We start from the raw sequence: 60,948 nt of genomic DNA, 5'->3' as shown, positions 1-60,948 counted from the left end.
CCTGCAAGTTTATCGATGAAACAGCATGAGTGTCTTGGAAGGACCCAAAAGACCGGTACTCTGTCTCTGGAAATACCAGTGTTTTCATAGCCTGTTTCACCATTGCTTATGCCCGCATAGAACTATACAACCTGCTAGACAGGTTGCAAGAGTGGTGCCTGTACCATGACACTGACTTGGTGATATTTGTGAAAAGGGAGGGTAACTGGAATCCTCCTCTGCGGGAAGAAAGGCCTGCATGAAAGTCAAAAGGTATTACCCTGAACGTAGCAAATTGTGTAAAGATCAACTTGGACAGTTTGAAAGATCTAGTTCTGGACTATTGCATGGGCCTATGAGAAAACCCCTCCAAAAAGATAGAGGTGCAGCAGCCCTCTATCATAAGGAACAAAAATCAGTGGCAAATAAAGACAAAAACCCTTAGGAAAAAACAGAAAGTTGTTTCCACCAAGAAGGTCCTAGGAGAAGGGTTTAAAACCCTGCCCTATGGCTTTAAAAATGGATCTGAGGTGGAAACAGCCCTTTTCTGCCATTCTTGTGGGGCCTAGCAACTGTGGGAAAAGTTACTTTATAAAAAATGTGTTGGATAATGCCAAACAAACATTGTCTGTTATGCCTGAGAGTATTGAATAACATGGCTATAAAAATCATTGCAAGATACACATGTCTGGGCTTGTTGAAACATGTTTTAAGCAAGGCTAGATATGCCCAAGAATTTAAATTTAGTTTTTACAAAATTCATCACCATCCAGTCAGTTTTGCACTAAGTCGTTAGAATACAATTTTAAAATCCAGTCAAAAGATAAACCCTTGCTATGATTATGTAAGAAAAACACGCTGTGATCGCTGCAGGCAACAGAGTGGGGGTCTTGTAGTTGTCTATTGTGAAACACATTGTCTGTGGCATTTTTGTTTAAAAATTTCATAATGCTTTAAGGAAACAACACGCTATTGGGGGGGTGGGTGCCCGTATGAGTCAAAAAACTCTCCACGGTTACACTTCGCCAGATACAACGTGAGCCAGCGTTCACCGGGTTGGTTATGTGGATACATGTTGACCACCAAACCTAAGGGTCTCTGAGACAGCTTGCTGCCAGGGAGCCAATCATAAGGGAATTCTTTTTTGTGTAAGAGGTCGTTGATGAGACACGTGAGAGCTGCACGGTGTCCATGTTCACATATAGTCAAGCAGAACATTTCTCCTCTGATTTATCTCTATGGCGTTGTCAAAAACCCCATACACAATCATATTGACTGTGACAGTTAAAGCCATCCCAAAACGTATTTCTGCTCTCAGGTTCCAGGTTTTAAACAGGGAACAGTGATTGGCGCATTCCTGGTCAGGAGACAGGTCAAAGGCAAACAAGGTGTAACTCCGTGCAAACTCCTCATGGTTGATTAACAGAGAACGATCTTTCACATCTTTACTAGCTGTCTGTACCAGATTCATGTAGTCTCTCACGCAGTGTTCTGCCTCGAAGTCAGTTGCAGAGGCTTGGTTACGGAATATTCCACCCATGCCAGCCCCATACATCCAGGAAGGGCCTATCCCACCTGGGCTTTGTAATAGTTCCTGTAGATGGTGGGGTCGCTGTAATTTTTTAGGATCGCCTAATGTTTTGCTTTTTAGAAACCTCGCTCTCTCCGGGCATACAGGTGCATCTTGATGATCACCTTGCCAAAGCAATACAAGACGTGGCTGTTCTGATCTGTCTTTAATTCGGTGGTAATGGTATCGATGTGGAGTTTTCTGACAGGAATGTAATGAGGTTTATCGTAGGTGATGGTGACAAACTGGTTGTTCCTTCCTCGGACAGGGACACAGTGCAACAGGGGAACAGAAAAGTCCCCCACAAACTCGTGTTCTACAATATCTGTGAACAGATGCAAGAAATTAAAAGCCCTGTGATGTCTGCTGAGAAGGGGAATTTTTGGACTCTGTGCTTGGGGCCCAAACCTAGAATGTTAGCTAGCTCCCCGCTGATAGAAAACATACAAGTAAAATCATGGATTTAAGACTAACTTTTCTACCCCCAGGGTCGTAGTTCATGACCACCTCAGGCGGTGTGGGATGACGAGCCACAGTACTGTTCATATGATCCAATAATTCGGGTATGGATGAGTAATAACCTTGTAGTAGGATAAACTCCATGCCACACCTGCAAAGGTGATTTCAAAAGGGGTGTCTTTGTTAGGTAAGGTAATAATTGGAGATATACCAATCTCCTAGAACTGGAAGGGACCTTGAAAGGTCATCAAGTCCAGCCCCCTGCCTTCACTAGCAGGACCAATTTTTGCCCCAGATCCCTAAGTGACCTCCTCAAGGACTGAACTCACAACCCTGGGTTTAGCAGGCCAATGCTCAAACCACTGAGCTATCCCTCCCCCCCAGTGTTGACAGTGTTCCAGCTGTGTGGGTATTGTATTTCCACTAACCCACCTCCCAGGCTCTCTGGAGATCCTAGGGCTTAATTAGCCATATTGTAAAGTTCAAGCTGGTGTTCTGAGGAAAAACTGCAGAGCTGGCATTGCTGGGCAACGTAATGTAGAACCCGCTGTCGCTCATTTTTCTCTCTCTCTGTCTTTGCAGGAGGAATCTTTGTTTGTTTGTTTTATCCATCTCTAAATGTCACAGAGTTGAGAAGCTTCCACCCAGCTGTTAAACTTATCGCCTCCCTCAACCACTTCACCAGTAGCTGCTTTTTTCTCCCTTTTCCTTTATCTGCTAGAACTTTTTCGATCCTGTAAATCCTGTCTTGTTTGGGGTTTACTTTTTGTAATTCTTCAGGGTAAAAAGATTCAGTAACTGTCTCACCCTCGTAATCTTTTAATCAGTATACAGGGCTCTGGCTCCTGGTTAAGGCTTCATCCACTATAAATAGGTCATCAGTAAATGTCTGTTCATAACCTTTTTCAAAGGCTCCTTTGACTTTATATAGTCTCACGTGGTCGCCTTTTCTAAAAGAGGCAACAACCGATTTTATTTTAAAACCATCTCTATAAACTGTTTTCCATATCTTCAGAGACTGTGAAGGATTAACATCAGCAGGTCTGGTACGTATAGTTCTGTGAAAGGTCCGGTTGTCATTCTTTATAAAGTCAGATAACACGTCAATGTAGCAAAAAGTGTTATGGGCTGTAAAATATCTCCACCTCCTCCACATCTTTTTAAAGTTCTGTTAAATTGCTCCACTACCCCTACGTTGACTTCATTATTAGTAACAAAATGGTGAACGCCGTGCTGTTTTAACAATCTGCTAAAAGGTTTGTTTAAAAATTCTTTCCACCGATAAGTTTGTAATTTTTGAGGCATGCGGCCTTCGCTAAAACTAGCTTTAAAGGCCTTGGATACCTCACCATTCATCTGGTCTTTTAGGCCTAAGGCCCAAGCATATTTGGATAGAATGTCTATCACCGTTAAAAAAACCAGGAGTACTTGTGGCACCTTAAAGACTAACAAATTTATTTAAGCATGAGCTTTCGTGAGCTACAGCTCACTTCTTCGGATGCATAGAATGGAACACACAGACAGGGGATATTTATACATACAGAGAACATGGAAAGGTGGAAGTATGCATACCAACAGGCAGAGTCTAATCAATTGAGATGAGCTATCGTTAGCAGGAGGAAAAAAACTTTTTGAAGTGATAATTAAGATGGCCCATAGAAGGTATGAGGAGAACTTAACATAGGGAAATAGATTCAATATTGAATATCAGGGCTAAAACAAAGTCTGAAGTTCTCAGGGGAATGCCTTCTCTCGGGGCATTCCTATTGGGGCGAATATTGAATCTATTTCCCTATGTTAAGTTCTCCTCACACCTTCTATGGGCCATCTTAGGCTATGGCTACACTTAAACTTCAAAGCACTGCCGCGGCAGCGCTTGCGCTAAGTGTAGTCAGCGCCAGCGCTGGGAGAAAACTCTCCCAGCGCTGTCCATACTCCACCTCCCTGTGGGGAATAGCGGACAGCGCTGGGAGCGTGGCTCCCCAGCGGGGGCTTTGACTACACTGGCGCTTGTAGCGCCAATTTGCAGCGCTGCAGAGGGTGTGTTTTCACACCCTGCTGCAGTGCTGCAAATTTGTAAGTGTAGCCAAGGCCTTAATTATCACTTCAAAAAGTTTTTTTCCTCCTGCTAACGATAGCTCATCTCAATTGATTAGACTCTGCCTGTTGGTATGCATACTTCCACATTTCCATGTTCTCTGTATGTATAAATATCCCCTGTCTGTGTGTTCCATTCTATGCATCCGAAGAAGTGAGCTGTAGCTCACGAAAGCTCATGCTTAAATAAATTTGTTAGTCTTTAAGGTGCCACAAGTACTCCTGGTTTTTTTTTGCGGATACAGACTAACACGGCTGCTACTCTGAAACCTATCACCGTTAAGATGTACTTAAAGCCTCTGTTGTGTTTGGAGAACCGGTGCACATCTACCAAATCTGCCTGCCATTGCATGTCCACATCTGAAACAATGGTCTTGTTTCTTTTAAAATGTATTTGAGCCAGTTTGTGTAAAGTGAAAAAATCTGATCTGAAAGCTAAGCTGTTACCTGTCTTCTATTTAAAGTTTTACTGTGCTTTTTGGCCACTCGAAAAAGAGGATTCCCCCACCAAAGCTCCCAGCTTCCCTGGGGATGTAATATATTTTCATTAACAGAGCTGTCTGTGGAGACAGGACTGTTCCTGGTACCGTCTTTTACTAACGCAAGTATGGAGGGGGATACAGTCACAGGGACACATTTAAATAAGTTTAATTAATTGCCTGGTTTAACACAACCTTTGACAGCCACCTGTAAAAATGGATGCCATGACCCCTACAACGAAGGACTCTGAGCTGGTTCATTCTTCTATTTTGTCCTTTTCCAGATTTTCCTCTTGAGATCTGCATCTCAGACAGGAGCAAAAACAGCTGATGCACGACAGGGCTACTGATGTGTAAGTTCTTAAAGGCCTCTTGAAAGGCATCATCGACCTGTTGAGAGATTTTCAGACAAAAGACAGTGTTAGCAACCCCCTGCTTGTTCTTAGATTTATGCAATGCCAAATCGATTTCTAATCCCATTATACCCCCATGATCGACCATCGCTTCTTAATCATTCATTTACCTGAGCAACGTCTTTCCCGTTCACCTTGTCCACCAGTGACTCCCCCAAGCCATGATCATCTTCCAACTTTGGGGGGGGGGGTCGTCACACTCATCAGGGTTCAGGGTCGGGTCCCGAGGTATCTATCAATGGTCGAGTCAAAGGGCCCTCCTCGGAACTGTAACTGCTATAGCGCTTTATCCATACAAGCCCAAAGGTCCTCAGGGCTAAAACAAAGTCTGAAGTTCTCAGGGGAGTGGTAAAGGAGTCCATGTCTCCTCTCAGCCTTTCCACAATTCATAAAACACGTCTTCTTGGTAAGAGATGGCCTCCTCTGCCCAGCGCTGGGACTTATGAAGTGATGTGCTGCACTCTGATTGGCAGAGGGCATTGGAAAGAGTTCTTAGAGGGGTCACACGACCCTCTTCTGGGAGGTTCACCCCTTCCGAGAACCTACCTTGTTTTGGTCAACTCTCCTCTTGGGGCAGTCCTCTGCAGCTGAAACCCATCGCAACTGGTAAAGGGTGGTGAGAGGAGTTCCTAGAGGGGTCACATGAAGCACTTCCGGATGGGTCACCCCACCCCAGAATTCCCCCCAGTTGGCCAAATCTCCTCTTGGAGTGATCCCCAGTGGCTGAAACCCATCCTGATCGGTAGATGGCAGTGGGAGGAGTTCTTAGAGGGGTCACACAAAGGACAGGTCACCTGCCCCGGAACTCCCCTTGATTGGTCAAGTCTTCCCTCGGGGCATTCCTATTGGGGCGAAACCCACCCTGATCGGTAGATGGCAGTGGGAGGAGTTCTTAGAGGGGTCACATGACACATCTTGCTGCCGGGGTCAAGGGGTGAGGTTAACATTTGATTGATGGTAGGGCCCTTATACCACTGGAGCGCCTTGTTCTGTTGGTCTCCGTTCTGCTTCATTCGCCAAGCGCTCGGCCAGGACAGATGTCACTTATGAGCTCAGTTGCCACCAGCTGGACAGTGGGACTTGGGTCTTTCTCTAGGACCTGGAGAGCTGAAATTACAGGAGGACATCACGTTAGTGAACAGACTGTCAAATCACAGCTAAGCGTGATCACAGAACCTTGAAGTACCTGAGCAGAATGATCACATGGAAAAATGTGAAACTGGGCTCAGTCCTTCTATTGGGGTGGAAAATACATGAGAGATGAATAGGCCTCACTTTTCATATAGTCACCTGTGCCTGAAATAGCTGGAGACTTATTACTTCTGAATACCACATGACAGCAGCTCTCCAATACAAACAAAGCTTTAGGGTCCCCCATTGGGTCCCTTCCACGCTCCTAACTGTGGGGAGACCCTGACTCTACCAGAAAGTCATCCACTCCGCTGCAAATGGAAGAAGGTCCATTGTTTCAATAGCTTCCACTTTTCAGTTATTTTCCAGCTCTATTCAGGAGCCACTGCCTGAGCTCAACTAAACCTGGAATTTAACACAGGCCAGGTCCAAGCTGGTTTGCATGATACAGGGCACCTACTGGAAGCAAAATTGCTGGTGGGAAATTTGGGGTAGCAGAAAGTGGCTACTTCTTACTTGGGGAGTCCACAGAGAGCCAATAAAGCCCAAAGTGTGGAGAGCACTGGCTGGGGAGGGGGCATTGCCAGGACAACCAGGAGATGCACTGACTCATATCACACCTTCTGCAGCTTCCTCCTTCAGGGGAAATTAAGGCTGACTTTCTACTGGGCAAGAGTGAATTTGTCCTTTGATGTGTGGCTGATGCACTTTGCACCAGTGGTATCAGTTACTGCTGCTTGTCAGCTAAATTCCTTTATAACTCATTAATGAGCAGGACTTCAGCTGTATTTATCACTTACACATCAGCAGATGTTCCAGGTCCAGCCATTTCATACGCTGAGTGTCTGTGTGTTCCAGGATGATGCCTAAATACACAATGTCAAATAAATAACAACAATAACAATAAAACCTTCCCTTGTTGAGTGCAAAGTGATATTAGCAGCCCCTAGACAGGTCTTTGGGGTCTCCTACTGTGGGCCTAAGGGTGAGCTGTGGGCAAGAGGATGCTAGAGCAGTTTAGAGTCCACACTGAAGAGAATGAGAGAGAGACATTTTTTAAAAAGAATGTTTACATAAAACCCATTTGCTTGATGAAACAGTCTGTGCTCCTCTTGCCACTGCAGTCAGTTATTGGAGACATACTAAGATAGTGTTTGGTCTAGTGGTCTGAGCAAAGGACTGGGGCCAGGAATAAGCGAGTTCTAAGCAGGGATCTCACAAGGTGACTGATAGGTGAGCCCCAATGCCTGCCTGTCTCACATGGGTGTGCTAGGGAGAAGAGGCCACAGGGCCAAACAGGAGGAACCTAATGCTTCCTTGACAAGGTGCTGTGGCCAGGAAGGTGAAACAGCAGGCGCTATGGGGAGGTGGGCTGCTTGCCCCCCAGTGATGAAGTCGCAGTGAGGAGCACTGAACAGCACTGGGTAGGTCTGCACTTTGAGCTAGGGGTATCACACCCAGTTCAATGGGACGGGCCCACACTAGCTCTGACAGCGCTAGCATTAGAATGTAGCTAAGGCAGCACAAGCCGTGGGAGGAGCAGCCACTGTGAGAATAGACTTTGGGGTTTGGATGGGATCATACTTGGGGTGGTTAAACCTCCTGCTGCTCCTGCCGCCGCAGCTACTCTCTATTTTTAGCACAAAGGGCTAGTGCGGGTGTGTCTCATCAAGATGGGAATTATACCCCCAGCTCAAAGTGTAACCATGCCCTACGTGACAGTGTCCCAGGCACTACTACGAAATGACTGCACCGTGCTTCCCCTGCAACAATCCCGAAGCACTTTATAGCAACTAATGAATTCCTCCGACCACCATCCTGGAGAGGTAGGGACATTAACATCTCCATCTATGGGTGGGAAGCTGAGGCACAGAGAGATTAATGGCAGCTCAGTGCTGCACAGTGGGATTTTTTCTGTCTCCCTCAATGGGAATATCAAAAGGGACACTGGGCATCATCTCTCACCAGCTAAGTTGGCGGCACCTGCCCGGATCCCTTCCCAGCTGCTACTGAAGGACGCGATGGTTGTGCTGTACAAGTTCTCCAGCAGTTCTGCATTTTCTTTGGCCTAGAGGAAATCAGGGACACATGAGCTCTCTCTGGCTAGAAGTGCCCTTTGACTGCCAGCACATGCTTTTATGAACCACAGGTAAATAAGAGCAAGAACAGGTGGCTGGGTAGAAGTGGAAAAAATGGGAATCTGGGGCAGATTTACATTTCCCATCACCCTCCAGTCAATAATCTCCTACAGTTCAACAGCTCACTCACAAGGTGTCTGCAAATGTCCATCTGGAGCTCTTCAGGCTTCAGCTCGGCTCTGCCACCAAGGTGCTTATTGATCGCATGTTGGAGTCTCTTCAGTCCCAAAAACGGGAAACAGAGGTGAAATGTAGCTCTGCATTCCTGAAAAAGAGCATCACACCATTGACTTGTTCCCTACCGAGTGCTATGTTCAGTCAAAGGGAACTCATCTGCGTGACTGCTCATCTATTCCAGGACAAAAAAGGATTCATCTGGATGTGACTGGCAGAAACATGCAGGAATGACTAATAGAGGGGAGAGCTTCCACTGAAACCTGGAGGTAGCATCAATGTCTTTTGGGAACAGATATACCGATGAAAGCTGCTTCACCAGGCACAGCTGTGGTCTCTCCTCTGTTCTGGGGAGGCAGGGGCCTGGGGTGAAGAGTCAGACAGGAACAGAGACCTGTAGGGGTCAGACCCATGACCTATCCTGGATTCTGGTGAGGCAGCCATGGACCAACCTGGCTGGAAGTGACTCAGCAGGAGGGCAATGAACTGAGGGGAGAATTTGGGCCTCCACAACAAGCAGGAATAGCAGTGCTCCCCTGGCACTGGGAGGAAGATTCCTTTGCCTTAGTAAATAAGTCACTGTTGGTCTTACCATTGAAACCTCGGGGCTTGGGTCTTGCAGGTGCAGCAGAAGTATGACCCAGCTCTTTCGAACCTGCTCAGCGAAATAGGCCTTCCATTTTTTCTTTGTCAACTGAGCCAGGATGCCAAATAGGACAAAGGCCACTGAGCGAAGACCATCATTCTCCTACAGCCAAGAAAGCCCCACAACTTGGTAAGTAAGGGACAATCCCATCACGCACCTCACACAGCCGTCTCTTCTACGCTAAAGTAGAGTGATTGCAACTACAGCTAGTCAGATAAACTTTAATTAACCAATTTTTATTCGAATTTTCTGATTCATGAATATATTTTAGAGACAGTTCAATTTTGATGAAATTCCTCCAGAAGCCAGGCAGGGTCCTTAGAAACCTGCCTGGTGTCTTGCCAGTACACCCATCCAGCTCCTTGGCAGCCAATCTAGCAGGCTGACTGGGATCATAGGCTTCCAGGCTCCCAGCTTTGGGGGGAAGGATAGCTCAGTGGTTTGAGCATTGGCCTGCTAAACCCAGGGTTGTGAGTTCAGTCCCTGGGGGGCCATTTTGGGAACTGGGATAAAAAGCTGAGGATTGGTCCTGCTTTGAGCAGAGGGTTGGACTAGATGACCTCCTGAGGTCCCTTCCAATTCTATGACCCTGGGGGTCCTAGCTCTCAAATTTGCAACTCCCTGGCACCTCTAGCTCCCAGAGTTTCCTGGGTTCCCAGCACCAGGATAGTCTGAGAGCAGACTGCCCCGGGCCAAGGCTTCCAACAGAGCTAGGTTGTGAATAGTAATTCTGTTTCACAAGGAGTTCTGAAGTTTGGGGGAGGGGTTCCCACAAATAGGAACAAAACCAAAATTTGAAATCTCAAAAATTCTCTGCAAAACAGAATTATCATTCCAACCCTCTCACATAAAAACGGTATAGAGCAGGCCCAACACTTTCTATTGCACTCTGTAACCCCCTTTTCATGGTTATCTAGCTACCTAATCTAGTATTCAGACTTTCTTTGAGGTTCTCAGTGGCAATCAAGAACAGAAGGGTGAGACTGTGGGAGCAGGGATGTCATACCCGTCCTCCTAATGTTCTCCTCCTCCATAAAATACTTCCCTTCCCTGGGGCCTAAAATCTCTGCACTCTGACATGAGCAATGCCCAGGGAGTCCACATCACACATCGTAAATCGAGTCTAATCAAGATCGGTTGAACTGGGGTTGGAGAGTTCTGTTCACATACATCGTCAAAGTAGGCCCGGATCTGTTCGGTGAGGTCTTTGAAGGAAGAACCAATGTCCTTCTCTTTCAGCTCCTTCAGGACTTTGGCCAGTGCTTTCATGCTCTCACCAATCACTTCAGAACTGAAAACGTCATGTAAGGCCCCGATCAGTATGTCCAGAAGAAACTTCTTGTATTTTTTCACCTGTACAAACATACGACATTAAAGAAAACTTATCACTGATCACACTTCTAAGAACTTTTCTTTAGCAGTTATGAAGCTGTGGGAATTTCATCAACCCTCTCTCCCTCCTGAGATCTATAGCTATATTTCAGACCAGGTGCTAACTACAATGAGCCAAACTCGGTAACATAATACACGTGCATAATCCTATTATTAGATTTCTAGTTACTTAGATTCCAAGGCCAAAAGGGTTCATTGTGATTATCCGGTCTGACCTCCTGCATAACATAGAACTTCTCCGAAATAGTCTCTGAACTAGAGTACATCTTTTAGAAAAACATCCAATCTTGATTTTAAAATTGCTAGTGACCGAAAATCCACCACAACAACTTTTGGTAAATTGTTCCAATGATTAATTAAAATTACTATTAAAAATGTACGCCTTATTACCAGTCTGAATTAATCTAGCTTCCTTTTTCTCCATTGAATCTTGTTATACCATTGTTTGCTAATGTGAAGAACCCATTATCAAAATTTGTTCCCCATGTGAGTAGTTATAGACTGTCCTCAAGTCACTCCTTAACCTTCTCTTTGTAAAGCTAAATAGATTGAGCTCCTTGAGTCTATCACTAAAGGTATATTTTCCAATCCTTTGATAGTTCTTGTGACTCTTCTCTGAATCCTCTCTAATTTATCAGCATCCTTCTTGAATTGTGGACATCTGATCTGGACACAGCATTCCAGCAGCACTCACATGAGTGCCATATTCAGAGGGAAAATAACTTCTTTACTCTTCTTCAAGATTCCTCTATTTATGCCTCCAAGGATCATTTCAATCCTTTTGGCCACAACTTCGCATTGGGAGCTTATGTTCAACTGATTATCTGCCATGGCTCAAGTTTTTTCTCAGCATCATTGTTCCCTGGGATAGAGACTCCCGTCCTGTAAGTATGGCCTGCATTTTTTGTTCCTAGATGTATACATTTACATATGGTTACATTAAAGTGCACATTGTTTGCTTATGCCCAGTTTACCAAAGGATCCAGCTTGCTCTGTATTGACTGCAAAAAAGGTGACTAGGGTATGGGAGAGAGCAGAATTTGGCCTAGTGCATTGTGTGCAACCTCTGTAAACTCTGAGCAATTATTTCCTTGGATTCTCTACTTATGTTGCATCCTATTCAGTATTCTCTCATACCTTCACAGGCGCCCCATCGACTATATTTCCCAGGCCTCTTACAGCCATCTGACGGACAATGCTGTTCCTATCCTGTGACCTTTCTTCCAAGATGCGCAAGACACTCTTAAGCAACTTCTTCTCCCTGAGCATGGGATCAGTCATTAGCTGAAATAAAATCAACATGTCCATTAGCACCAATATGATCCTTAAGATTGGGAATAGAATTTGAGCCGGCATAGAATACACTAAAAACAACAAGGAGTCCTCCTATAGCCACAGTCTTGTGGATACAGACTAATATGGCTACCCCTCTGATACGTGGCACATAACACACTAACTTTATCATTCCACACAAATGAGAAATGTCTTGAAAACATGCAGCTTTCCTTTTGGGCACTATAATAGGGATCCACTCACCTCTTGAGAGCCCCTTAGTGGCCAGGTCTGGTACCACAGTCCTTTTCTCACCCCTGGTGCACCCTGCCAGCTGACCTCAGTGAGTCTTCTGTGGCTCAGGCCTCTGGCTAAGTCCCAAAGTCCAAATGAACCCCTTCTGGGCTAGTCAAGAACAGTCCCATTGCCCTCACTAGGGTCTCCAGCCCCAACTCTGGGTCCTTGAAATTCTGCTCTTTGTTCAAGCTCTCCGTAAGCATTGTCCCCTTCCTGGGGCTTATGCCACTGTAAGTGGTAGGGGATCCAAGGCCTGCCCATAACTCTGAGTTCAAAACCATGGACCCTGTAAACAGTAGTTAGGCACCGCTTGATTTCAGTTCATTGTTGCTTTTTCCTACCAGCCACTTTTAGCTTCACCCTCACCTCAAGGTTCAAGTTCTTAAGGACTCTCTTCCTGCAAACCCAACTTAAGCAAATGCTGCCAGAATCAAACTCTGGCAATCCCTGGAATTTCTGTGGCCAGAGAGCAGCATCGTTTCTTGCCCTCCAGTTCCTGGCAGGAACTGACCTGCTAAGGCCCTGCAGCTCCTTTTAGCTGAGCCTGATGGGCTCCGATTGGCTGCTCATGAGGCCTCTCTAGACAGACCCAGATTTGTGGCTCTTTTCCTGGGGCAGGGTGCAGTAGGACCATGGGGCCTCTTGTAAGGAGCCTCAAAGCCCAGGAACAGCCCATCCCAGACACAGATCGATTGTTTTCCTTAGAACCAGATGAGCCCCTAAGATAGTTACTTAGCATAAGTGGAAATATGATGCAGATGTTAGAAGAGGGCTGTAGAAAGGGAGGATGGTCCAGCAGTTAACACACTTGTCTAGGACTTAGGAGACCCAGGTTCAAATTCCTGCTCCCTCAAAGACTTCCTGGGTGATCTTGGCAAATCACTTAGCCCTTCTGTGCATCAGCTCCCTGCCTGTAAAATAGGAATAATAGTGCTTCCCTACCTCCCAGGAGTGTTGTGGGGATACATACATACATAAATGAGTTTTGAGGTACTCAGATACAATAGTCATGAGAACCTAAGACAGATGTGAATGTATTTGTATGTTGCTTGTTTTATAGTATTAGGACACTAGGTTCATTCCGAAGATCTGCTGAGTGAAACCAAAACCAGGAGCTGTTGGTTAGTATCAGCACTGGGACTTGGCAGAAGAGGTCCAGTACTTCAAACTCTGTCTGTATCTCTCTCAGCCAGCACCTGTGGTTGTGTAGCTAGTATAGGCAATGACAGCAATACAAATATCAGCGAGAGAATGACTCCGAAAGGTAGAATGAAGTTCCTTGTCAGGTTTCCATATAAAGGGGGAACCAGTCTACTATCTAAAATGACAGTTACTCCTATGAACTGAACTGTACAACTCCTTAAAAGAAAGGCAAACAGACAGTGGTCTAATGGTGAAACTGCTCTTCGGAGCCCTGTGTCTTACCTGGGCAAGGAAAGCTGTGCCGGTGATTCGGAAGTTTTCCATTGGGGAATTCACCCAGGGGAGGAGGCTCTGGATGATCTCAAGGGTTATTAGTCCAAATCTTAGCAGACCACTGGAAGGCAAAAAACCACTTATGGGGTCGATTGCACACTTCAAAAACTCCGCTGCTCTGAGCAGACAGCTCTGATATCTATGGGTGGGAGCTGTGTGTTTCCACCCAGGGCACCCCCCACAAAGCTATAAACTGGAGGTTCCCTCTCAGCCACTCTATTTGCTACTGATTCCCAAGGATAAAATCATGCCTCTTAGATCTCTTACCTCACCAGCAGACACACTCCCTCATGGTGAGTCTGGGGGTTTTCAAGCAGAATCCATGTTTTCTGCGTCCCAAGCACTCTCACCAGTCTCTCATTCCTAGCTTTGGAAAGCACAGATTCTAACGCTTGGACAGAAAACCTGGGGAAAGAGAGGCACAGAACTGCAGCAATCGGTAGGAAGGTGCAGCCTGAACAGAGTCAGGAAGCCCAGGTTACTTGTCAGGTCTGCTGTTCATCGACAGTTCATCCACTGGCAATATCCTGGACACCAGTGTCCCTGGAAGGACTTGATGCCAGGAGGTATGTTTCTGTCTAATACATCTCATATAACTAGTTTTGCTAGGGACAAAATTTTGCAGTCATTTTTCACTTTCTGCAAGGAGTATGGATACTAGCAGAGTACAAGGATATAAAAAAGATACACGATCAGGACCCAAAAACTGGGGGGCATAGAATGTGGTGATCATTAGTGGATATTTTGGGGTTGTATCTCCAGATATGAGGTGACAGAGTGCTGAGGGTATGCACTTGAGTCAGCACTCTGGTCACTATTAGTACTAATTCAGTTCCTTACAGAAAGCCTAATTGGACAGAGGTGTAGCTGATTACGAGGTCAGATTGGGGCTAGTGAGTCATGGAACCAATCATTCCATTAACAGGGAAACTGTATAAAAGGACATGGGCAGGAGCCCTTTGAGGGGAACAGACAGAGAAAGAAACTTGGGTGACCAGATATCCCGATATTTGGGGCTTTTTCTTATACAGGTGCCTATTACCACCCACCCCCTGTCCTGATTTTTCACACTTGCTGTCTGGTCACCCAAAGAGAAACAGAAAGACAAAAGCTGGGAGAGCCTGACAAAGTGAGCTCTCTGAGTGGAAACACCTTCCCCATTTTGGAGAAGAGTTTAGAAAGTTGAGATACAAGATAAAGGTGCTATGTATTGGTAGGGGGATTAAATAGACTTCACGTTGGTGTTTACAAGCAAGAAAGTCTCAACGTGGTCTGTGTTTGTAGAAGATGTGGGGGTGCAACACCCTCTCTGTCACAGCTGGGGCTCATCAGGGATTTCCTGTTATCTATGCAAATAGAGAGCCTGCTGGAGAAGCCGGGTAGAGGTCTGGCAGTCCAGGTGATGGAGGAACACACTGAAATGGGTGGTGAAGCAGCAAGGAGAAGTCTAGAACAGGGTTCTCAACCTTTCTGTTTCTGAGCCTCCTCTCACCTCAACAAGCTATAAATACTCCATGGCCCACTCCCAGGCCTCTGCCCTGCCAGGCATCAGAGTTTGGGGCTCCTGGCTCTAGATTTTAACTCCACAGGGTGCAGGGGCTGGGGCTTTAGTGCAGGTGCTGGGCCTCAGGGCTCCAGCCTGGCTGGGCTCAGAGATTCAGCTTTCTGCCCTAAGCCCCAGCTAGTCTACTGCCAGCCCTGCTTGGCGGACCCCCTAAAACCGGCCCGGTTGAGAACTGCTGGTGTAGAAGACCCCACAGACCTTCTAACAATCCCACCAGGCAGAAAAACAGCCTTTGCTTGCCTGGTAGGTTTAACAGCAAAAGAGCCTTCAGGAATTTATACAGGAACAAGCCCAGGTCTGGCAACAACTCCTCCAAAGTCTGGCAAGTCCTGTGACAGGAAATGGAAACCAGGCACAGGAGATCAGACTCTGTAAAATGGGACCTGCGAACAACCCTGATCTGGTTTTGGTTACTCTTAAAGGAGCAGCGGTGAGACCTCACAAGGACAGAACAATGTGGGCCTTTCGACTGACACCCCATTTAACCGGGGAAGCACATATATGGCTCTTAGTGATTAGCGGGCAAGAGATTAGGACGTGATTAAGGCAGCCATGCTGGACGAGGTGGGGCCTGTCCACAGAAAAGTACTGCCAGAAATGGAGAGTTCAAAGATGGATTGAGGGATTAGGCCTCTGTGCATTTGCATAGAAATTGAAAGATTGGACCACTTACTGGTAAGGCCACATACTCAAACTGTGGGGGAGATCATGGACTGCATGATTCTGGAAGTTTCTTCAGAGTCACCCTGAGCATACCTGAGTATAGGTTACGTGGCACCAGCCAGTTAATCTGGACCCGCAGTTAAAATTACAGAGGAATTTGCAGAGGCGGACATTCCCAGAGTGAGTCAGTGGTTTAAGGGGCTAAAAGATCACTAAAAGATTGCCATATGAGTCTCAAATAAAAGCTCATGTCACCAATATCATTGTGAAACACATCTACAGATGCTGTGTAAAGAGCCATGTCTATGCATTGAAAATTACATTCTTATGATCTGTGTCTAGGGACTAGTCACCAGGAAAGGTGAAAAATGGTTTTCTTTAAGGCAAGAAATGTTTCTCCATCTGTTTGTTTACATGTAAATTAAGCATGTAGGGTTCACATTCAGTTCAGGACTGTGAGAACTTCAAAGAAAGAAAAGTAACAGGAAGGAGACAGGGAGTGGGGACCCAATTTTGGGGTACACCTCAAAGGTTTGCTCTAGTATATTTGGGGGACAAAGAAGACACCCTGGCATCTTTCACTTAGGAAGTAGATGGACAGCGGGGTCACTATCAGGCTTGGTTGAGAACGTTGGGTGAGAAACATCTTTAGACAGGAGGTTAACCTGTTGGGTAAGTTTAGTCTCTAGGACCATGTTATGATTTCATTTGATATGTAACCATTTTTTGCTTGCATTCTTTCTCACTGTCACTGGAAATTCTGTTCTTTGACCATCTCTGTTCTTGTTTGCACTATAAATATATCTAAGTGCTGTGTGTTTTGCACTATAGAGTATAAGTAATAAAGTATAAAGTACAGAGTCTAAAGTATAAGAAGTAAACTGGTGTGTACTGTTCCATAGGGAACAGCACGCCCGGTAATTCTGTGGGTGTTCAGTGGATAAAGGTCTGGACACTATACGGAACGGTCAGAAGACTCGGGGGTTGGTGTGTGCCTATCACTAACCTGTACAAAGAGACTGGGGTCTGAGGAGGCCTGGATGGCAGTGCTTGTTTTGCCAGAGCCTGGTCATTTTAGGGAACTGACCCACAGCAGACACAGACAAGATTTCCTCACTCTAAGGGCAGGCAATGGTAAGGTGCCTCATAACCCTGGAAATTCCTGGGGAGTGTCACACAACTCTATTGGAATTCTTTGTTTCTCTCCCTTCCTTCTAATTACCGGCAAGGGTTGCCCTCAGTATGTTGTTGGTCTTTTTGGAATAGGCTCCAGCTGCTTATCCTTGGCAAAGGCATCTTTTGTCCTGAGGTTCGGCTGACCTGCTGCAGGAGAACAGGAAACAACTCTGGGAGCAGCTCCTGCACAGCTTTGCTCGACTGCTGTGCTGACACCACCTCAGAGATGGCACATGTTGCCTGAAAGGAGAGCATGGTAAAAAATGAGGAGATCTCCCAACACCATCACACCCTCTCTCCCCTTCTGATATCAGCTGTACTGAATTTTCACTTCTGCCGGTAACTTGAATGACTGCAAGCAACTCCCTTAACTCATGGCTCAGTTTCCCACATCTGTAAAAATGTGTATGACCTACCAAGGCATGTTGTGAGTCCTAAGGAATATTTGCAAAGCACTGTGAGCAACCTGGTTCAAAGACTCTCTAATTGCCAGATGTTATTAAGTAAATCAGCCACATACTCTAAAACTGCGTATTTGTTCCACAGACAGCAGAGCTGGACTCAGGGAAACAGTACATCAGAGGAGAAGTGCCCACACAGCAATATTCTACCACACTTCTAGCTTTCCATCAGCAGGATTGTCACAGGGCAGAGGAAAGCCTGAAAGGCGTGTCTGTCATCTAACTTACTGAGAGAGGTTCAGCAGCTGCCAAATGCCTGTCAGTTTCAGTCTCTGAGGTGATGCTTTCTTCTTGGCTTGTTGACGTCTTTATTTTGTCTCTGAGGACCTGTAGGACCTGAGTGGCAAGCAAGGGGTCTCCCCCCAGAGATCTCCACAGCTCACTGGTGTAACTGCAATTTAACAGAAGTTACATGTGACCCCTGGACACTTTTGTGGCTCAGACTGAATGCGTCCTATTTAAGTAAAGACCAACTTTTCTCCTTGCCTATGAGGAGAAAGTTAGGAGCACTGTCCTCCTTTAACGCTCCTCCTGTTTAAATATTGAGTTTCCAGTTACAGAACTAGGTTAAGTGACCTAGTCTTACTGCAGCCTAACCATTAATACTAGACTTCGAAGGACAGGACACAGAGCGCCAATCTCAGTTCCTGTTTTCCCACTTCCCAGTAAATATGGAATCCTGAGCATGTGGCTCCCAAAGATCCAGGGTTTGGAAGGCAAGTGGATGAAAGAAAAGCCACATTTCTACTAACTGGACATACAATTATGAGAACGAATATTCATGGCCATCCTAGTTCCCTTCACAAAGGGTGTCCCTACCCTCTGTTTGCCAGAAGCTGGGACTGGGCAACAGGGGATGGATCATTTGACAGTTACCTGTTCTGTTCATTCCCTCTAGGACATGTGGCACTGGCCACTGTCGGAAGACAGGACACTGGGCTAGATGGACCTTTGGTCTGACCCAGTATGGCCGTTCTTATGGTCTTAGATTCCAGCACTGATAACTGATAACCCAGTTGGGGACCTTTAAATGAAATGATGGATCTGCTTCCAGTCCAGTTTTAAATCCCAAGGACAGCAACTCTATTCTAGCAGCCACACCCTGACCGATACCAAGCGGCGGTCTGATGACAATATTGGCCCTATTCTTTGTCATCAGCCAGGGATTGGACTTGAAGCTGTCATGCTACCAGGAAATCAACAGCAATTGCTAATTTCCAAAGTGAGGTCAAGTCAGGTGTCTAGAGAGCCAGGCCGGTTCCAGGCACCAGCCCAGCAAGCAGCTGCTTGGGGCAGGCAATGGTGAGGGGCAGCACATCTGGGTCTTCGGTGGCAATGGGCGGCTGGTCCCTCACTCCTTCTCAGAGCGAAGGAGTAGAGCTGCACATCGCGATCGCAGGGTTTTTTTATTCCCCGCCCTTTTTTTGCTGCTTGGGGCAGCAAAAGCCCTGGAGCCAGCCCTGCTAGAGAAGTACATGTTTCCAACAATACACTCCAGTTATACCAGTAAAGCTAGGTCTTTAGGATGTCAAAGCAGTTATGAATTAATGGAAACAGAATGACACTTAATTTCTCTCCACACCCCACCTTACCATGCTCTTGGACCTTCCTGGAGAAAGACCCAGGCTATTAACCATCAGGAATTATCCCAAAATGTCTGCTGCTTAAATAAAGCCCTACATCTCCCAGTAAAGCAGTGGGATCCATGTTTTACCAAGATGAATGCAATAGGTAGCGGTATATACCTGTCCATCGGCAGATGGTTGCTGAGTAGGCTGGAGATCACTGCCTCTAGGTGATGGTGAGCTAAAATAGACACTGCCTCCAGCAGGAATTGCCTCAAGCTGCCCTCCTGGATAGTAGCCATGTGGCTATATATTATATCCACAATAGCTGGCACCTGGAAGGAACAAAACCAGAAAGAAATGTCCCTTTTTCTTTCTCTCCATTCATTCTACAGAATCAAAACCTTTATTTAGACATTTGCTGATTTTTTAGAAATTCCTCAAGAAACAAACGTTCAAATATGTCTGTGTAACTTTAACCCACAACAATTGCCCACACTTGGCTGTAAAAATTAACACTGACACACACACATACAGCGAAACCCCGCTATAACACGATGATCAGGGTCCAAAAAATTGGATCGCGCTAAATGTGGGGTCGCGGTATAGCAGGGTTTACCATTTCAAGCTGGTCAGTTTCAAGCCGGTCGATTTCTCTTGGGCAGAAAACTACTTTCATTTGCGAACTGCCCACCGCAGTAACTGAAAGGGTGGAGCTCCAGCAGCGGGGGCTCTCAGCCATGGAGAGAGAGAGGGAAACACTTGGGGAGAGCAGGGGAGACGTGCAACGGGCAGAGGAAGAGCGAGGAGCAGCTGGGGAGAGAGTGGCTCTTCTCACCAAAAGGGTAAGCGGGGGCAGGTGGGAAGAGGCAGTGGGGAAGGCACATTCCATTTTTTGCTTTTTTTTCCCCCCTTTGGGGGCACTCCAGCCCCTCTCCCTTCACAAAGCCTCTCTCTCTCTCTTTTTTCTCTCTCTCTTTTGCGCTTCCGCAGCGCTCCAGCTGCTTTTTCCTTTTTGGCCTGGGGCGGCCGGAGCCACCTTACAATCGTGTTATAGCCGAATTCGCATTATTACGGGGCGCATTATAGCAGGGTCAGGGGCGGCTCTAGCCATTTCACCACCCCAAGCACGATGGCATGCAGCGGGGGGCGCTATGCCGGTTGCCGGTCCCATGGCTCCGGTGGACCTCCCGCAGGTGACTGGCAGAGCGCGCCCCGCAGCGTGCCGCCCCAAGCACGCGCTTTGCGTGCTGGGGCCTGGAGCCGCCCCTGAGCGGGGTTTCCCTGTACATACCAGGTAATTTAATGTGGTGGTGCCCAGCTATGCATTAAATAAACCAGCTGGCATGCACAAAAGAAGGCTTTGCCTGCCCAGATTTTGCAGGTGTGATTTAAGCAGCCAAATGCAACCATTTGCCTCGAAGGATGCACAGTTCATAAACAACCACAAGCACAAAATATGCAAGTGCTTTAAACACAGTGTGCAAATGCCTGGGACTATGAACAGGTGACGACCTCTCATATTCATTCCTAGCCCTTCACATCTTTAAAACACTGTGCAAACGTGGCAGTTCTGCTGCGAGGGTTCCCTGTCCTGAGGCCTTTCACCAGCCTTGATAGAAGATTTGTGGAGTGCTCCTTTCATCTAGCCCTAACGCACTGGGATCCAGAATAAGGCATATAAATAGTGGATCCCAAAGACACTATAGTTTTCTCCCTCCCTCCTTCTATTCTTAAAGGGTACGTCTACACACCAAACAAATCCCACAGCAGTGAGTTTCAGAGCTCAGGTCAACCTGGGCCTGAGGGCTTGCACTATGGGGCTAAAAGTGTAGCTGTTCCTGCTCGGGCTGGAGCCCAGGCTCTGAAACCTGGCAAGAGGGTGGGTCTCAGAGCCCAGGCTCCAGACTCCCTGGGAATGACTACAGGGCTATTTTTATCCAGGTAGCCCTTAGCCATAGGCCTCCTAAGAACTGGATGCCTCCAAGTGCCGGTCATTCTGTCTTCTTGTCTTTTCCCCAGAGTCTGTTTTTTCAAGCCTTTCTTGGCTGAATACTGTGGCAACAAGCCAGACAAATAAATAACCAACCACCTTCCTTTTCCCTTGGATTCTCTCTGTCTATTGCTATTGATTCTGCCATTGCCTAGTTTAGGGTGGGAACAGAGATGGAATCGACTCTATGTCCGAGGGGGAGAAACAGCAAGATTTTTGTTCATTACACATGAGGTCAAAGATCTAAAAGCCTCGAGTTTAGGCAGAAAACCTCTCCAGTTTCCCGTTTTACCTTATCAAGCATGGCATCTCCACACTCCTTCAGTATAACCTTCATCCACAGTCCAGCTGCCGTGGCACAGGTGGGGCTGGCAGACAGCATACTTTCCACTGTGGCCTCAATAAAGGCTGTGGCCTGTTCTGGGGGAAAGTACTCACTAACAACCTGGGAACAAATCAAAAACAGGAGAGACTGCAATGATGTTTGGCTCCAGCACTTGTAAAAATGGAGGCCTAATATCTCTATGGAAAAATATCTATGCATCAGCAAATTGCATCCGACGAAGTGGGTATTCACCCACGAAAGCTCATGCTCCAATACGTCTGTTAGTCTATAAGGTGCCACAGGACTCTTTGCTGCTTTTACAGATCCAGACTAACATGGCTACCCTTCTGATTAATTAACAATTTGTTAATTAGCCTCGTGTCCAGCTAGCCATTTGGGATTAAAATTCTCTCCATAGTCTATATACTACATTTTTGTATTCTACACTAATGAGATCAGGTTCGAGGCAAAGCTTCTGTTGCACAGTTAGCACAACATTGTACTGGATATGCAGGAGGTAAGTTTCCAGTTTGTATTCTCTTAGATACACTGCATCTTTTTACAACATATACAATGAAGTCAAGAGAGGCATGCACACAAATATAGGCTAAGGCAAACCCACAAGGTGACAGAATGAAGACTGGATGGGTTCTCAGCTTGATGTTCCACTAATACAGTTTTTCTCATGGATAGCTGGATAGGTACATGTGTGCGCATCTGCGTGTGCATTTTCATGGGCGTGCAACATTCTGTGGAATCTGGATTTTACATGGCATTCATAGCACACATCTATGAAAAGCATCTTGCTGGTTACTAGCAACGAATGCCCCTCGCCCACAGCTCGCTCCAAGTACGGAAAGGCATCATGAAAGCGTAAATGTAAAATGCAGGGTGTCTGGTCACTAGAACATCCGCACAAGTTTTTTGAGTCAGTTACCCTGGCCATTTTGGAAGATGCCTGAAACAGAGCCTCGGGGTCCGGAGCTGCTGTTAGTTCTTCACGGAGACATCTCAGCTCCTCTTCCGCTGACCCCAGGTTCATGGGCTGGCCTGGAGTGGAGAAAAGGAAAAAAAGTACTGTAACGACTAATGAAACTGAACCTCTACTGCATGGATATTCATACAGGAGGATCCATGTGCTAGGCTGTTATCAGCATAGTGTAAAATCTTGGCCCCATCAAAGTCAACGGCAAAACTCCTGTTGACTATAATGGAGTCGGGATTACACCCTAAATGTCTGAAAGTTAACAGTAGTGGTATGTTATTGTGACTGATACAGGATTGAACAAGCACCGTATTCAGCTTGGAGCAGCTTTCTGGGGGTGTCTGGTTTCAGTAGCCTCTCTGCTCTCACTATTTACATCTAATCTCACATTCAAGTACAACTCATGGAGGTAGATGTGAGGGGTTCCAATGTAGAAGTGAATCCCTCCACCAAACTCTCGTTGTAAAAGAGATGGGGCTGGACAAAACCTTCGGCAGGAAACCCAGGCTCATCCGTCACTTCTAAACAATGCTGGGATTTCTATGTTGTACACTCAAAGACTGGAGTCCCTTGTTCTGTTTCTGAATCACCAACACTGTTTTTTAGGGCTGATTAATAATAATTAGAAATAGGATGACCAGATGTCCCAATTTTATAGGGACAGTCCCGATTTTGGGGTTTCTCTCTTATATAGGCTCATATTATCCCCCACCCCAGTCCTGCATGAGTTTCACATTGGCTGTCTGGTCACCCTAATTGGAAATGGCCTTAAATAATAACCAAGATCTATCCCTTTACATCTAACCATTAGGTGAAAAGAATATCCTACGCCAGGGGTCGGCAACCTTTCAGAAGTGCTGTGCCGAGTCTTCATTTATTCACTCGAATTTAAGGTTTCGCGTGCCAGTAAGATAATTTAATGTTTTGAGAAGGTCTCTTTCTATAAGTCTATAATATATAACTAAACTATTGTTATATGTAAAGTAAATAAGGCTTTAAAAATGTTTCAGAAGCTTCATTTAAAATTAAATTAAAATGCGGAGCCCCCCGGACTGGTGGCCAGAACCTGGGCAGTGTGAGTGCCACTGAAAATCAGCTCACGTGCCGCCTTCGGTACCCGTGCCATAGATTGCCTACCCCTGTCCCACTCTTTCACAAATGGGAAAATGGCCTACACTTACTCCAATAGCTTTGAATGCTCATGACAGAGGGCTGCTGCAAGAACTTTTTGTTTAAAGAATTAGTCCAGGAAACCCCTCCAATACAGCCAGTGGCAGGGTAAAGAGAATGAAAATGTTTAGTACCAAGGGCTTGTCTACATGGAGATAGTCAAGAAAGCTAATCCAAATTCATTTTCAAACTGCATTAGTTAAACTTCATTAAACACCTCTGGGGACACACTTATTTAGAATTAAAGGGGCCTTTTTCAGGTTAGTTTAATTCATGTAATTCACTAAAATTAAGAAGGGCCATTTTCATTCAGAATCAGAGCATCCACACGTGTTTAATGACACTTTAAAATTTACACCTTTCGTTCATTTGGATTAACTCTCCTTAGTGTCCCTGTGTAGAGAAGCTCTAAGGAACTGAGCAGTTATCTACCTGGTGCAGACCATTTATTATTTGTACAGTTCCCAGAAGTGTGCCACACTCTTTACACATCATAATCGTCTCTTCTAATGAGCTATTTAGAAGATGCCCACCACTCTGTTATCTAAGTGCCAACAGACAGGACAGAAAGAACTAGAGAGGCAAAAAAATGGACATTACAACAGTGAAAGAAGGTGAAGAATTACTTATACCTGCTAATGAGGAAGAATTACTTATACCTGCTAATGGTCTCCTCACCTTGTATACAGAGAAGGCAGCTGATACAGTCAAACACCCACTGACGAGACGAGGCCAGTGAATCACAGCTGTATGGTGCTATTGCTCCAATCAGAGATCCAAACTGATGAAAAGTTTCCTGAGTCTAATTAAAAAAGAATGAAGAATGAACGTTCTCCAGCTGTACTGGACTTCACTTGCCATCTTTATTGTTGATACCAGTCAGCTCTGTGTTTTTGGGGAACCAGGGCACAGTATCTAGCTTGTGTGACTCATGAAGGACACCCCCAATTCCCATCTCTGTTTGAACCAAAACCGATCAGAGAAAAGGCTTGCAGAGAACAATGAAGGGTTTGGGGAGACATACCTAGACGCCTCCTGACAAGGGTGACAAGATTAAGACATCTCCATTTGCATACAGAATGAAGAACAGAGACAACTCCGCATGCCTCAACTGCATGAAAGATGGAATAGGGATTAGCATAAAGAATGAAGAACAGAGAACCGCACTGAACTCTGGGACCAGAAAGCAGGGACGCATTGAATCATGGGAATCCCTGCTCCAGATGCTAATGAACCTACGCCTGCACACACTCAGCTCAGCAATTATCAGACCAATTCTAGTAATAAATCTTTGACTCATATCCCAAAATACTGAAGCAGCCTAGTTGCCTTGTGAGCTCCCCGGAAGAAAACAACACCCATAGCCAAGAATGATCAGCTCCTATTGACTAGCCTAAAGAAAACCCTTGAGCCATCAGTTTACCCATAAACAAATCTAGTGTTCTCCCTTCAACCACTGTATTTTCTCTACAAACTCCCCTACCTATGCCCAGAGAAGAGTAACAAAAATTATTAGGCATATGGGACAACTTCTCATATAAGGAGAGATTAAAAAGACAGGGACTTTTCAGCTAGGAAAAGAGACGACTAAGAGGGACTATGATAGAGATCTATCAAATCATGACTGGTGTAGAGAAAGTCAATAAGGAAGTGTTATTTAGTCCTTCACATATCACAGGAACAAGGGGTCACCCAATGAAATTAATAGGCAGCAGATTTAAAACAAAAAAAAGGAAGCATTTCTTCACACAATGCAGTCAACCTGTGGAACTCATTGCCACGGAGAGGTTGTGAAGGCCAAAAGTATAACTGGGTTCAAAAAAGAATGAGATGAGTTCACGGAGGATAGGTCCATCTCTGGCTACTAGCTAACATGGTCAGGGATGCAACTCTATGATCTGGATGTCTCTAAACCTCTGACTGCCAGATGCCGGGGCTGGGACTGTCCAACAGGGGATGGTTCACTTGACAATTGCCTTGTTCTGTTCATTCCCTCTGATGCATCTGGCACCCACCACTGTCAGAAGACAGGATACTGGGTAGATGAACCATTCTTCTGGGGGATCCAGGATAGCCACTCTTATGGTTTATGTTCTTAGCTGATTACATAGAAATTCAGCTTTAGCATCCTGGGAGCCTAAGAACCAAGAATGCATTTGTGACACTGGCAGACCAGTCAACCTGTGTATGACCCATAATAACTTAACAAGAGGCACTTCTACTGTGTCAAGACAATTCACGTGCATGTGAATTTCAAAGAGATGTATTAGACTAGCAATCATCAACTCATTCAAAAATGAACAATAGATGCTAAGTGTATTTGTCTGTGGTTATCTATACCTGGTTAGAAGTTTCACAATGTAACTAAATTAGCTTGTAGATGCTAATTCCCTTTCATGGCTTAATTGCCTTAATTATGTGTGCAAGGTGTTCAGTTAGCCTTAAAATCAAAGATGTAAGACACTTCAGGAAACCAATCATTTCTACATTATCTTCAGCTTAACTATCTGTGTTATAATGGAAGAACGGCTAATTACCTTATGTGAATGAATGTAACTAGTTTACTGGGTATGCACAGGAAATAGAAGATTATCTTCAAAGCAAAGTACAACAGGCCATCCACATTGGGGGAAGGGCCTTCTGTGACAACTTCTGTGAGGTAGGCTTGTCAGCCTGGTAGAATAGCTATAAAAGAGAAGGCTTGGGCCTGATCCTATCATCTCTAGACTGCTTAAATGTTGAACAGGGACAGTGTAAGCCATAGGACAGAGATCTTCCAAATAATCATTTGGAAGAACCTGGAAAATGCCTGGAAAAACTAACAGACTTTACATCTAAGCTGCCTTTGGATTCTGATCTGTTGGGATGATTCCAGAGAGACTTTTACAAACCAGCAGTTTATTCCATCACTGTTGTGATCCTGAACTATGAACATGGAAAGTCACTTGTCTGGATATTGATCTTTTAACCATTTGTAACTCTTCTTTCTTTTAACAATAAATCTTAGATTTAGTTAAGGATTGGCTGACAGCGTGATATTTGGGGAAGACCTGAGATTCACATTGACCTGGGGATAAGCATCTGGGCCTTTATGATCAGTGAACCCCACATATGGTGAATCAGGTTTCCAGTAACCCTCACTATATTAGACATAGAATATCAGGGTTGGAAAGGACCTCAGGAGGTATCTAGTCCAACCCCTGGCTCAAAGCAGGACCAATCCCCAGACAGATTTTTACCCCAGTTCCCTAAATGGCCCCCTCAAGTATTGAACTCACAACCTGGGGTTTAGCAGGCCACTGCTCAAACCACTGAGCTATCCCTCCCACCTCTTCCAAGACAGGGTTGTTTAGATGGGAGCCAAGGTCTGGAATGCCAAAAGGGGACCGTGTTTGGCATCTTGTTAACTAGGGTGGAAGCTCTTTTGTTGTTGACTTGGTGAATCTAATGATAGAATAAGCCATCAGTTTGGCGGTTGTCTCCCTCTACTTCTTGCAGTCTGCCCGCAGTGTGCTCACAGCATTGTTGTGTAAACCTCTCACTCACGGAAGCAGAGGGATGTTAGTCACCTTGAGATCCCAGCTGCTGTCCTGGAAGAGTTTTTCATGCATTTGCGTTGAGTGTCAGATCTGACGTAAGCAGGGAAGTCAGCTCAAGGAAGAGTACGGCTATACTCACTGTGCTATGAACTGTCTCTCGATAGGCAGTCAGCAGCTGGGTGCTGGCCTGCAAGGCCCGTTCTCTCTCCCACTCCTTCCCTGAACTGAACCATGTCCTGAGGAGCTGTTGGTAGAGCAGGGGAATGGACAGAGTTAGTACCAGAAAATCCCTCCCAAAAGTTCCTCTTAAACAGGTTTAATTGTCACTAAAATCCCTCTCCAAAGCATCTGACCTCCATGTAGCAAAGGAATCACATGTCTAATGGAAGAGCCCCTTAGATATACAAGTCCCAGGGGCCAGATTCACCTCTGGTGATTGAAGCCAAAGGAGTTACATGAGAGATGAATCTGGGCCCGTGTATGTGATGTCTGCTGTAGACTGTCTGATGGGAGCTGTCTAGCACATTGCATGCTGTTTGATGTCTGCTGCTGTGGTCTGTTTCCTGGGCAACTTCTCCCACATTGATTGGCAACATGACAGAGAGGAGCATTTCTTTTTATTAATTTGAATAAGAGCAGAGAAGTCCCCCCAGCCCAGCTCCTTTTATAACTTCATTTTTATACTGAACGTGCATCAAACTTCCCACCCCTCAGCCCTTCACAATATTCTGTTCATGTCTGAGGAACAGGAAGTTTCCTCTGAATGAGTTTCCATACACAGGGCTTAACTCAATATTCATGAATTCCTCTTAGAAGAAGTGATCAGTTTCAACTGGTTCTCTTCGATTTGGCTACTGCAGTGGTGATTTTCTTGCCGCTCCAAGTAGTGTCAACAACATTGTAAGAACTTGGTCCCAATCCAGCCCTGGCATAAAATGGCCTAGCTTCCGTGGATTTCAGTGGGGCACATGCCCGCTTATCCCAGGAAGAATTGGGTGCTTTCTCCCTAAAATTCACTCCATTGTGGAAAATTCCTCCACAACTGAAGCTTGACCCCCTAAATCTCTGACTCTTCCCTGCTGTAACACAAGAAACAATCTCCACCACGGTTCAATGGTCTACTCACATCAAACATTTTCTGGAACCAGTCTGCGGTTGGTTCTTCCTCCAGCAAAGTCTCCACTAGCTTGCCAAGGGCTTCCATGGACCTCACGTAGAGTGACTGAAACCAGAAAAGAAGGAGTGAGGCTCAGCACAGATCATTTGTGTGTGTGGGCTGGGGAAAGCTAACCATAACCTTGCCAGGGAGGCCATGTGTGACTGCCATCACCCAGTGCCTGCTGGGCAGAAATACAGTGGATGGTGCCGGAGGAGAATTGTTGTCACGTACTTGTATATGCAGAGCATCCTTTGCTGTCCCGTCTTCCTCTTTCATCTTCTCCAAGGGAGGAAGGGGAAATAAACTTTTGAAGCACTGACCAAGGAGCTCACGGTTTTCCTCCATGGTCAGAGATGGTTTGAGCTTGCTGGCAGAAGAAAGATAGAGAGAAAAGTCATGTATTAGACTCAGTACCACCTCCAAGTAAAAGAAATGGGTCCAATGACTAGAGATTGTCCCAATCTAGAACCCCAAGTGCAAACAACCCTTCACTTTGCACCTCTATTAAGTATTGGCTCCTCTAGAAGTAAAGCTAAAACTTCAAATCTCCTTTTAGAGAAACCCACAAGCTTCCTCCCCCCTGCCAGCTAGCCAGACACCTCCCTCCCAATCTGAACTCTGCTCCATTGTACTGCATGCCCCACAACCTCCAATCTTGTGTCTTTCGAGCACAAACCCCCAAATGGACACATTCAAATCCTTAAGAACTGAAGTCCTGCTGGTGAGCAGCATGTGAGCCACAGGGCCACCCAGAGGATTCAGGGGGCCTGGGGTCTTCGGCGACGGGGAATTGCCGCCGAAGGCCCAGCACTTCGCGGTGGGTCCCGGGCGGAAGTTCCCCGCCGCCGAATTGCTGCCGAAGACTGGGCCCCGTGAGAATTTTCCAGGGCCCCGGGTGAAGGACCCCACCCAGGGGCCCTGAACAAACTCTCGTGGGGGCCTGCAGGGCCCGGGACCTGGGGCAAATTGCCCCATTTGCTCTCCCCGGGCGGCCCTGGTGAGCCAAACCCTGCAGGCATTAGACTGCTCCCAACCTGACTTTCATGAATTAACAAATAAGAAGGCATCACAGTGCCAGGAAATATGGCAGAAAATAGCCTACCTCAGATGTCCAATGGCAAGAACTGCCTGGTAGCGAACTGGAGATGTCAGGGAATCCAGTGGTTCCGTTTTAATGAAGTCCTGAAATGCATGAATGGGGACATCAAAAATGGGAAATGGATTTGAAAGGCAGAGAGGCCTTCCTCTCACACCCTGAAACAGGGCCATATGCCAGACCTGGAATAAACAGACACCGTGCCCAGCAGGCTCTCTGCCTCAGAAATGGGCCGTAGGGCCATCTGCAGGCTATACAGAGGACAGAAAGAGAACTCACAAGACACAAGCCATTCCTTCCAGTTACAGCCCACAATATATGTCAGCATCCCTGCCAAGCTCAGAGTGGACCCAGCATTCTGGGTGCCATGCAGGTAGCTCATGAGACTGCAGTAGTACAGTCACAGCCAATGGATAAAATATCATCTCCCCAGAAAACCAGTCTCATTACATTACAACAAACTCTCTTGTACTTCAGTCCTCAAAGCTCCTAATCACTCACCAACATGTAGCCAAGGAGCTCCAGTTTGTATGAGAATTCGAACTCTTGGGAGTCTCTGGTCTCCAAGATGGCACAGCTAATCTCCATGACATTCTGGATGAGGGTTAATTTTAGGTTCATGTCCTACATAATCCAGAAGGAGAAACAAGAGGATGTGGATGAGAAACTGAGAGAAGAACCAGAGTCCAGAAGATAAAGATCAGGAATTAAATCTAGCCTCGGGAGAGAGGAGAGGTGTCCCCAGACCCCAGAAGGTAGTGGACTCTGGCTCTGCACCCACCTCAGAAGAAGAGAAACCCAGGTTCATCAAATAAATCCAGGCCTACTTACACCAGAGCAGCCAGGACTCCTGCTTGATGTAGCAAGAAACCAAGCTCTGTGCAATTTAAACAAGCAACTTGTGTACAGAAAATGCAAGAGCTGAGGGCAGATTATTTAGAATGTACCTTGTTCGCAACAGTGATGCCCAGCACCTGAAAAACGAAACGCAAAACAGCTATTAGCAATGTAGATAGTCCCACATAACACACATCCTCAAAATGTCCTGGCTGGTGAATATGGAGCAGAGAGAAATCACTATTGTTAAATCTTCCAAAAGGCAGGAAAGGTATCCAGAGAGGGTGTTTTGCAGAGGTCAATATCAGGGGCCATCCTCTGTAGTATTTGCATTTGTGAACTACTGGAAGATCTCAGTTTGGTTCAACTGTTTTTGGCAATGCCTAAGTGAGAGTCTCAGTTAGACAAGGCAGTACTGAATGGCAAAGTGACGTGGAGAGGTTGCATTGAGATGAGAGTCAGGACCAGCAGTCAGGCACCTGGGGAACAGAAATAAAGCACACAGACAAACAAGACGACAGATAAGAGGTAAGGGAAGTAGTGAGCAAATCAACTAAATACAGGCTAGCACTAGTCTCTCTTGGGTAGCAAAAGATAGAGCTAGATACACATCCATATGAGGGGAGTTAGAGTGTTATTCTGAATAGCCTGAGTGTCACTGCATCTGAATTACTGTGTAGCTGGGGTCTACAGAATTTCAGAAGAATATAGAAAAACTAGAGAGAATACAAAGAAGAGCAACAAAAATGATACAACATGTGACAGCTCATGCTCCATCCATTACAGGTTTAAATTTGAGTTATGTGACATTTATCACGCAAAAGCTCTTACCTGACAACTGGCTCTGTAATGGAGAAGGATGTTCTTTGTGATGTCTGCCTCTACTCGGGAGAGAAGCTGGTCTTTTGGAGCATGGTCAGCCACGCTGCTGTAGGCTAGCATCAGGGTGCTGCGAGTCTGGCCTCTTCTCCCATGGTGGTAGTCCTAGACAATCAGAAAGTTCTTCTGATGCCTTTTGCTTTGGAATTCTGATCTGCTGCTGACCGAGGAATTCCTCACAGCAGCAATAGCAGCTTACACTTGCAAAGCTCTTTTCAGCCAAAGATCTCAAACCACTTGCAAAAAGTATTTAAGCAATATAATAACTGTGAGGCGTGGAGATATTAGTATCTCCATCATTCCCACTAGGCAACTCTGACACAGAGAGCCTAAAATGCTGAACCTACAGCAGTGAAATACACGGGAGCTTAGTCATTGACACTGGTGGGTACAAGATCAGGTGCTAAATGTCTTGCCTAAGGCTGCACAGTGAGTAAATGGCAGAGCCAGCAGTGGAAGCCCAGAGGCCTAGTCTCCTGCTCTAGCCTTTAGATAAGTGGTTTTCAACCAGAGCTACTTGTGTACCCCTGAGGGTCTGCAGAGGTCTTCCAGGGGGTTGATCAACTCATCTAGCTATTTGCCTAGTTTTACTGCAGACTACAAAGAATGCAAGTACAATATTTATATTCCAGTTGATTTATTTTATAATTATATGGTAAAAATAAGAAAATAAGCAATTTTCAGTAATAATGTGCTATGGCACTTTTTAATAATTTTATGCCTGATTTTGTAAGCAAGTAGTTTTTAAGGGAGGTGAAATTTGGGGTACACAAGACAAATCAGACTCCTGAAAGGGGTACACTAATCTGGACAGGTTGAGAACCACTGCTCTAAATCACAGGTTCCATAATTGTCATTCGTAGACCACTGGTGGTTTACCTAAAGCAGGTTGGTTGGCCACATGTTGCTTGCAACACCTCCTCATTTCCAGCTACTAACTGGGATTAAAAAAACGCTAAAAATACCTTAAATGCTTTTCCATGCAAGCGACTGAGGTAGTTCCCACACATTGTGCATGGGAGGGGCGCTCAAGCCATGAGACATCAGATGATAAAAATCATTTGAGAGAACCCCAGCTCCAGAGTGTGCTCCTCTCTGCTTAACTGCAGGCGTCATGTAGAACGCACACACTGGGGGACAATGCAAGCTGAGCAGAGCAGACACTACCGCGGGGCTGCTGCCCCTGCTATAGAGGGAGAGGAAGTTGGAGAGAACCCCCTGGCTCCTTTACCTTCAGGCGGCTGATGAACCCAGGAATCGTAACCTTGCTCATTGTAGCCCCAAACTCCTGAAGTGCGTTCAGGGTGAGGTCCAAGTGGCTCTCAGCAGAGAGTGCGAGGATGGAAATGACTCCCTGTCACCCAAGAAAAATACTGGTTAGGATCTAACCCACAAGTCCCTTCCTTTCAGCTGAAGGAGTGTAAAGCGCCAGTCAGGCGTCAGACCCGTGGGCAGCGGGGGCTGAGTGAAACAGCAACGAAGAGGATATGAAGCAAAATAGCATCTGTCCCAGGCCAGCTCAGAGCTGAGCCCCACAGGGAGCATTCAGGGGTTACTTGGTAAAGCGGGGAGAGGGACAGGGTCCTCACCTGTCTCTCAGGGGCTTCCATATAATCTGTTGCTGTCAAAAATTGATGAAGCTGTGATTTAATATGGACCAGGTCCTGGCAAACTGCTAAGGACGTTCCTAGCGCCTTATACAGGAAACTCTGAAAGAAAGAGACCGGCATTGAGATACCAGTAACAGAACGTGCCAGTCAGTACAGACCCAGCTCAGCAACACTCAGGAAAGAACAAGATAGCCAAGTCCAAGCACCCACACTGCAGAAACATCCCATCATCTAGCCCAGCCAGAGAACCAACAATGCAGCACAGACAAGCAGCCTGTCCAAGCAAATATTGGAAGGGCAGGGGGGCAAGAGAGCAGGGAACAAGTAAAAACAAATTTTATATGCAGAATAAAATATAAAGTAATGAAGCCTTTAGAGAAGCCTTATGCAGCCCCCCAATCAGAATTTCAAGGAAAATTAACTAGAAACTAAGCCTTAACAGAGAACAAACCTTCTCAAGGGAGGGGCTGGCATAGCTGGCCATCTGCTGGTTCAACTCAAGGCTTATCTGGCTGCTCCAGGCACTGTCGTCTATCATCCCCAGAGATGTTCTTAGGAACTGAGTGTACTAGATGAGAGTTAAAGCAGATGGTTAATTGCAAGAATTTGGGGGTTGTTGTGGGGGTTTGTTTGTTTATTTGTTTGGTGTTTTTTTTTTCCTTGTTCTCTCTTGTAAACTTTCCAATATTCAGGTGTCATGGGAAGGTTATTTCCTATTGAGAACTATAAACATCGACAACCCAGATTTCCTCTGCTGTTGTTCTTTAACCTTTGTGTGATGATTCCTCTCAGTCCTCAAATCCAGATGAACAGTGAATTGGAGAATGAGATGGAGCCAAGAAATCTGACCATTGAGGAGTGATTTTATAGTGGATGGAGGATGGGTCTAGTAAACTTTGAGCAAAGGGCCTGGACTACGAATGACCAGGCACCTTCTCTGAAGTGCTATGAACCCATTCTGCCACCTCCTGAGGGTCCCCAGGGTTGTGAGGTACCTCACTACCCCTGCCCTTAGCATGAGAAAGCCTTCTCTGTGCCTGCCAGGTGTCAGCTCCTGACTCAGCCAGCCACAGGAAACACAAGCACGCCCTTCTCACCCCATCCAGGTTCCACTCTCCTTCTACAGATAAGCAATCGGTACAGTCCAACCGCCGAGCCCTCTCTGCAGCCCCACAATGTCCAGCCCCTGTTCCACTGGACACTCACAGAATTCATAGGTTTGCTACACATCACCTTACCAGTTTCACCTCAGCATCACCGCTCCATTTCACACACTTAGATACATTTATAGTGAAAACAAGCAGAGTTCAATTGACAAAGATCAGAGAGTTGAGAAGCAGCAAGTAAAATTAATGTAAACAAATGGTTACGTAAAAATAAAATCCTAACACACTTCTAGAGCTTGAACTTAGATAACCAAATATTCCCCTGTCTCACAAAGGATAGCTCCCCCAAATCTCTCTCCCAGCATGAAACACCCAGACCAAAGATCATCCTCCATTCATAAGACAAGGAGCTGTCAGTTCGTCCAATAGATGAAGGATACCTCTGGACCTCCAGATATAGTTCCACGCATCCATTGTCTTCATTTGAAAACAGGGTACCCCCTATTGTTTGCTTGTTTTTCTTGTATCAAATCTCCTCTGGAGACTTCACAATCACTTGATTAGAATTTTCCTCTGTTGATTAGCATCCACTGTGAATAAATACTCACAGGCAGATAAGCATCTCCTGCCTGAAAGAAACTTGTTTATCACTTTCTGGTGACCAGCCGAACTCACAGACCTTAAAAGCATCAATTTCAGTATAGAACCATAGCACCTTATATATTATCCATCCAATCACTGTGTAATGCTTATGATGAGCCATGTGACACAGGTATCCAGTAAAGGCTTTACATGACACCCTTTGATTATATAGAGATCAGATCCAGGGAATCCAAGGTAATAATTAGAGATATACCAATCTCCTAGAACTGGAAAGGTCATTGAGTCCAGCCCCCTGCCTTCACTAGCAGGACCAATTTTTGCCCCAGACCCCTAAGTGGCCCCCTCAAGGATTGAACTCACAACCCTGTGTTTAGCAGGCCATGCTCAAACCACTGAGCTATCCCTCCCCAATCCTGTAGCCTAAGTCAGTGGACACCCAAAGGACCAGGAGTCACACCCTCATCTCCCATTGAAGTCAGCCAGAGGTTAGTAACTTTCAGCACTTTGCTGTTTCAGGCCCTAATTTTGAACAGCAGCCAGGAAATCTCAGAAACCTCACAAGAAAACCTAATCTTAGTTGATTTTTTAGCCCAAAGAATTTCAAAGGAGGCTGGATCTGGAATGGGGAACTCCAGAGTGTAATCCAACCCCAAATGGAACTGCAAACCTTCTGGGGCGTATTTGTCACTAGGTCCCTTCCTTTCATTTTCAGCACTCGCCATCAAAGTGTTCCTTGTCTGGATTTACACGAGGCTGCAAAGAGCTCTTTCTGAGCAGAAAGGCTTCTCCCTGAGATACAGTCACCAAACCCTGTCTTGTCTCTTTTCCTTTTGGGGTTTCTCACAGCAAATTTTCTTTTGAGTGGCAAAGAGAAAAAAAGAATCCTTTCTATGTCCCCCAGTGGTGCATTAGCACCATGAGCATGCTGGTTTTCTGGTTATGTTGTGTGTTGTTCCCAGTGGTAACGCAGAGTTATTTATAACTAGCGCTGGTTGAACAATGGTAAGTCCATTTCACAAAGCAAGTGGGAGTTTTTTGTTTTCTTGATTTTTCAACACACACATGAAAAGTGAAAGAAACAAAAATATTTTGCTTTTCAAAATAAAAAATGACCATTATTCAGTTCTTTGTTTTCCCCCTTTCCTTCCCTTTATCCCTCGTCCCCAGGCCTTTCCTCCCCTCTTCCACTTTGTGACTGAAAAAGCCGGGGCGGGGGGAGGGGAGGCAGGGGGAAGGAGACAAACAGGAAAGCAAATGAAAAAAAAACCAAAAAAATCAACTTCAGTTAAAAAAAAAAACTGAACATTTTCCAGTTGGGTTGAGTTTTGTTTTGTTTTGTTTTGTGTAATAAAAAATAAAAAATTTGAAAGTGTCCCATGAAAATAAAAAAGGCCAGTTTTCACTGAACAAAAGTTGCAAATGAAATGGTTTGACCAGCTCTGCTTAGAATGAATAGTTTATCATTAATATTTTCCCCAGCTGATACATTTGGAGGGGGGAGGGAGGGCTGTGACAATACAGCTGAAAGCCATCTTGTACCTGAAGCAACATCTGCTCCCACCGCACGTGGTCCAGGGAATTCTCTGTGTTTCCTATGAAGCAGGAGGCAAAACAATAATATCAGCTAGGTTAGCAAGAAGAGTCGTCCCAGGAATCTCCTTTGCAATCAGTCCTTCGAAAACCCCTGCTCTGCCAAGCTGTAACATGCCTGGGCTTTCAAGGCTAAATGGGACCTACGCCAACGTTCTTTGTTGGACCAACAGAAAGTATCATGTTATATACCCTGCTGGCATTTTTATTCAGGGTCAGTCAACCCACCAGGAGTGAGATGCTGAGCACTCCCAATTCCTTTTGACTTTAATGGGAGCTGAGGGTACTTAGCATCTCAGAAAACTGTTCAGCACATCAGAAGACTGGGTTTAATGGGAATACAAACTTTTCCTGCATAATAAAAGATTCTGGACTTGATCCTAACTTGATGTAAATCGGTGTAGCTTCACTGAAGTCAATGGAATTATACTGATTTACATCAGCTGAGAATCTGGCCCCATTTCTGAATGTCCAGCTCTAACCTACCCTTCTTTAATGTCGGCACAAGGCAGTACTGGGGACTCTGTACAGCAACAACTAGGGAAGATACAGCTCATTTTTTAAATCTTTTTTTGACTATCAAACCCACTTGAACATTGTGGGGTCTGACCTTCATCAGAAACATATCGGGTTTGTGCTCCACGTAGGGTCTGTCATACTCCACAGAGACTACACTGGCACAACCACGTCATTGGAGTTCTGCTGGCATAACCCCATAGTGTAGATGCAGCTACACTGACTGAGGAGGTCAATAGATTCATACCACTGTAAAATTGCTGAAAGACATTATTAGGCCCACAATACCTAGAGTCTACATGGGCACCCACTTGGCCAACCTAGCTTTTATGGCTCAGGTTTCCTTACAGAAAGAAAAACTCTGGGTTTTTAATTGAATCACCCTTGAAAGTAAACATGGGGTTTAATTTTCAGAAACATTCAGTTTGCAAAATCAGACTATATATGGAACCCCAAAATATTTCACTAACCTCCAACTTCACGTGTAATTCACCTTCCGAAACATTAACCTAGCAAAGGTGTTGGTGGGAACTGCTGTAAAATTTCCATTCAGCTGAAACCTTCCTGGCCTGATTCTGCCCGGATTGAATTGGCTTCAGTGGTTTAACTCTAGATTTAGCCCAGTGGTTCACAGTTATCCAGATGAAGGAAAAGTGAGGGCCTAGAAGCCCAATTTCAATTCCCCACTGTTCCCACATACTGCAACAGGAATGGCACAACACGTGTCGATACGAAGCTGCATTTTCTGGCTTCCCTTCTATGCTCCATGGACCGCACTCCTCCTAACTAGCACTTTACCTTCAATGTACTGCAGCAGAGATGGGATCTTTACTCCCCACATCTCACCCACTGCTACATGGATATTTTGGTGCAGGGCCTGTAGTAACTGCAAGGCAGCACATCCGTGTCCTTCTCCTGCATAAGGGGACGAGGCTACTACCTGTCAGCGAGAGAGAAAGAACAGGCTAAGTTTGGTCAGCACAATACCAGTGTGGTCCTGAAGGAGGGAATAGTTCAGACTCTCTCATTGTGGAGACCATACAACAGAGTTGTTGATTCTACTGCAGTGCCTTCCTGAAGAAGAAAGCATTCTAGCTAGTACGAGGATGCAGAACAGTGCGTCTCAGGAGAGGGCAGAGACAGAGAGATCCAAATCATACACATTCCTCAGCCTGTCTACAAGCATCTAGCTAGAAAACCCATTTTTATAGTTAACTGTCCCACTTCACATTCCACAGAAAACCTATTCTCATGGTCTACTCACCAGGAGTCGTGCCAGCAGCCCCTGGGGTGTAGGGAGTTTCACTAGGGAAAGAAAGAGAATATCATGAATTCTGCCAGACTTTCAGAGAGTCCTGCTGATGTTATTCACCTAGCCATTTCCAACGTGCCCACCAATGTTGAATGCAGCTGATCATAATTTGCATTTCCATAGTGCTTTCAGTCTGAGCTTCTCAAAATGCTTTACAGCCATGAATGAATTCCATCTCACAGCACCTCTATGGAGGTTGCCATTAATTACTCCTTCATTTCACAAGTGGGGAAGCTGAGAGAGAAAGATCAGGTGATTTCCCCAAGGTCACATCAGAATTTTGGTGGCAAGCTGGGAACAGAACCCACATTTCCTAGCTCCATCCCATGGCCATGTTGTAATCACAAGACCATCCCTCATTTTAGCCTTCTCATTGCAGATGAGAGAACTGGAGCAGACTGAACCTGTTCATTGCGTAGTGTGCCTGGAGAGCATAAATGAAAGAGTTTCTGTTATAAACCTGGTCCACCGTAGTCAAGGCAAGCAGCTTCTTCTCCTTCCTGCTGCTTTTTCTCAGCCAGCTCCCTAAGGCATCTGCAGAGAGGCTTCAAAGTACCAGTGTACTGAGCTGGCACCACATATTCGAGAAGCCTTGGCCATAACACCTGCAGAGAAGAGCGAGACTGTTCAGTACGCAGCTATTTCCATCCCCCCACCTCCAATATCCTGCTGTCGGAATCCCTCCCTCTCATGTAGCTTGTAGCTTAGCCCCCTGGGGGACCTAAGGGGCAGTTGCACTCAGACAGTGGAAAGAATGAAGAGAAGATCTCTGCAACATGATTCCTTCCAGTTCAGTTGCTTTCTATCTTTTCTCTAATGTGAACCACTTACTCCATGATGAAGGGGTCACATCCCTGACATGAATCTGACATGCTGTTCCTCCATTATGCTGACTGTGCAAAAAGCTTCCTTGTGGGGAGGTACAAGGAAGATAAGGAAGAACGTCCCTATTTCAAGAAGCAGTAGCAACAGGTCACTTACTTGGGTCATTCCAGTGACCGAGGTGTCCAGACATTGCAGGATGTCAGTGCACAGGGTTTGGATCGTGTTTTCTTCCGGAATAGCCTGGGTGAGAAGTGTTGTACCCTGCTGTGAGACAGCTCTATAGAACTTATTAGCTAGTAGCAAGACACTGGCTAGAGAATCAGTGTCCTTCTCTTACAAAGCCATCATGAACATTGACCTATGCCTGCTTTTATATTGCACTGGAAGTGCACAAACATCTGAAGGGAAGAGAATAATGGAAACTCTTAACTGGTGGGTCAGATCCCAGGCTTAGGAAAACCCTAAAGTGAAGGGAATGATTCTCTGAACACAAGAGTTTCCCCAACAGGGTTAATTTTCTTTAAATTTGAAAAACTGTTTCATCTTTTTATCTCTGAGGAAAAACATTCAGACTCTGCCCAGTGGAAATCAATATGCAGAACCAGGGGGATCCACTCTGTTTGTTCTGATGCCCCAACCAGCTTGGTCATTCTGGGTGTAGTGAGTGTGATTCTATCAACTGGCCTAATTCTGCTCTTACTTACACCGGACTAAATATTGATTGACTCTACTGATTTCAGTGTAAAGGAGAGCAAAACTGGCCCGAGGACAAAAAGCAGCCTTCCTTAAGACGGATGTGTGTGTGCGTGTGTGTGTGTGTGAAAAAAAGGCCCTTGGAGAGTATTGCCACAAGCTCCAACTTTGAAGAAAAGGGGCCAGGCAGAGCTAAGATCTTCAACAACTTACTGTAAAGTTGAACTGTTTATGTTAATACAGATCATGGATCCAATCATGGAGCACAAAGTTTCTGGAGCCTCTGGCTGTGTCCATGGATAGAAATATGGATTGAAGACATTTTTAAACTAGTACATGTAGATTAGAGCATGTAGTGTGGAAATATGCAGCAAGCTTTTCCAGGCTCTTGACAGTCTGGGATGCAACCTGCATAACCTCGGTATTTTGCTGATAGTTTATGTTTGCTTCAACAGCCACAGAATTGGGCACCATTATGTTCTCTGGAGAGTCTATTGAAAACAAAGAGATGTGCTTTCTTGTACAAGAACATTTCACTGAAAAATGGTGTTTTCAGAATTTTCAATGACTCATCAGAGGGTTGAGGAACCTAGATGACTCTGTTAGATGTAAATACCCAGTGTGAGAGTCTGATCTGTTACACTAGTATAAATCCAGAGTAACGCCACTAAAGTCAGTGGAGTTACCTTGACTTTACACCAATATAACTGATCAGATTCTGGCTCTAATCCTTCAGTCCAGTTGTCCTTGAGTCAAAACTCCCACTGAAGGCAAGGGGAGCAGTCAGCATGCAAGAATGGTAGGACCGAGTCTTAAGTGTTAAGAAGTCTCCTTACCAGTTTGCTGGTGGACACACTGAACTCCGTGAAAACATGTGCTACCATATCCCAAGCTGCACAGTTCTCCACACTTTGTAAGCTGAGCAGCCTCTGGATGAAATGAAGAACTGCCTTCCTCACCTGCAAGGGTAGAGATGACACACATGAGTTATTGTTATCCCTTCTGCCTGAAATAGGAGATAGGATATGAGAGTCCTTATGCTTTTGATTTGATCTCCTTGGCTTATAAACATGGATCCATTTAACACAGTCAGGATAATGACATGCCTTCTCTAGTCTGCAGTCTCTCCTCTGGATCTGAATGAAAGCTCCACCCAGATGTCCATTCATCCCATATCATTGAAAAAATTGAAATATTTCACTGCTCCACACAATCTTACCGTAGCATTCTGATCACTGAAAGTGGATTTCACTGCCTTCACAATCAGACACTTTTTCGGTCTTGTCTCGGGCACTGAAAGATAAGGAGAGGTGTACAGTACTTCTTTGATCCACACACTCACTTTCCACATTGGAATGAATCCCGGATTTCAAAGGCCCTATTTAAGAATAATACCAAGCTTCTCTCATACACAGAATCAATGGGAAAACATAGGACCAGACTCTGGTCTGAGTTACACTAGTGTAAATCTAAAGTAATTCCAGTTCTATAAATAGTGCCATCATGCTGCCATGATGGAAATAGTATAAAAGAATTAGATAGACTGAGGTCAATCTGTGTTTAACACAGTCTAACAGAACTCAGAATCTAGTCTACAGTGTCTAATACTGACGATTATCAAGTCAGGGGTATTATTTTATTTTTGATTATCGTTAATGTGCATTAGCCCCAAGTCAACTTCTGTATCTGAAGTTGAAAAATATCTTGGGCTACATTCAGCACTTAGTTGAACCTGTTGATTTCTGTGTGGCCATAGGGGGGTAACTTAGGGCAGCATTTTGCCCCTTAGTGGATATCCAGACCACTGGTGACTGTGTGTTATAGAGATTCTGTGCCCCATTTGCAGAGGTGATGAGTCTGTTACAGCCCTGCCGGGCCTACAAAGCCTTGGTTCTTTAGCTCAATCTATAGTAGCTCATGCTTTTAGCTCTGGATCAGGGCTGGCTTTAGGCCGATTCCTCTGATTCTCCTGAATTGGGCCCCGTGCCTGACAGGGCCCTGCACATAACAGGACCCCGCGCCCAGTGACCTTTTAAATTTTTACTCACCCGGCAGCGCTATGGGTCTTCGGCGGCACTTCAGCGGCGGGTCCTTCACTCGCTCCGGGTCTTCGGCAGCACGTGAAGGACCCGCTGCTGAAGTTCCACCGAAGACTCAGAGCGAGTGAAGGACCCGCCGCCGAAGTGCAGCCGAAGTCTCAGGGCACCGCCCGGTGAGTACAAGCCCCACAAATCAGGCCCCGCACTTCCTAAAGCCGGCCCTGCCCTGGACGTCCCCAACTCAACCCTCAGCATGTCGGCCAAGAGGGCAGCTGGCACAGTTGCTCCTGTGTTACTTACAGTCAGCATCAACAATAGCTCTGAGCAGCTTCAAAGAGGTCACACAAACAGCCTCATTCTTAATCTTCAGCTGTGAGTGCAGAAAGGCTATCAGATCCTCTGGAGAAGAACGGGCTGCAAGGGAAGAAATCACGTCCTCGCTGATGATAGAACTCTTATTGTTACCATACCTTACAAAGGTAAGGAAGTTACAAGGAAACTACTGTGTAACTCAGAGTTTCTTCCCCTTACCTAGTTGAACTACACAATGGACCAGCTCTGTGTGATTTTCCATGCTGAGCGGCCTAGCTTGAGAACAGATCTGTGTTAAGAAGGGATATGTTCAAAGAAAATCTTATCAGAAGCAATTGAAAAGAAAATGTTCAATTAATTTCTAAGCTTCCACTTCCTACTTGTCCAACTAGAGGTCTGAACCCCAGGTGGATGGTACTGAACGCACAGCAAGAATCAAACACAATGTCCAATACATTAGATGAGAGAAGCTAAAGTGTTTTGAACGGCAGAGCTCATCGAATCAAGACACAGCCACAGTGTTTACTGTACAACTCTGACTCCCCCTGATAATCGGCTTATGGTAAAATTGCTTTACAAACTGAGCTGGATATTAGCCAAGAAAGTGAGACCACTACCTGCTTACTCTTGAGCCTGCAGAAATCAGTAAGGCATGAGGCAGTCCCCAGGCTCTGCACTATCATTTCATAGATTTGGATTGTTAATATGCTTCAGATCTGCTGTGCCTAAGCTCAAGGGATCCAAGCAAAACCACCCCTCACCTGGTTATGCAGAGCACTGCAGATGGCTTGAAACTTCCCGTCAGGGAGAGGGATCTTATATTCACCAGAGACCTCCAAGAGCTGGCTCAGACTCTGCAACAGAGGGTGAAAGTCAGATGGTGGCACACACAGGAGCAATATGTAGTGACTGAAGCAGATTCAGGGGATTCATGGATTCCAAGGCCGAAATGGATTATTGCCATCATCTAGTCTGACCTCCGGTATAACACAGGCCACAGACCTTGCCCAGAATAATTCCCAGAGCAGAGCTTTTAGAAAAACATCCCAATCTCGATTTAAAAACTGTCAGTGAGGGAGAATCTGCCTCGGCCCTTGGTAAATGGTTGTAATGGTTAATTATCTCACCATTAAAAATGGACACCACATTTCCAGTCTGAATGTGTCTTGCTTCAGTTTCTAGCCACTGGATCAAGTTACCCCTTTCTCTGCTAGACTAAAGAGCCCATTATAAAACATGAGTCCCTCATGTAAGATATTATAGACTGTCATGAAGTCACCTGTCAGAGGATAGGTCCACCCCATCAGGGTGGTACCAGGTTGTGGAGGAAATGAAGTAGATCTCGGGCGGCCCAGCTGGCCTAGTCTCCTTAGCCACCGCAGCAGTCCCGACTCCTATGGCAGCATAGCCTAATGGTTGGGATCAGCGCAGCAGCCCTTCAGTGAGGGTCCACGGCCAAACAGCCTGAGTCTGTAGGGCTCCCCTTCTAGGTATAGCAGTGCGGCCTAGTGGCCAAAGTCAATGGAACCACCCTTGGCAGCAGAGCAATGCGGCCTAGTGGCCAGTCATTAGAACCACCTTTTGCAGCAGGGAAGTGTTGCCTAGTGGCCAGCCCTTCTCCACTGGGTCCTACATATTCCACAGGTCCCAGCCCAGGGCCCTGTCTTGCCGCAGGGGTATCTGCCACCAAATCAGCGGGGATCCTTCCAAAACACGCCAAGTCAAAGCCCAGTGCCTCAACTGGATCAATGCTTAGTCTACCTAGGATTCTTTCCACTCAGGAATTCTGTGGTCTCTCCTCCATCTCTGGCATTGGGCAGCTGGAGGTCGGTTGCAGCCACAGTCTGGCTGACCTCTGAATCCTGGAGCACTGGCAGTCTCTCTGCAGGAGCCTCCAATGCACCCAGGGCCGGCGCTTCCATTTAGGCGAGCTAGGCAGTCGCCTAGGGCACCAGGATTTGGGGGGGGCGGCATTTTGCCTGGAGGGCGGCAGGTGGTTCCGGTGGACCTCCTGCAGATGTGCCTGTGGAAGGTCCGCTGGTCCAGCGGCTCTCGTGGAGCATCCGCAGGCATGCCTGCGGCAGGTCCACCGGAGCCGTGGGACGGACCCTCCGCAGGAACGCCTGCGGGAGGTCCACGGAGCCGCGGGACCGGCGGCAAAATGGGTAGAGCCGGCCCTGCGCCTAGGGTGCCAAAAACCCTGGCACTGCTCCTGAATGCACCTCTGCTCTCTTCGGCAGCCATCCCAGACTGAGCTGAGTGGCTCTCTTTAATATCCTGGTTCCAGCTGAAGCATGCCCAGCAGAGATGAGGGGCCATGGCCTCCTTAACCCATAAAGTATGATTATCCCGTGTTGAACCAATGTTGGGTAGCTAAACCCAATCACGCACCCTTTTACTTTCTGTTTGTTAAACTAAATAGATTGAGTTCCTTGATTCTACCACTGTAAGGCATGTTTTCTAATCCTTTAATCACTGTGGCTCTTCTCTCAATCTCCTCCAATTTATCAACACCCTTTTTGAGTTGTGGGCACTAGAACTGGACACCGTATTCCAACAGTAGTCACACAAGTGCCAGATTTAGAGGTAAAATAACCACTGTACTCCTCCTAGAGATTCCCCTTTTTATGCTTTTCTTGGCCACAGCATGAGCTCATGTTCAGCTGATTGTGGTGATCATGATGAATAATCTTTTTCAGAGTCACTGCTTCCCAGGACAGCATCCCCCATCATGTATGTATGGCCTAAATTCTTTGTGCCTAGATGCTCACATTTACATTCAGCCATATTTAAATGCACCTTTGTTTGCACCCAGTTTACCAAGTGATCTAGATCTCTGTGAATCTGTCCTCTCCATTTTTTACCACTTCCCAATTTTTATCTCATCTCCCAACTTTATCAGAGATGTTTTTATGTCCTCTGCCAGGTTATTGATAAAAAAGGTGACAATCAAATTCCTTCCTGCATCTAAACACTTTTCTCCTTTGCTGCTTCAAGCTTCCAGAATGTCTCTGATGCCATCTACAGATTTTACTATATTGAAGCAGTTCTGTAGTGCTCTGATGCTATCAAACAAGTCCATCATGCGTTGGTTCCCTCCAAATCATGGGTATTTCAACCCCAAAAGTGACCACATACTGTACCAGAAAGCTTCAACCAACAGAGATGGTGAGTAAATATCACTACCAAGAAGTTATAGCTGTCTCGTGAGTTCATTTACAACAGTGTAGCCGCACTGAAGACAGAATATGGCCCCTTAATTCTTGCTCATGTGGTACTCAGGGTAGATGAAATAGAGAGAGAAGGGGAGTGAGACAATATCTTTAATTAGATTATCTCACCCATCTTGGCGCTGTTGGGACCAACATGGCTACAACAGCACTGCATAGAACGGGAGGTGAAATAGACAGGCAATGCTTTTAGATCCATCTAGTTACATAATCCAAAGCAATCACCCTCAAGCCTCCTTAGTATTAATTTTCAGCCATTGACCATTGGCTTGGTACTGACCAGAGACAACATATGGCAGACCATGCTCTGGGGAGCTTATGAACTAAAAGAGAGATGCAGAGTTGACAGGATGTACTGGGAAATCATGAGGGAGGATCTTGTTGGGGAGGGGGGCAGGTGTTTTGTTTTTTATCTCCTTATCATCCTCCCCAGGAAACAGAGGATGCTTTTCATAAGAGGCATTTACCTACAAATCTTCTTGCCTGGCTCACCATGTGTATAAACCCAGAACTCGTGTGGATATTTATTTTCTAACAAGTCACTGTCTCAACCAGGAAACCCCACTGGCAGCAAATTCCTTGTGCAGTTCATACATGCACACACATAGACAGTTACCTTAAGGAGTGGTACCTCACCTTGGTGACGTGAAAAACATCAATGTTTTCGTTATATTGCTCAAGGAGCCATGAGAGGTGTTCAAATATCTGATCTTGATACTCCTCTTTGTGTAGCAGGAGGCTCATCATGGGACCAAGGGCTTTGATGATAGCCTGCTTGAGCTGCATAGATGAGACACAGAATTTATGTTCCTACTAATTCATTCAGTATCATCCAATGGGCACACCTTTTCTACTTCCAATGCCTGCAACTTCCCTTGTTCCACTGTAGGAATGGGCCTATCTCAATATTTCCTAAAGAACCGGGACTCGTAGGGTTGGTTTCAGGATTATATCCTAATGCACCTCACAACTATACCAGGTAAAATATTCCCCAGATTAGTATGCATTCTAGGCCAACTCATCCCTGCTGGAACTCCACTGGGGCTGAATGGAGGAATTAATTTAAGCCACTATCCCGTGTTTATCTGCACGTTAGGTGCATAAAACTAGAATCCATGTACACTGTGTACTGACAGAATTTCCATGATGTGGTGACATTATAAATGTTTGGGTTTTAGATGTTTTACATGACACTCTGTTCCATCCAAAAGGACCTACCACTAAATGCCATCATCACAATGAGTGTCAGACACACAGAATTTAACGTTACAATTTCTGCTAAAGGTTTAGAGAACCAGCAATTCTCACCTCCGGCTCCTCACAGGTCAGCCAGTTGCTGGTCACATGAGTGTAGACGGGAAGAAAATGATTGCAGAGTCGCAATTGGCCCACTTTGGGGAATGAGCACTTTTCCCAGTTAGCCAAAAAGAGACGTACTGCCCTTGACCATTGTTCCAGAACTGCATGGACGGAGAGAAGACAGGCAATGTGAAAAGGACACATTAGTAACGAGGAGAAGTTGCTTTATCCATGAAGACACCCAGGCCAAGAGTTTACTACAATTCCATGGCAGCTACTGCTCTGTTCAGGACTAGACGCTGAAATCCAACATCAATTTTGAGCTATTTCTCTTCCCCCCATTCCGTGTCTTGTTTCTCAAAAGGCTTTTAATTTGCAGATCTCTCAATCTTTTTTCAATTACCAGCATCTGAAGACAATTTTTTCTCCCTTCCTTGTTACCTCTTAATTAGAGCTGCTTGAAAAAACAGTTTAAATTAAATTACAAATCTTTACTGATGGTGATTTTTTCTTTCAAAATTGCAAAGTTTAAAAATCATTTCTATTTTTCAAAAATCAAAAAAATCCAGCCACCTCTTTAGATACTCAGAAACACTGGATGCACACTTCCTGATCAGACTTGTCACTGACATTTTCACATTTGTTTTTCATCAAAGTTGGGGAAAAATTATGGAAAATATAATTAAAAATCAAAATATTTCAGCAAGCTCTCCTCTGAACGACTCGTGTCCTCTGCAGTTATTGTTTATTTAACTCTAACACTGGATGATTTTATCTCGAGTTACAGTTTGTCTGAAAGATGTTCAGTGCCCCTAACTGCCATTGGCTTTACTGGGATTTGAAGGTAGTGGGAGCACTTTGCCCTAAAGGTAGGTGTATCTAGTGTCCTTGCTAAGAAGAATTAGGGCCCAATCCTGTTGTCTATGAAGTCGATGGCAAAATTCCCATTTCCTCAAAGGCACAGGATTAACCCCTTACTGAGCATCACCTGAAAAGCAAAGGAAGAGAGAAGTGGAGAGGAAGAGAAGACAGAGAAAGAGGGTGAAAGGAGATGATGATAAAGAAACTAAGAGGAGAGAATGGGTGAAGGAGTGGGAAATGGGATTTTTAAATGTACAGTATTGAAATCTGTTCCCTTCACCTCCTCCCCCAGGAGACTGCCGGCAGATGGGCAGCTTCAGCCTTTGTGTCTGTTTATTTTAAATTATATCCATGAGTCATAAAGGGCTTGAACTTACAAATGCTCAGTGCCTCCTGCAAAGTGAGGAGCACTCCCAACTTCACTGAGTGCTGCGGGAGCCAAGGAACGCACCACCTGGTGCAATCCAGGGCAGGGAGCACAGTTCAGGGCATGTTTGCAAACTTGGTCAGTCACTCCAATCTGTACCAAGACCCCCTAAATATCCATTTGGGGCACCTGCAGTAAGTGCTGGCACTTACCACCGCAAAATGCTTGTCTCAGCCTGCCATCCTTGACGAACTCCAGCATGGAGAACATGGTGTTCAGGGTCACTCTCACAAAAGGGATACACTTACGTGCTGCAGAGAAAGGCAGAAGAGAAGGAAGATAGATAATCGGCTGCTCTCCGCCTTCTTAGAACACACTTAGAAACACTGAGGGGCAGGATACTATGGGCTCCTGGGTCATTTTGCGCTGCGTAAGCAGAGCAGACTGGCTTTAAAGGAGCCATTGAAAGCCAGTGGGGGATTCACCCTGAAGAGAGGAATCCTGCACCAGTGCACAGCTATGCCCGATGCTCAACTCACTCCCAGCATAAGGGGAGAGAGCACTGGGGCCGGATGGGAAGTGGGGTGGAGAAGAGCTCCACTAGACCTGATCTTCCACTCATTCCCATCCTTAAGGAACTTCAGTTGGGGGCAGAAGTTAGAGCTTCCACTGCCATCTGGACAGCTCATGATCTGGAAGCCAGAACTAGCAAGAGCAGTGAATCCTTTGTCTCTCCACACACGCACGCACACACTCAAGCAGAGCTCTGTTTAGCTGCAACATTTTTAGGTAGAGAGAGTAATCCCCTGTCCTTAAATGAAAGACGATAACTTTGAAACAAAAGATGGAAGTTACCATACCATAGGCTGATGACAGGTTGCCCAGCGTAACTAAAATAAACTCTTCAGGCAGCTTCGGTGGTTTCAGATGACAGTGCAGCTCATACATGACATGATCAAAATAGCAGCTTGCCAGAGTCACTAACGTGTTGCTAGCTGCCACTTTTACTTCATTTGTTGCTTCCTACAAAAAAAAACAAAACAAAACAAAGAGAAAGACTGAAGTAACTGAAGCCGGTTGCACTAGCCAGAGTTGTTTATATGAGTCAAGATCTTATTTCTGTGCATAAGTTCCGAATGAACTCACCCAACTTTCTGCGGATACAGTCATTAGTCATAAATATTCATTGAGTCGTTTGGCTAAACAATTTTCAGCCTTCGAGTTGCTTGCAAGCTGCTTAGTTAGACTATTCATTATTAGCTCCTTGTGGGTGGATGACTGGTCACCTTAGTCACGTGATATTTTGCCCTGCCCTTCCCTGAGGAGGTAGTGGGACACAGACAGCTTCAAGATATTCAGAGAGCTTTCCTGGAATAAACTGTACCCCAAAAGGAGACTGACTTCCTTTGGAACAAGAGAGAGATTTTTCCATGGGTTTTCCTGCTGCCAAACTAGATTCTAAATCCAATGCTGCTGCTTTTGGAGATAGCTCAGATTCTGTCTGTCTTAGAGCTTTATACTGCCACTTATCCCTATAGTATCAGAGCGCCTCCCACATAACATCAGTATCAAAAATGAAATCCCTAGTAGACTTTGGGAAAGACGTGCTCATTAAGAAACCACAGGCCTGTTTCTGTGTCTGAGATCATGTGTCTCGGGTCCTGATCCTGCAAAGCACTTAAGCACATGTGTAATTTTCACATGTGAGTTTTCCCATCGTATGCATGTGCACAAGTGCTGTCTAGGACCTGGGCTTTGGTCTGGAGGAAGGTGTGGGCCTCTAACAGAAGAATACATTTTCATTTCAGTATATAGTTTACCCCCCCCCCCCAAAAAAGAGAGTTTTAATTAGTTAAAGCTTTGGATCCTTTGATTAGTAGCTCAGGAGAACTAACTTACCTGAGTCTCTCTCATCTGGTCTGAGGCTAGGCTTACAATGTTTTTCACTAGCCTTATCTCTAGGCCCCCAGTGTCCTGCTGTAATACCTCCTCCAGGATATAGTAAATGGCTACTCTGTTTTGCTGGGGACAAACCAGAAAAGAGAAAAAAAAATTCGGAAAAGTTTTTCTTGATGACCACACAGTAATTTGACAAATAAGCCCCTGCCCCTAAAGAGCGTCCAATCCAAACATGAAATGATTAGCCCAAGTCTTATCATAACAGAGCAGGTCTGTGGCCAGGAAGAGAATCCATATCTCCTGAGTCATTATCCAGAGTCCTATCCCCGAGGCCACACTGACTCCTCAGCCAGCATGCTCACACTCCATTGACTTAATTGGTGTAAAACATGCCATGCCCTCCATAATCACCATATTAGCAGCACTTCAGAAGCAGCCGAACAATTGACATATTTTAATCTTCCTGCAGAGAAAAAAGCCAGAAGAAGCCTCCTTCACTGCCCCCTTCTCGAGTTTCATTTATTGAAAAACAAACAATAAAAAGGAGCCCCTTGCCCTTGCTCTAGTCACTCCAGACAGAATTGGTAAATGTGTAATTACAAAATACCCAACTCCCGCAGTAAGTCCTCAACAGCTCCTAGCGGAAATTAGCTCAGCAGTTAGATCTACACTGACAGTCGCACAGTTAAAGGTGTCTTTTATGAGGCCCATCAGTGTAGAAATTCACAGATGATACTAAATATGGGGGAGTTTAGTATCAGCTGGGACAGAAAAAAAATAAAGAGGGACACAGAGAAATTAAAAACCTGAGCAGAGAACAAGATTCCTTTCAAAAAACTGCAAACTAGCACATCTGGAAAGGATGTAACTGACATAATGGGAGGGAGAAAAGTGGGAAGCAACAAGTGCCCTGGGGGTGACAGTGAAAAACCAAGTCAACGTGTATATGCAAGGGGTGACGGCTACCCCTTGCAAAGAGCCATGTGGGTTGGGTCTTTTCCACACAGGGATCATGGCACAAAGCAGGAAGATGACAGTTCCTCTCTGTTCATCTAAGGTGTGACTGCATCTGGATTATTGCATTTTCTAGCACCACATTCCCAGAGAGAGCAACAAACTGGAAGTAATTCATGGGAGAGCAAAAAAAGAATGCAGGGGGGTGGCAGAACTGACTTCTGAATAGAGCCCTGCAACCTGACCCAAATCCTATGGGACCTGACTACAGGCATCAGGGTCAGGTTGGATGAAAAAACAACTGGCTCTTGGGCTCAGGTCAGGTCGGCTCTCCTCCTTTAGCTCATGGGATCAGCACAACAGGGGGCAGTGTCAGAGGATGAAGCCATCGATGCACATCGTTGCCGCTGCTCCGGCTCCATGAGCAGGATGCAGTGGCAATATCTGGTTTGGGGGGAAGGGTTGGGACCAGGATGGAAAATGATTCAACCCTCTCAAGGTGAGGTGAGTGGGCTTGGGGCCAGTTCAGGTTGGGCTTCAAAACTGGGCCTGAGCAGACCTCTACTTCTGAAGACAGACTGAAAGAACTGCCAAAGGCAGATGCGGCAAAAGGAGAACTATGAGGGAGACATGATAATACCATACACCTATATGTAGCCTGTGAACATCAAGGAGGAAGAGGAATATTTTAGGCAGTGATGAGCTCCAGCTGGTTCGCACCGGTTCCCGAGAAGATAACAACAGATATAGCCAGAGGGGGGCAGGCAGGTGTAAGGAAGAGGGGGGGGACGGATACTAGATCTACAGGTCATGCTGGTAGTACTGTGTCCCTACCGAGTTGGGTGAAAAGAGTGAGAGGAGCCCAACAGCAAAAATTAGGATGTTTGTTCACCAATGCAAGAAGCTTAGGTAATAAAATGGAGGAACTGGAGCTCTTGGTCCGAGAATTGAAGCCGGATATCGTAGGAATAACCGAAACATGGTGGAAGGGTAGCCATGACTGGAGTACAGGTATGGAAGGGTATGTGCTGTTTAGGAAAGACCGATGCAAAGGTAAAGGGGGGGGAGTAGCATTGTATATCAATAATGAGGTGAAATGTAATGAAATAACTAGCAATGCAATGGATAATCTGAGTCTGTCTGGGCAATGGTCACATTGGGGAAGAAAACTACTAGAGCCTCACCCGGGAGAGTGATTGGGGTGTGCTAGAGACCGCCGGGATCTACCCTAGAGACGGATAGAGAGCTCTTTAATGTTTTTAAGGAGGTAAACACTAATAGGAACTGCTTGATCATGGGGATTTTAACTTCCGGATATAGATTGGGAAACAAATGCTAGTAACAATAATAGGGCTCAGCTTTTCCTAGACGTGATAGCTGATGAATTCCTTCATCAAGTGATTGCTGAACCGACGAGGGGATGCCATTTTAGATCTGGTTTTGGTGAGCAACGAGGACCTTGTTGAGGAAATAGTTGTAGGGGACAACCTTGGCTCAGTGATCATGAGCTAATTCGTTTCAAAATAAATGAGAGGATAATCAATAGTGCATCTGAGACTAGGGTTTATGATTTCAAAGGGCTAACTTTACTAAACTAAGGCGACTAGTTAGGGAAGTGGACTGGCCTAACATATTTAGGGATCTAAGGGCAGATGACGCCTGGGGTTACTTCAGGTTGAAGTTGCAGGAGATGTCAGAGGCATGTATCCCAAGAAAGGAAAACGGCTCGTAGGTAGCAGTTTTAGACCGAGCTGGATGAGCAAGCGTCTCAGAGGGTCATTAAGAAAAACAGAAAGCGTACCAGGAGTGGAAAATGGGAGGGATCAGCAAAGAAACATACCTTATTGAGGTCAGAGGGTGTAGGGAAGCAGTGAGAAAGGCAAAGCGACGGGTGGAGATGGACTTAGCGAAGGGGATTAAAACCAATAGCAAAAGGTTTTTTAGCCATATAAATAGGAAGAAAACCAAGAAAGAAGAAGTGGGACCGCTTAAAACTTTGAACGGAGTGGAGATTAGGGATAATCTTGGAATGGCACAATATCTGAACGAATATTTTGCCTCGGTCTTCAATGAGGCTAATGAAGGGCTAAGGAATAGTGATACAGGGACCGATGGGAATGAGGATATGGGGGTAGACATTATGGTATCGGAGGTGAAAGCCAAACTTGAACAGCTTAACGGAAGTAAATCGGGGGGCCCGGATAATCTTCATCCTAGAATATTAAGGGAACTAGCGAGTGATATTGCTAGCCCGTTAGCGATGATTTTTAATAAATCTCTAAATTCGGGGATTGTACCGTTGGACTGGAGATTAGCTAATGTAGTTCCTATATTCAAGAAGGGGAAAAAAAGTGACCCGGGTAACTACAGGCCTGTTAGTTTAACATCTGTAGTATGCAAAGTCATGGAAAAATTTTAAAAGAGAGAGTGGTTACGGAGCAGGAGGCCGATGGCAACTGGGATAGTTACAGCATGGATTTACGAAGGTAGATCGTGCCAAACCAACCTGATCTCCTTCTTTGAGAAAGTAACAGATTTTTAGACAAGGGAAATGCAGTGGATCTAATATATCTAGATTTCAGTAAGGCGTTTGATACGGTACCGCATGAGGAATTACTGGTTAAATTGGAAAGGATGGGGATTGAAATGAAAATCCAGAGGTGGATAAGGAGCTGGTTAAAGTGGAGACTGCATAGGGTAGGATTGAAGGGGGAACTGTCAGGTTGGAGGGGGGTCACTAGTGGAGTTCCTCAAGGTTCGGTTTTGGGTCCAATTTTATTCAATCTATTTATTGCTGACCTGGGAACCAAGAGTAGGAGTGGGCTGATAAAGTTTGCGGACGACACCAAGTTGGGAGGTATTGCCAATTCGGAAAAGGATCGGGATATCCTCCAGGGAGATTTGGATGACCTTGTAAGCTGGAGTATTAGTAACAGGATGAAATTCAATAGTGAGAAGTGTAAGGTTATGCATTTAGGGATGACTAACAAGAATTTTAGTTATAAGCTAGGGACGCACCAGTTGCAAGTAACGGAGGAGGAGAAGGACCTAGGAGTCCTGGTTGATCGTAGGATGACCATGAGCAGGCAATGTGATGTGGCCGTTAAGAAAGCAAATGCGGTATTGGGATGCATTAGGCGAGGTATTTCTAGTAGGGATAAGGAAGTGCTAGTCCTGTTATATAAGGCGTTGGTGAGACCTCATTTGGAGTATTGTGTGCAGTTTTGGTCTCCCATGTTTAAGAAGGATGAATTCAAACTGGAACAGGTACAAAGAAGGGCCACTAGAATGGTCCGAGGAATGGAAGGCCTGTCATATGAAAGGAGACTTGAGGAGCTCGGTTTGTTTTCCTTAACCAAAAGAAGGATAAGAGGAGATATGATTACACTCTTTAAATATATCAGAGGATAAATACCAGGAAGGAGAGGAATTATTTCAGCTCAGTGCTAATGTGGACACGAGGACAAACGGATATAAATTGTCAGTTAGGAAATTTAGGCTAGAAATTAGACGAAGGTTTCTAACTATCAGGGGAGTGCAATACTGGAACAGCCTACCGAGGGAAACAGTGGGGGCGAAGGACCTCCATGACTTTAAGACTAAGCTAGATAAGTTTATGGAGGAGATGGTATGATAGGATACCGGGCTTAGTCAATAGGTTAATTAAGTGCCACTCTGGTAAATAGTACAATGGGTCAATGATATGTTATTCTTAACCTTTTTCCAGAGGGTATGGCTGGAGAGTCTTGCCCGCATGCTCGGGGTTCAGCTGACCGCCATATTTGGGGTCGGGAAGGAATTTTCCTCCAGGGTAGATTGGCTGTGGCCCTGGAGGTTTTTCGCCTTCCTCCGAAGCATGGGGCAGGGGTCGCTTGCTAATGGAGTGGGGAGATCGGCTAATGTGGCCTGCATCTTGCAGGAGGTCAGACTAGATGATCATATTGGTCCCTTCTGATCTATGATTCTATGATTCTATGATTAACCGGTTGTAAAATTTAGAAGCCTTTTTAGAACCGGTTGTTCCAGGACAAATGGTTCTAAAAAGCTTTTAAATTTAACAAAGGCTAGGGCAGCTGTCCACCCGGCCCGTCCCCAACTCACCTCACCCTCTCCCCTGAATGCTCCACCCTTCTTCTCCTCCCCTTCCCCTGCTTCCCGCGAATCAAATGTTCGCGGGAAGCCTGAAAAATGCAGCAGGCAGGTAAGCTGGGCGCGGAGGGGACAGTGTGTGCATGGCCCAGTCCGGCTCGCCCTGGCCCTGGCCAAGCGCCCCAGCCAAGCACCACCGGCTGGGGCTGGTCCCGGCTGAGCAGCTCGGACCCACAGCTCCGGCCCGGCCCAGGGAGTCGGGCCCCGCGGCCCCGGCCTCCCCAGCCCCGGCTGGAGTTCCGGCCCCGCGGCTCCGGCCCCGGTGCCAGCCGAGCGGCTCCGGCCCGGCCCGGGGAGTCGGGCCCCGCGGCTCCGGCCCCAGTGCCGGCCGAGCGGCTCCGGCCCGGCCCGGCCCGGGGAGTCGGGCCCCGCGGCTCCGGCCCCAGTGCCGACTGAGTGGCTACAGCCCGGCCCAGGCTGGGGAGTTGGGCCCCGCGGTGCTGGCCGAGCAGCGCCGGCTGAGCGGCTCCGGCCCGGGGAGTCGGGCCCAGCGGCGCCGGCTGAGCGGCTCCGGCCTGGCCCGGCCCGGGGAGTCGGACCCCGCGGCTCCGGCCCCAGTGCGGCGGCGGCTCGGCCTGGCCGGTCGGGCCCCGGCTCGGCCCCTGTGCCAGCCAAGCGGCTCCGGCCCAGCCCGGCCCGGGGAGTCGGGCCCCGCGGCTCCGGCCCCAGTGCCGGCCGAGCGGCTCCAGCCCGGCCCAGGCTGGGGAGTTGGGCCCCGCGGTGCTGGCCGAGCAGCGCCGGCTGAGCAGCCCCGGCCCCGCGGCGCCAGCCGAGCGGCGCCGGCCGGTCGGGCCCAGCGGCGCCGGCTGAGCGGCTCGGCCCGGCAAGTCGGGCCCCGGCTCGGCTCCGGTGCCGGCGAGCGGCTCGGCCTGGCAAGTCGGGCCCGCAGCTCCGGCCCGGTGCGGCGGCGGCTCGGCCTGGCCGGAGTCGGGCCGGCGGCTCGGCCCGGTGCGGCGGCGGCTCCGGCCCTGGTGCCGGCCGAGCGGCTCCGGCCCGGGGAGTCAGGCCCTACGGCACTGGTCGAGGTCCCGGCAGAGCGGACCCGGACCCAGGCAGTGTGGTAAGGGGGCAGAGAGCAGGGAGGCAGTGTTCGGTGTGTTGTGGGGGGGTCAGGGTGGTCAGAGGGCAGAGAACAGGGGGATTGAATGGGGACAAGGGTCCCGGGGGGCAGTCAGGAAGGAGCAGGGGTTGGATGAGGTGGCAGGGGCAGTCAGGGACAGAGAAGGGGTAGTTGGATGGGGCAGGGGTCCCAGGGGGCCATCAAGAATAAGAGAAGAGATTGGATGGGGCTGCAAGGGGCAGTCAGAGGACAGGGATGGGTCAGGGGTCCCAGGGGGGTGTCAAGGAACATGGGGGGTTGGATGGGGCATGACCCCCGGGGGGGCACGACCCCCTCATGAGGTGAGGAGGAGGGAACCGGTTGTTAATATTTTGGCAGCTCATCACTGCATTTAGGTAAAAGTAGGAGTAATGGGATTAAACTAAAAAAAGACATACAATTTAGACTTTAATAACAGGAAAAATGCCTCACCTGTGAGACGGGTCTATAAGGTTATGACATAGTCTTCCTAGGAAAATAGCGGAAGTTCAGTCATTAGGGGCTTTTAAAATTAGTTTGGCCAAACCAGTGGGAAATGGCCATTTGGAATGGTTCTGCATTCACAGGGACATGGACTGGATGATCCAATAGATCTTTTCCATCTCTGTCTCCTGGGAGTCTCTATATCTAGGTGACCTGCATGCCAAGGTCATAAAGCCCTTTGGAATGTTCAGAGCCAATCAGATCTCTCGATTGGCTAAACATTCCATTGGTGATGCTTGAAAAGGAGGCTTCTGCAAACTGCAATCAGAACACACAGCTCCACTGGGGAGAAGCTCCTTCCATTCATTTTTAAATGTCAGGAGGATTTGTTTAATTGAAAATTGTCACTGATAATTTATGAATACATAAGCACTATGTAATACGAGTAGCTCTGGATTAGGCAATAATTTTATTCTTTAAAACCAAAAGAGATTCATCATTAATCAAGTAATTCAAATAATTAAAGTACTAGGAGGCCAAGACAAGCAGTTTGGTTCTGCTCATAAGGGCTAGTGGGGGAGGACAGACTGGGGCAGGGGCTGAATGGGAGTGGAGACCCAGTGTTACAGGGGGGAGGGAGGGTCAGAACCACATAGTGATGGGGGAGGAGGTGCAGAGCTACACAGGGACAAGGGATGGTTGGGTGGGTATCTGAGTGGGGGTGGAGGAACACATGTGGACAAGGGGTGCAAGGACCCATGAGGGTGCAGGAACACATGGAGGCAGGGGCAGATGCCTTACTGAATGGGAGAGGTTAGGAGTCAGCCAGGGTCTGCATGGGGAGAGCTCCCTAACAATTCCTCCCCGCCCCTCCCAAAAAAACTGTTCCATACCTTTCCCATCCATACCCAGCAACCCTCCAAGTTCACACCCAGGCTCCTTCCCAGCAATTCACCTCCCTCTCCCTCAGCTCCTCCATTACCCCTGACTCCACCAAGCCATGAGGGGTGCAAGAAATATGGCTCTGTAGTGAGTTGAAGTGAATTGTTACTCAGAGTTCTGTATTAATATGCATAGTAAGGAATCTATTTGTCAAAAAAGATTTCCTCAATCCTTTTTGTTGTCTATTGATACAGACATACTTGCTGACAGGGATTTTGAAATAAATAATTTGAACTGGTGCAATTATATTGTATATTTGCAGAAATGTTAAAATACTGTGTGCATCATTTTTATTTTTTGTTGCAGAATCCACCCCCCCCCCCCGGAAAATATATAGATAAGGTCCCTTCAGTGCTATAATCTCAATAATCTTTCTTATGATGACATGAGTGTTGGTTAGGAATAAGAGCAGGGAGTCAGTTCACTTGGGTTTTATTCACATTCTTTTACTAACTTGCTAAGTGGTGTTGAGCAAGTAACTGAATTCCCTGTGACACAAATCATCTGTAAATGGGGATCATGCTTACCATTCTCATAAGGGTGCTGTGAGTCTTAATTCACTAGTGTTAGGTAAGTGCTTTGAGATTTTTGGATGAAGATGCTAAAGAAGGGCAAAGTATTATTGGAAGAGATTACTGCAGGTCCTATAGTGTACTTTTACTATATACAACCCATGTACTCCACTGTGTGAAAACGGACAATGCTCTTTTTATAGAGCATTATATTAGCCTGATCTGTAATAACAGCATTTTGCATGATGGAGGATAGAAGGGTGAATACAGATTATGCTGCTGGTGCACCAGGCCAAGTTCTATACTGAATTACCCCCATGCATTCCCCCAGGAAGTCAGGCAGAATTTGGTGTGGACACATGGAAAGCAGATTTAATTTCATGAAACTGCCCTACCTTATCCTGTTGCAATTTCTCCAGCAGAACTCTCACAACACTAGCCAGGTTGGTCTTAGCTATAGAGGCAATCCTGAGGGCAATTCTGTCCTTATCTTGGTCATCCATGTGTGCCAGGAGGGAAACAACCTCATTATAAACACCTGAAATTTAATAAAAGGATTTGGCTGGTTACCACTGATAGTAGAATTGGTGCTGGCCTCTTTAATTCACTATCCAGTAAAGATTCTGCAGGTGCCCAAACACTGTGAGGAGAAGACGACCTGGGAATCATGTAAATTCTCTTCTTTCCTCCTGATGACCAGGTTTGTGTGCTGAAGGACCCAGTGTGTTTGGGAGGAAATCATAATGAAGAAAATTTGTTCCTTTCAAGTAGATCCCCATGTAAAATAATCTTCCTTTCCCTCTTTACTATCAATTGATGAGGTTTGATAGCATACAGAATAATAATTTATGGCTCAAATTTTCAAAACTGGGTGCCTAAACTTAAGCACCTAAATCCATATTAAGGCACCTACACCCTGATTCAGCATCCTAATCACATGCTTAACTCTAAGCCAACAAAAAGACCTAAAGTTAAGCACATGCTTTAAGAGTTTTGCTTAGTCAGACCTCCCCCATAACATTCAATAGAAACTGAGATTCTCAGGAAAGTTTCCAGGTCCAGAGGCTGTAGGCCAAGTCCTCAACTGGTGTAAATCAACACAGCTACAAGGAAGACAACAGAGCAACATGGATTTACAGCAGCTGAGGTTCTGGTCATACAAATGGAGAACATTACAACTAATCTATCTGTATGCCTAGGCTTTCTGAATGTGTATGTGAATATAGACTGGATCTAGAAAATACAATGCTGACCCTTACCTCTCTCAGTTACCTCCTGTTCACTCACAAGATTATTCATGTTTTAGTCTTTTCTCACCACTTCCTCCAGTCCTTTCTCCAAAGAGCTCCTGATAGGCAGCTGGCCTCTCAGTCTGTCATGGCCAGGATAGCCAGTTCAGATTTTTCAAGCACTATTATGACATCGATGTGACTGTAGCATACCACACAATCTGCTGCTGGTATGTGCTGTAATTACATGGACAAGATCCTCAAAGGTATTTAGGCTCCTAACTCACACTGAAATCAGTAGCTTTTAGGAACCTAAATACATTTCAATATCTGGGCCCATACATGTAAGCAGTTCAATAGGTGGCTACATTTGCTCCAGTGTAGAATTCTCATTCTCTCAAGATCATTTTGAATTTTGGTTTGGTCCCTCTCTCAGTTTACCACACTTTCCAGTATTGGTTTTACCTGAAAATCTGCTCCTGGTTGAATTTATATAAAATAAAAGCACCAAACAAAGAAAGAGAAGAAACTGCCTTGAAGAATGCACAGTGACCCTTGAGTGTGGTTGGTTGGTTTCCTTTGCTTTTTAATTTGGTTGATCAAAAAGCCTGATGAAACCTTATTGAACTGTATTACAAATATTTTCCTTATGGGTGGCTACCTACCAATTCTCTGAGTATGTGAAAGTCTGCTTTTTCTAGTCCTTCTTCTATCATTCTCACTCCTTTGTTTCCTTAGAATCATGAAATCTATCATTCATGATCACTTTCACCCAAATCACCTTTCACCCTCACATTTACAACCAGCTCCTCCCTGTTGGTCAGAATCAAGTCTAAAATGGTTGTCCCTCGGATTACTACCTCCATTTTCTGAAAGGAAGCATTGTCGCCAGTACATTCCAGGAAATTACTGGATAATTTTGTGTTTTGCCATATTCCTTTTTCAACAGATGTCTGGGTAGGGAAAGTCCCCCATTATGATCAGGATTTGTGTTTTGGATATTTCTGTTATTTGTTCTAGAAATGCCTCATCTCCCTCCCCTTCCTGATTTGGTGGTCTGTAATAGACCCCTACCAGGACATCACTGCTGTTTTTCCCTCTTTTCTCTTTACTCAGAGACTTTCAACTGGTCTGCTTCTCACCTCCTTCTGGACCTCAGAACAAGTCTACAATGCAATACTTCCTCTCTTTTTTTCCTGTTTGTCCTTCCTGACCAAGCTATAGTCCTCTATACCAATATTCCTGTCATGAGATTTAGCCCATGAAGTATCTGTGATGCCAGTTAAGCTCAGTTATGACTTATGTACTAAAACTCCCAGTTCTTACTGTTTATTCCCCATTATTATTACTCCTCATAGAATCATAGAATATCAGGGTTGGGAGGGACCTCAGGAGGTCATCTAGTCCAACCCCCTGCTCAAAGCAGGACCAATTCCCAACTAAATCATCGCAGCCAGGGCTTTGTCAAGCCTGACCTTAAAAACCTCTAAGGAAGGAGATTCCACCACCTCCCTAGGTAACCCATTCCAGTGCTTCACCACTCTCTGAGTGAAAAAGTTTTTCCTAATATCCAACCTATAGACATCTAAGATTTTAAGCAGATGCCCCCATGGATTTCCCTCTTGTTTCTCCTATAATTCTACTGCAATTTTCCACATCTACTTCTCCCCAAATATCTAGTCCTCTATTAAAGTCACTTTTTTTTACCTGGTGGCTCTTTTCACCTGCCCCCTCTGAACTTAATTTTAAGCTCTTCTCATAAGGTTGGTGAGTCAGCGCATGAAGATGTTCTTCTCCTTCTTGGTCAGATGGAACCCATCTCTTCCCAGCAAACTTCCTTCCTGCAATAGCAGCCCATGGCAGAGGAAGTCAAACCCTCCCATAGACCCATCTTCATAACCCTATTATGTGGATATGCTACCGTTGAGTGTGTATTGAGCAGAAAGAACACTCAGTGCAGGAGACAAGGGGACTGAGTTTAACTACAGATGTCAAGTTCACATACTTCCATTTTCAGTGACTAATCTCTTAAGCCAGTGGGGATGGCCATGGTACAAAAGTATTTCTGTAGATCAGCATGTGATTATTTGTATTGCAGCACTGCCTCATAGTCCCAGTCACAGACCAGGATCCCATTGCGCTAGGACCTGTACAGACAAAGAACAAGTTGGTCCTTAACTGTAATTAATTGACACATATTAACAGCACAACAAAGGGACAACAGGATAATAAAGCAAGCAAAAAAGCCCCCTTTGGCCAGGTACCAGCATATAACTAATAGAATGCTACATATTTAGGGAATGTGAGGGCAGTTCACAGTCTGTGCCTCACCCTCCCAGGTCTCCTGCCCAATCCCTGGCTGTGCTGCAGGGATGCTGTGGATCGGACGCTTGCTCTGGCAGTGGCCACATGCCCTCTGGCTCTAGGTGGCAGGATCCTTCTT

The 60,948-nt window shown here is 46.0% G+C and overlaps 1 protein-coding gene and 3 long non-coding RNA genes across 4 annotated transcripts; all 4 read right to left on the bottom strand.

Annotated features, from left to right (window-relative positions):
* Window positions 1-5,798: 5,798 nt before the first annotated feature.
* LOC120394953 (maestro heat-like repeat-containing protein family member 1) lies at window positions 5,799-8,807 on the bottom strand. Its single transcript, XM_039519138.1, has 4 exons — window positions 8,397-8,807; window positions 8,094-8,196; window positions 6,929-6,994; window positions 5,799-6,104 (listed from the first exon to the last, which is right to left on the bottom strand). The coding sequence occupies exons 1-4, from the start codon at window positions 8,415-8,417 to the stop codon at window positions 6,007-6,009; spliced, it is 288 nt and encodes a 95-aa protein (XP_039375072.1). The 5' UTR covers window positions 8,418-8,807; the 3' UTR covers window positions 5,799-6,006.
* Window positions 8,808-19,225: 10,418 nt separating this feature from the next.
* Window positions 19,226-22,231, bottom strand: LOC120396088. Its single transcript, XR_005592973.1, has 3 exons — window positions 22,208-22,231; window positions 21,238-21,390; window positions 19,226-19,287 (listed from the first exon to the last, which is right to left on the bottom strand). It is a non-coding gene; the product is annotated as an uncharacterized LOC120396088 (long non-coding RNA).
* Window positions 22,232-22,259: 28 nt separating this feature from the next.
* Window positions 22,260-27,163, bottom strand: LOC120396089. The gene is made up of 3 exons (XR_005592974.1): window positions 27,104-27,163; window positions 24,104-24,227; window positions 22,260-22,320 (listed from the first exon to the last, which is right to left on the bottom strand). It is a non-coding gene; the product is annotated as an uncharacterized LOC120396089 (long non-coding RNA).
* A 2,082-nt stretch (window positions 27,164-29,245) lies between these two features.
* LOC120390620 lies at window positions 29,246-30,918 on the bottom strand. Its single transcript, XR_005591105.1, has 4 exons — window positions 30,888-30,918; window positions 30,167-30,193; window positions 29,721-29,843; window positions 29,246-29,305 (listed from the first exon to the last, which is right to left on the bottom strand). It is a non-coding gene; the product is annotated as an uncharacterized LOC120390620 (long non-coding RNA).
* Between the last annotated feature and the right edge of the window lie 30,030 nt (window positions 30,919-60,948).

Source organism: Mauremys reevesii, linkage group 1, assembly GCF_016161935.1.
Source record: "Mauremys reevesii isolate NIE-2019 linkage group 1, ASM1616193v1, whole genome shotgun sequence".
Taxonomy (NCBI): Eukaryota; Metazoa; Chordata; order Testudines; family Geoemydidae; genus Mauremys; species Mauremys reevesii.
This window is presented reverse-complemented; position numbering and strand designations above follow the sequence as displayed.

Bases quoted from the DNA above. Each gene is read 5' to 3' on its own strand.
- LOC120394953 (XM_039519138.1), bottom strand. From the start codon at position 8,417: ATGGACATTTGCAGACACCTT. The intron at 8,197-8,396 runs GTGAGTGAGCTG...GATTTCCTCTAG, and splicing joins TGGACATTTGCAGACACCTT to GCCAAAGAAAATGCAGAACT. The intron at 6,995-8,093 runs GTGAGAGATGAT...TTGTGTATTTAG, and splicing joins AGGTGCCGCCAACTTAGCTG to GCATCATCCTGGAACACACA.